The sequence below is a fragment of the Protobothrops mucrosquamatus genome, unplaced genomic scaffold, assembly GCF_001527695.2.
Source record: "Protobothrops mucrosquamatus isolate PMUCROS unplaced genomic scaffold, P.Mucros_1.0 scaffold3950, whole genome shotgun sequence".
In the NCBI taxonomy this organism is placed as follows: Eukaryota; Metazoa; Chordata; class Lepidosauria; order Squamata; family Viperidae; genus Protobothrops; species Protobothrops mucrosquamatus.
In genome coordinates this window covers 10,134-81,522 of record NW_015389891.1, presented here as the reverse complement: position 1 = coordinate 81,522, position 71,389 = coordinate 10,134, and the positions used below count along the sequence as shown (strand labels likewise).

Below are 71,389 nucleotides of genomic sequence, written 5' to 3'. Positions count from 1 at the left end.
AGTCCCTTTTTTAAAAAAATGCCATTGTAAGTTCAAATGGCCACTAAACGGATGTTTGCAATTCGAGGAATCCCTGTCTTGTGTGCAAAATTCCTTTCTGGAAAACTCAGGAAAAATATTTTGTTGACGGTAGGAGATCCGAATCCTGACAATCTAGGGAAACACTAATCCTCAATTTACAAGCCTCTCTTCAGCTCATCCCGAGAGCCAAAACAGCTATTGTCCACCGCTAGTGGACAATCATTTAAATAGGAGCCAGCAGTGTGCTGCAGCTGCCAAAAAGGCCAACACAGTGCCAGGCTGCATTAACAAAGGGATAGAATCAAGATCACGTAAAGTGTTAATACCACTTTACAAGGCCTTGGTAAGGCCACACTTGGAATACTGCATCCAGTTTTGGTCACCACAATGTAAAAAAGATGTTGAGACTCTAGAAAGAGTGCAGAGAAGATCAACAAAGATTATTAGGGGACTGGAGGCTAAAACATAAAAGGAACGGTTGCAGGAATTGGGTATGTCTAGTTTAATGAAGAGAAGGACGAGGGGGGACATGATAGCAGCCTTCCAGTATCTCAGGGCCTGCCCCAAAGAAGAGGGAGTCAAGCTATTCTCCAAAGCACCTGAAGGTAGGATAAGAAGCAACGGATGGAAACTCATCAAGGAGAGAAGCAACCTAGAACTAAGGAGAAACTTCCTGACAGAACAATTAACCAGTGGAACAACCTGCCTCCAAAAGCGGTGAATGCTCCAACACTGGAAGTTTTTAAGAAGAGACGGGACAGCCATTTGTCTGAAATGGTATAGGGTTTCCTGCCTGACCAGCGGGTTGGACTAGATGACCTCCAAGGTCCCTTCCAACTTTATTATTATTATTATTATTATTATTATTATTATTATTATTATTATTATTATTATTATTATTATTATTATTATTATTATTATTATTATTATTATTATTATTATGGGAGCTGTATCTGGCCCCATAGGCTCTTTCCTCCCTATTATTTTGAAATAATAGGAAATATTTCTATCTTGGCTTTCAGATTTTGGCTGTGGTTTGTTCTCCAAGCTTGTTTTAATATACTGTACATAGCAATATGTAAGAAACCATCCTGTTGGAAGCGCCAGTCAACAAGAGGACCAATCAGCTGCTTAGAATTCAAACAACTGATCACACTGGCACACAAGACGCTTATGAGCTAAAGAGAATAGGACAACACAATCCTGCTGATGGGGTTACCTAGTTTGGCAACGAAATGTTCAGGAATTACTGTATATTAAAACAAATTTGGAGAACGGGGTTGGACTAGAAGACCTCCAAGGTCCCTTCCAAGTCTATTATTCTGCTAAACAAGCCACAGCCAAAATCTTTCCTTGCTTCTCCGCTTGATAGCCGTTGTCAAGTTTTTGCAGAATTGCCCAGCCGGAGAAAAGAACAAAGCGTATTAAGCATTTGGCAGGTCTCCACTAAATCAGGAGCTTTGGAAATCTTCCTGAATGTTCAGTTCTGGGACTAGACGTAAGAGAAGCTTTTTTTTTACACTCTCCTTCTCCGTCGACACCTGCAGATGTCAGGTTCTTGCAGACAAGGATGTAGTAGAGCCATCGACTCCTGCATGATGACTCCCTTCCCTGCCTCGGACACCCACAACGCTGTCGTTAAGCTTGTGTAAATCCAACTCAACATTGAGCTAGCATCAGCTTTTTTCTGCACACGGATAAATGCCCTTTCCCAGCGTGGAATGTTGCTGGAGAAGCAAAACGTTTTGGCATTTTTTGCACGTCTGAGAAAATGTTAAGAGAAGGCGCTCGGCACGTCCCACCTTCCAGCTATGATTTCAGTGCATTGGTAGAGTGTCCCAAAAGGAGCCCGAATGTGGGGCAAGAAAGTCCCAGCCTACGACCATAATATTGTCCAAAGGAGGAGAAATGACCACCCTCCTTTAATTCTTATCCTGAACTGCTCTTATTATGCTGCACTGATGATGTTACCTGGTGTGGTAATGAGACGTCTGTGAGAAAACAAGCAAGCTCGGAAAGTACCAAGGACCCCACAATCGTTCTCCTCCTCCTCCTCCTCCTCCTCCTCCTCCTCCTCCTCCTCCTCCTCCTCCCCGCAAACTCCTCTCCCTTCTAGCACTGATGGTGTTACCTAGTTTGGTAATGAAACATCTGCAAGAAAACAACCAAGCTCGGAGAACACCAAAGAACCCACAGTTCTCCTCCTCCTCCTCCTCCTCCTCCTCCTCTCCGCAAACTCCTCTCCCTTCTAGCACTGATGATGTTACCTAGTTTGGTAATGAAACGTCTGCAAGAAAACAACCAAGCTCGGAGAGCACCAAAGAACCCACAGTTCTCCTCCTCCTCCTCCTCCTCCTCCTCCTCTCCACAAAGCCCCGTCCCTTCTAGCACTGATGACGTTACCTAGTTTGGTAATGAAATGTCTGCAAGACGACAAGCAAGCTTGGAGAGCACCCCACTCCTTTTGAGCATTGATGATGTTACCTACTTGATTAATGAGATGTCTGCAAGACAACAACCAGACTCAGAGGTATCCCACTCCTTTCTAGCACTCATGATGTTACCTAGTTTGGTAATGAAACGTCTGCAAGAAAGCAACCAAGCTCAGAGAGCACCAAGGACCCCGAAGTATTCTTCTTAGAATTCGCAGCTAATGGGGCAGGAAAGAGACCCGACTTTGCACAGCCACCAAACACGGTTTAGTGTGGTCAATTCTCAGATCTTGGCCCAAAAGACAAGCCTTGATTAGCTGCTGGTTTCCTGCATGGGAACAGGTCCCCAAATCACAATCTCCCAATTTTCAACATGGTTTATTAAAGCAGCAGCTCAAAGCAATACGGAATGGGTTGGTCAGCGAATTCTCTACATTTTAGGGAGGGGAAAGTTGGATGTGTTTTCAGAGCAGGAGGGAGAGACGGAAGGACTCGGATTTCCCTTGCGCTAGCCCTCAAATCATAAGCAGACCAGCTTCCCAGCCAAAGCTTTTGAAATGTGGTTGTTCCGTGAATATTATACAAAAGGTGACGGCAAGGCTGAGAACCTGGAAATGGTGCAGAGAAGAGCAACAAAGACGATCAGAGGACTGGAGGCTAAAACATAGGAAGAACGGCTGCAGGAATTGGGTATGTCTAGTCCAGGGGTGCTGTTTGATCATCCCAGCTGCAAGCCCAGTTGGATGGGATCCGTTGCATTCTCCTAGACCAGGGGTAGGCAACCTTGGCTCTTTGATGACTTGTGGACTTCAACTCCCAGAATTCCTGAGCCAGCATGGCTCAGTTTGGAAACCTCTCCCTTTCCCCTCAGCATGGCTGGCTCAGGAATTCTGGGAGTTGAAGTCCACGAGTCATAAAAGAGCCAAGGTTGCCTACCCCTGGTCTAGGAGGCTCACCGCTTAGAACAGGAGGACTTAGACCAGGGGTAGGCAACCTCGGCTCTTTTATGACTGGTGGACTTCAACTCCCAGAATTCCTGGGCCAGCATGGCTCAGCTTGGAAACCCCTCCCTTTCCCCTCAGCATGGCTGGCTCAGGAATTCTGGGAGTTGAAGTCCACGGGTCATAAAAGAGCCAAGGTTGCCTACCCCTGGTTTAGTTTAATGAAGAGAAGGACCAGGTATTTAATTACTTTTTGTGACCTTCTGACAAGCCAAGTCAACGGGGAAGAAGCCAGATTCACTTAACAACCAGGTTACTAACTTACTGACTGCAGTGATTAACTTAACCACCCTCATAAAATGGGGCAAAACTCACTTAATAAACATCTCACTGAACAACACAAATTTTGGGCTGTGGTTATAATTCGAGGACTACCTGTATTTCAACTCAGGGGTGCACTGAGTCCCCCCCTCCCCCGAGAAGGAAATCTCCTTGTAGGGCAGACCAGATGGCTGACTCAGATTCTGATTTGAGTGATAAGTGTCAAATCTGGGTGAAAGCTGGGAATGGCAAATGAAACCTGGATTCACGCTAATGCTTTGGCAGAAGTCCCAGGAAGCTTCTGGCCCAGGTACCAGCCTAAGATGCCCTTTGCACCGGCTAGTAGAGACGTCTCTACAGGTGTAAAACTTGCACTAAGTTGCACGGAGCAAATATCTTTATAAATAATAATAATAATTTTAAAAAAAACTGTCCTTGTTACTTAAACTAAGAAAAAAGGTCAAAGAGCTTATCTCCCTTTGAGAAAAGGGCAAATGCCAGGGAGCTACAAGTGGTCCTTGAGTTACGACGGTAAGAGAACTTGCCCAGGACGGTTGTAGGTTGTGACGGTTGTGTAAGGCAGGCCGATCACACGACCGACCTGATTTTAGGATCTTTTTTGCAGTGATTGTTAAGCAAAGACCTTGGTCACTGTGAACCCGTGGTTTGCTATGGGCCTGGTTTTGCCCCCAAAAGACAGACGTATGTTTTCGGCAAAACCGTGGCAAAATTGGGCACCGATTCAATAACCATCTTGCTTGACCTCATCCCAGTTGCTGTCGTAAGTCAAGGACTGCCTGTAGAGAAATCCACTCGGAAATACCCCTTGAATGAGAATAATCATAATTGCTCGTGGTCGGATGCAGTTCAGATGCCCAGCAACATGCGAGCCAGCACCAGTTAGGACTAAACTGTTTTTCACCTCCTGCCTCTATCAGCTTCCTCCTAAATATAGCTCCAGGGTGTGCAAATTACATGTTATTCATTTAGCAGACTCTCGTCTTTCTTTCTTTTTTAGCTGAGCCCTCAACTCTGGTTTTTCTCAGTTTAATTGTGCCAGATATTTAACGCCAACCTGGTGCTGTAAAAACTTTGTTTACAGGGTGATTTCCCACTTGGAGACAACAGATATTTCCTCATTGCAGCAAAAATATTTATGCGTACGGAGACAAGGCGTCTGTGAGGGCTGCTGCTCCCGTTTCCAGGAAACCCAATTCCTCATCAGAATTCCAAATACAGACGGTCCTCGACTTACAAAAGTTCATCTAGAGACTGTTCGAAGTTACAACGGCACTGAAAAAAGTGACTGAGGGCCTTTCCTCACACATACAACCTTTGCAGCCTCCCCAGGGTCACGTGATCGAAATTCGGACGCTTGGAAACTGGCATGTACTTACGACGGTTGCAATGTCCTGGGGTTATGTGATCCCCTTTTTGTGACTTCCGGACAAGCAAAGTCAAAGGAGAAGCCAGATTCGTTTAACAACCCTGTTGCTAACTTAACAGCTGCAGTGATTCGCTTAACAGGGGTGGCGAGAAAGGTCGTAAAACGGGTCAAACCCATTTAACGGCTACCTCGGCAAGGAAAATTTGAGGCTCTGCTTGCACTCTGCTTCCAACAGAACATCTGTGCATTTTTGTTCTTAATTGGTTTTTCCCGGCATTAGCGAGCCGTCGTTTCCCTTCTAATTGCTAAGATTTCTACAGATACTTAAAAACAGGTCGCCATCTTCTTTTTCTCTTTCCAATCTGTTTTGTTGTTTCTGCCTTTTCAATCTTAGCGCTCCTCGTCCTGGACATTTTTTCCAGCTCTCTGGCGAGTTTTTCCTTTTTTTTTTTTTTTGCAGCCCGAGTCTATTCAGAAACCCGGGATTTTTGGCACTTTCCCTGGCTCGTACCAGGCAATTTCATAAAAGAAACCCAGCCTGGGTGACCTTCACGTCTTATCGTTTCATTATCTTCCCCGTGAAGGTGAAAGAACATTTTACTTGGTGCCCTCTGAAGAACCGTGTCCAAGTCAACCAGGCTGGGCAACCGTGAGCCGAGACTCAAATTGCTGCATCAAAAGCCCCTTTCAGCTTTTCATTCTCCCATCAGCCTCAGCTGCTTTTGAGGGCTTCGCAAAGCAAACTTGGAATGAGCAGAAGTTTTTATGAAAGTCCTGCTTTTTTATGAAAGTTCTGCTTTTTATGAAAGTTTCTAGGCATTGGGAAAGGATCAGTATCCAGCCCTTGTAGGAATCTCAGCCGTATGGAGCGTATTTTCAGACAGTGTCCCCGAAAAATAAAATATTTTTTTTAAAATATATTTTATTAGATTTTATATGGGTAGGGAAAAGGGGGGGTCGGTGCGGGTACAGGAAAATCGGGACAAAGGGGGACAGGATGTGGGTAACTACAGTAAATACGTAATTCAGCGAACAAGCTGTCGTCCAGGTCTTCATATTGAGTATTATTGTTTATATAATACTAGACATTTATAAAAATAAATCGGTATAGTTACAACTAACATTTGATAAAACAGTAATATTCCTTTAAATAATTAACATAGTTAATAGTATAACAACTATTTCCAATCATCAACCTTAATACTTAATATAATAAAGCTCTAAAAATCTCTTCTTATTCTGTTTCAACCCACTGATAAAATTCCGAAAAATAAATTTTGAAGTTTCATGAGCTTCCCCTGAAAGAGCAGGTTTGAAGTTTAGGAAATCCTTTTAACAGAAGATAAGATAAGATAAGATAAGATAAGATAAGATAAGATAAGATGATAACCTTTATTGTCATTTTTATACTGTGGGCACAATGACACACATCAAAAATGAAATTTAGTTGCCTGCTCTCAAAGTGAAACACATACATGACACACACCTAAACATACTATGAACAACATATGTATAGACCCACATCCCTACATATACGTAGCAAATAAATATTAAACATTGTCCGTCTTGAATATATAACGGGAGGAGGAAGCTTGAGAGTTCACAAGGTTAATGCTGTATGGGATGAAACCATGGCTGAATCTGGATGTTCTGCTTCGGATACCACGAAGCCCCCTCCTCCCAGAAGGTAACAAGGAAAACAGGTCGTGAAGAGGATGTGTCGTGTCCCAGATAATCTTACAGACCCTGCTCAAGCAACGCTTCTGTGCCATGTCCTGGATGGGAGGGAACTGCCAATGATCTTTTCTACAGTCCTCACCACACTCTGCACTGCCTTCCTGTCTGAAGCAGTGATGCCTCCAAACCAGACTGTGATGCTGTATGACAGGATGCTCTCGATTGTCCCCCTGTAGAAAGTGGTCAGGACAGGGGAAGGAAGATGTGCTTTTCTCAGAAAAGCAGGCGCTGCTGTGCATGGCTCAGCATGGAAACCTCTCCCTTTCCCCTCAGCATGGCTGGCTCAGGAATTCTGGGAGTTGAAGTCCACGAGTCATAAAAGAGCCAAGGTTGCCTACCCCTGTTCTAAGTCCTCCTGTTCTAAGCGGTGAGCCTCCTAGACCAGGGGTAGGCAACCTTGGCTCTTTTATGACTCGTGGACTTCAACTCCCAGAATTTCTGAGCCAGCATGGCTCAGCATGGAAACCTCTCCCTTTCCCCTCAGCATGGCTGGCTCAGGAATTCTGGGAGTTGAAGTCCACCAGTCATAAAAGAGCCAAGGTTGCCTACCCCTGACTCAAACCATGTTACTAACTTCACAAGTGCAGTGGCAAGAAAGGTCATAAAATGGGGCAAAACTCACTTAGCAACGGTCTTGCTCAGCAATGGAAATTTTGGGCTCGTTTGTGGTCGTAAACCGAGGACCTCCAATTTCCGATTTTGGAAATAAATTGATGATGTTCTTGAGAGACCTTGATCAGATGGCCAAGGCTGAAACTTGACTGAATGTTCATCCCTCTCTTAAATAATAATAATAATAATAATAATAATAATAATAATAATAATAATAATAATAATAGTAATAAGTATTTAGAGCAGGGGTCTTCAAACTTGGTCCTTTTATGACTTGTGGACTTCAATTCCCAGAATTCCTGAGCCAGCCATGCTGAGAGGAAAGGGAGAGGTTTCCATGCTTAGCCATGCTGGCTGAGGAATTCTGGGAGTTGAAGTCCACGAGTCATAAAAGGGCCAAGTTTGAAGACCCCTGATTTAGAGTTTGGGTCAGTGATAATTGCTAGGTGGATCCATACAGCATGCTAGCCTAGGTTCAAATGAGCTTGGTTCTTTTGTGGCTGAGAATATGACGGGAATTCAACCATGGCTTAGCGTGAAGTCATGTAAAATCCTATTAAGCCCGGGGTCCCCAACCCCCGGTCCGTGGACCAGTACCGGGCCGCGGCATGCCAGCAACCGGGCCGCACAAACAAGCAAAGCCCCATCCATGGGATGCAGGCAGCACACAAAACCACGCACCCTCCGGTCCACGGAAAAACCTCTCTCCACAGAACCGGTCACCTGGTGTCCAAAAGGTTGGGAGTTGAAGTCCACACGTCTTAAAAGTTGCCTCGATTGAGATAACCCTGAGCTAGCTTAACTCTGTGCTCTCCTTTGACTTCCCCCCTGCCTCAAGTCCTTTCCCTCAGGACGTGCAGTGCGAAATGAAACTGCTTTTCTCTTCCATTGCAGCATTTACCTCAAATGACACAATTAACGGGCAGGACCCGCACGGAGTGACAGCCTCTTGCCGGAGGTTCTGAGTAAGAGTCACCCAGGGGAACTTCCCTTGGAGGAAATGAACTAATCAAACAGCTTGTGACCTGGGGGCAACACAGGGACAGAAGAAGATGGCTCAGCTCCTTCTCGCTGATCTCACAGACACAGAATCACAGAGCTGGAAGGGACCCTTGGAGGTCTTCTAGTCCAACCCCCTGTTCAAGGAGGAGAGCCTATGCCAGTGGTGGCGAACCTATGGCACGCGTGCCAGAGGCGGCACTCAGAGCCCTCTCTGTGGGCACGCGTGCCATGCCCCGGAGATGGCAACCGTCCCTCTTCAACCAGCCGCCCACTAACTCGCCGAGGTCCCATGTGGCCGGATGCATCCCAGCACCCGTGCGCTCGCTGGCCTCTGTGTGCGGGGGCCGATGGTGTCAGGCAGCAGCCGCCCCGGCCCCTCCCTCGCTTTGCCCTGCGACAATGGCACCCCCACCTTGCCTTGTCTTGCCTCACCTCACCCCGCAGGACGAGTCTCCTGCCCACCACCTCACCCGCCAGAGACCCCCTGGATCTCCCCCAACCCTGCCCGGTCCCCACAGGCATCTCTCCCCAGGAGCAACATCGAGCTGGCCACGCCCACCCTGGCCACACCCACCCATCTGCCATGACCACCGTAGCCATGCCCATCCAGTGGGCCACACTCACCCAGCGGGCTATGCCCACCCAGCACCCGGTGATATATAAGTTGATTTTGGGTTGCAGTTTGGCACTCGGTCTCTAAAAGGTTCGCCATCACTGGCCTATACCATTTCAAGCAAATGGTTGCCCAATCTCTTCTTGAAAACCTCCAGTGATGGAGCACTCTCAGCTTCTGGAGGCAGCTCGTTCCACTGGTTAATGTTTCTCACTGTCAGGAAGTTTCTCCTTAGTTCTAGGTTGCTTCTCTCCTTGATTAGTTTCCGTCCGTTGCTTCTTGTCCTGCCTTCAGGTGCTTTGGAGAATAGGTTGATCCGTTCTTCATTGTGGCAACCCCTTCTTTTCATTAAATTAGACCAGGGGTAGTCAACCTTGGCTCTTTTATGACTCGTGGACTTCAACTCCCAGAATTCCTGAGCCAGCATGGCTCAGCTTGTAAACCTCTCCCTTTCCCCTCAGCATGGCTGGCTCAGGAATTCTGGGAGTTGAAGTCCACCAGTCATAAAAGAGCCGAGGTTGCCTACCCCTGAACTAGACATACCCAATTTCTCCAACCATTCTTCGTATGTTTTAGCCCCCCGGTCTCCTAATCATCTCCTTTCAGATGGATCCTAAGCTCCATCTCCATCTATATATACTTTTCTTTCGGGGGGGGGTGTCACTTCACAGGGGTGTTAATGCTTTTGGTCTCTGCTCTTTCGACCCCCATTTCATTTTGTGTAAATCTGTTTCCAGGAAAGAGATGCTTGTTAAAAAACAACAACAAGATTATTTCTAAAAGCTTGCAGTTTCTTGGTTTATAAGCCCCTGAAAAGTCACCTCTGTGTCCTGATCTGCGTTGCCATTGAAGGTGGAGATGTTTTGCCCCCTTTTTCCATTCTGTCTGCCCCCTTTTTCCATTCTGTCTAGAGCAGAGGTCTACAAACTGGTCAACTTTCAGACTTGTGGATTTCAACTCCCAGAATTCCCCAGCCAGCATGACTGGATCAGGAATTCTGGGAGTTGAAATCTACAGGTCATAAAGTATGGATCCACCTAGCAATTATCACTGACCCAAACTCTAAAGCAGGGGTCTTCAAACTTGGCCCTTTTATGACTTGTGGACTTCAACTCCCAGAATTCCTCAGCCATCCATGCTGGCTCAGGAATTCTGGGAATTGAAGTCCACAAGTCATAAAAGGGCCAGGTTTGAAGACCCCTGCTCTAAATACTTATTATTATTATTATTATTATTATTATTATTATTATTATTATTATTATTATTATTATTATTATTATTATTATTATTATTATTATTATTATTTAAGAGAGGGATGAATGTTCAGTCAAGTTTCAGCCTAGGCCATCTGATCAAGGTCTCTTAAGAACATCATCAATTTATTTCCAAACTCAGAAATTGGAGGTCCTCGGTTTACGACCACAAACGAGCCCAAAATTTCCATTGCTGAGCAAGACCATTGTTAAGTGAGTTTTGCCCCATTTTACGATCTTTCTTGCCACTGCAGTTGTGAAGTTAGTAACATGGTTTGAGTCAGGGGTAGGCAACCTTGGCTCTTTTATGACTGGTGGACTTCAACTCCCAGAATTCCTGAGCCAGCATGGCTCAGCTTGGAAACTTCTCCCTTTCCCCTCAGTATGGCTGGCTCAGGAATTCTGGGAGTTGAAGTCCAGGAATCATAAAAGAGCCCTCCTTGGCTCTTTTTTCCAAGTTGAGCCATGCTGGCTCAGGAATTCTGGGAGTTGAAGTCCACGAGTCATAAAAGAGCCAAGGTTGCCTATCCCTGGTCTAAAGGCGAGGCTGGGCAACTATGACAACTTCACAACCTGTAGATTTCAACTCCCAAAATTCCTGATCCAGTCATGCTGGCTGGGGAATTCTGGGAGTTGAAGTCCTACCCCTGCTTTAGGGCTGAAAAATGTAGGCTGAGTTCCAGAAATCTCAAATCTCACTGACCCTCCAGGAAATCATCTCGGAGCCTTTAAAATCCTAACTTCGCTGAAATCATCCTAGAGTTGTTATGGACAGGAAGCAGTTTGTATATTAACTAATCGATGGGCAATTCAGATTTCACCGACAGGAAATGTTGCCCCTTTCAGCCCTGAATCAAGCTCGTGGGATATACTGTGGGGAAAACCCCTTTCAGCCACTCAGTCTAACTATTCAGCACAATCATCCAGCTGGCCTTTAAATGGCCTTTAAAAATGGCCATTTTCTCCCCTGCAATAAGGAACTCAACAACTGACTCGGGCCTCAGTTGAACTGTTCCTGTTGTTAAGATGTTTATTCTGAATTTTCTTGGAATTTTCTTTCCTGGATCTTAGAGCAATTATTCCACAGAGAACAGGTTTTAACTGGTGTCACGTCCTTTGCTAAAAAAAAAATAAAAAATTAATATCTTATCTTCTGTCCCAAAGATGCTTTTTTATGAGGCAACTGGACTTTCTTATTTTTCTTTGAAGACGTTTTGCTTCTCACCCAAGAAGCTTCTTCAGCTCTTATCCTCTCTCCTTCAATCTTTGCTCAAGCTAAAAGTTCCCAGTTTCCTTGATTTCAACCTGTAAGAGTTTTGTGGTCTTTTTTGTCTACTTCTTCAACCATGGTGCCCAAAACTGCCCTCAGACTGAGTCTCAAAGTGGTGCTTTCAGGTAACAAGATAACAGAATAACACAACTAGAAGGAACCTTGGAGGTCTTCTCATCTTCTAGTCCAGCCCCCTGCTCAAGCAGGAAATCCTATTTCCTATTTCAGATATCCTAATACACGGGTCTTCAAACTTGGCCCTTTTATGACTTGTGGACTTCAACTCCCAGAATTCCACAGCCAGCCTCCATTTTGTTTGTTAGATTTGAGGCAGGGGTCTTCAAACTTGGCCCTTTTATGACTTGTGGACTTCAACTCCCAGAATTCCTCAGCCAGCCTCCATTTTGTTTGTTAGATTTGAGGCAGGGGTCTTCAAACTTGGCCCTTTTATGACTTGTCGACTTCAACTCCCAGAATTCCTCAGCCAGCGTGCCTGGCTGAGGAATTCTGGGATTTGAAGTCCACAAGTCATAAAAGGGCCACGTTTGAAGACCCCTGTCCCAATACCTTCAGTGTTGGAGCACTCACAACTTCTGGAGGCAAGCCGTTCCACTGATAAATTGTTCTAACTATCAAGAAATTTCTAAGTTGTTTCTCTCCTTGATTAGTTTCCATCCATGACCTTTTGTCCTGTCCTCAAGTGCTTTGGAGAATAGGTTGACCCTCTCTTCTTTGTGGCAGTCCCTTAGATATTGGAAGGCTGCTATCATGTCACCCCTAGTCCTTCTCTTCATTAAACTATTACACATACCCAATTCCTGCAATCATTCTTCATATCTTTTAGCCTCCAGTCCCCTAAACATCTTTGTTGCTCTTCTCTGCACTCTTTCTAGTGTCTCAACATCTTTTTTAATATCATGGTGACCAATACTGGATGCAGTATTCCAGGTGTGGTCTTACCAAGGCTCTTTTTTTTTCATCAATCTTACATTATTCACTTGCAATGGCCTTAAGCAGAAAGAGTACAGAGAAGAGCAACAAAGATGATTAGGGGACTGGAGGCTAAAGCATATAAGGAAAGTCTGCTTGAATTGGGTATGTCTAGTTTAATGAAGAGAAGGACGAGGGGGGACATGATAGCAGTGTTCCAATACTTGAGGGGCTGCCATAAAGAAGAGGGGGTCAGTTTATTCTCCAAAGTGCCTGAAGGCAGGACAAGAAGCAACGGATGGAAACTAAGCAAGGAGAGAAGCAACCTAGAACTAAGGAGAAACTTCCTGACAGTTAGAACAATTAACCAGTGGAACAACCTGCCTCCAGAAGCGGTGAATGCTCCAACACTGGAAGTTTTTAAGAAGAGACTGGACAGGCATTTGTCCAAAATGGTATAGGGTTTCCTGCCTGAGCAGGAGGTTTGACTAGATGACTTCCAAGGTCCCTTCCAACTTTATTACTATTACTATTAAGTGTGAAAAATGATCATAAGTCACTTTTTTCAGTGCCATTATAACTTTCAACGGTCAGTAAATGAACTTTTGTAAGTTGAGGATTACCTGTAGTAAGTTGGGCTGGAAGAGAGTGACTGGGCTTCTGTGATTGAGGTGGACTCTAATCTTGGATTTTCCTGGTCTGGTCCAACAACATAATTTCCTCACATTGAATCTTTCTGATAAACACAACCCAAAGTTTGCACAACAGTAGGTCATGAGATCTCAAATGGCAAGGCGCCAAGTACTGTTCTGCAGTTGATTTTATTCATTGTTTGCAATGTACACAGTGCTAGCGTTAATTGCTGTTGTTTTACCCAACCCAAATGGGTAAATGCAATTTAACTTTATATGGAGATTTCCCATCATCCAGGTACGGTTGTCCCAAAGGTGCTTTTTTCAGGAGGCAACTGGACTTCCTTGTTTTTCTTTGAAGACGTTTCGCTTCTCATCCAAGAAGCTTCTTCAGCTCTTGACTGGATGGTGGGGAATGGAAGGATTTATACTCCTTGTAGACAGCTGGTCTCATTTGCATTCTTTAGAGGGTCATTGAGGCTGCAGGATGTTTTCTGCCCTGTGCCCCTTTACAAAAAGCACTTTTGGAACAACCATGACCTGGAAGACTGAGAATCTCCATAGCTATGCACTTTGGGATGAACGCCCTTCGAACGGTGAGGGAGTGTGAACGGATTTCCAGAAAAAATTGCAGGCTACAGGAACGATTTGCACTTCAGTTTGAGATGCAGACAACACGGACTCATCCCCAACAACCTGCGCCTGTCTCCAACAGTAAAGGGACCCAGGCAGAAAATATCCTGCTGCCTCAACGACTCTCTAAAAGAATGCAAAGGACCAGCTGTCTACAAGGAGTATAAATCTTTCCATCCCCCACCCTCCAGTCAGAGCTGAAGAAGCTGCTTAGATGAGAAGCGAAACGTCTTCAAAGAAAAACAAGAAAGTCCAGTTGCCTCCTGAAAAAAGCATCTTTGGGACAATGCCATTTAACCTCCTACAAAATAAGGCACCAGAAGCAGTTTTGCCCAGATTCAAATGTTAAGGAAAACGTGAATTTTGGAGAGAGATGTTTGCAAAAAGTAGGCAAAGTAGGGGCAGAACTGAAACTGCTTTTCTTTGGAGTAGCAATAAACAGAAGACAGACCCACCTACTCTACGTTCAGTCCGTTTGTTTGTTTTTTAATTTGCACCTTTTCAGCCCGGTGGCATTTGATGATCTCCTATATCAATGGTGGCGAACCTATGGCATGGGTGCCAGAGGCGGCACTCGGACCCCTCTCTGTGGACACACACATCGTTGTTCCAGCCCCGCCTCCTCCCGGGGCCCCCTCCTCACCAGCAGCCCCCCCGGAGGAGAGTTGCCCCCGGGGGCAGCCCATATGAAGCAGCGCAGCCAAGGACATGGTAGCCGGGCAGTGGGGACAAGACTCCGCCCTTGCGCCCCATCGCACGCGGATGCTGCTGTGGGGCATGGGTGGAGGACGTGGCCACCACGGTGCTGCTGGGCTGCCTGGGTGATCTGTGGCAGGCCGTGGAGATGATGGGTGGTCCAGTGGGCAAGGCGGAGCGGGGACGGGGGTGGGGGGGCAGTTTGGGGGCACTTGGTCTCTAAAAGCTTCGCCATCACTGTCCTATATGGCTGAAGCCGCTTAAGGTGTTGATGCTCCAGCAAAATCAGTTTATTTTGAGCAACGCTGGATGAGTCATAGGAGGCTTCTGGACACCTTGCCAAGGTATGCTTTGGAGACTCCCAGCTGAAGGCCGCTTCTGCGCATGAGGAGGAGGCATGGCTGCATGATGATCAGACCAAGAACGGTCGCCTGTGTGCTGACAGGATTCTGTGTGTCTCTGCAAGCCGAGATGAAAGACAAGCAGGCCGGGGGAACGTGAGGAACGTGCCACAGCTACAGGGGACAGCAGCTGATAGCTTATAGTATACTATTCCTCTTGTGCTGGCCTCTTCCTTCTTAAGGGCTTAACTGGTAGAGTATTTTCACCAAGCAAACAGCACTCACAGCCGGTAGTCCAGCTGGAAGAAATTCTGCAGAAAGGAAATAAAAGCCCAAACACAGTTCTAGGCCGCATTCACAGAGGGATAGAATCAAGATCACGTGGAGTGTTCATACCACTTTACAAGGCCCTGGTAAGGCCACACTTGAAATTTTGCATCCAGTTTTGGTCACCACGATGTAAAAAAAAAGATGTTGAGACTCTGGAAAGAGTGCAGAGAAGAGCAACAAAGGTGATCAGGGGACTGGAGGCTAAAACATACGAAGAACAATTGCAGGAATTCGGTATGTCTAGTTTAATGAAGAAAAGGACTAAGGGTGACATGATAGCACTCTTCCAATATTTGAGAGGCTGCCACAAAAAAAGAGGGAATCAAGCTATTCTCCAAAGCGCCTGAAGGCAGAAACAATGGATGGAAACTAATCAAAGAGAGAAACAACTTAGAAATTTCTTGATAGTTAGAACAATTTATCATATCAATGGAATGGCTTGCCTTCAGAAGTTGTGGGTGCTCCAACACTGGAGGTTTTTAAGAAGAGACTGGACAACCGTTTGTCTGAAATGGTATAGGGTTTCCTGCCTGAGCAGGGGGTTGGACTTGATGACCTCCAGGGTCCCTTCCAACTGTGTTATTCTATATGTGGAAAAGGGTACAAGACATACCCTGTTTTCAGCACTACAGTATTATACTTACGTATTTGCCGCACAGCATGACGCAACCCTAGGACTTTAGACTATCTGACATTTACAGCTGGATATTATTTTTCCTCATCAGTTGATACGAGTCCTGTTGCTTTTTAAATGCTTTATACAGAGCCATCAACACATATACTGTGTTTATCCAAATAGGAAGCTGAGATTGGTCTCTGTTGCCAAGAAATTATTTTAGACTGCAATCCGAGGAAGCTGTTGCAATCCTCCCATCGAGTCAATTGTGTAAGATGAAGTTGTGGCTGTTAACACATTGTTCTAGTGGTGGAAAACATGGTTAGCTTTCTGATTCTGGGCAAGCCCTCCTGTTCTTGGCAGTATCAGGATCTGAGAGAATGGTGGGGATTGAAGATTTCCATCTGGGGTCCTACTTTTTTTATTTCCTCAGAGACACCATTCATTGTTATTTCCCAGAATGCTCTAGGGCAGGGGTAGGCAGCCTTGGCTCTTTTATGATTCATGGACCAACTCCCAGAATTCCTGAGCCAGCCATGCTGAGGGGAAAGGGAGAGGTTTCCATGCTTAGCCATGCTGGCTCAGGAATTCTGGGAGTTGAAGTCCACGAGTCATAAAAGAGCCAAGGTTGCCTACCCCTGCTGTAGGGCAATATAATAATGGAAGCATGGAGGCAGATTTTAAATTGGCATCTGGATTGATGGCCATACTTAGGATGGGAAAAAGACACAGGAAGGGAACCAAACATGTGAGATACTGGGCCCCACTAAGGTGCGTGTCTTAGTAGCCACCATGATAGAAAAGCACAACTATTAAAGAATTTTTCCTTCCTTCCTTCCTTCCTTCCTTCCTTCCTTCCTTCCTTCCTTCCTTCCTTCCTTCCATTTGTCCATAACTGCATCTGTTCAGATTTTTGGAAGTGGTTTGCCACTTGCTTGCTTCCTAGGGCCGGAACCTAATGTGGGGCTAGATCGTACAATCTCCTGGTAATTGACCCAATATCACCCAACTGGCTTTCCTGCCAATGCCTGGACTAGAACTCGCCATCTGCTGGTGATTGGTCCCGTCAGCCAGCTGGCTTTTTTGCCTAAGACGGGACCAGAATTCACCGTCTCCTGGTGATTGGCCCAAAGTCAGCCAGACGATTTTCATGATTTAGGCAGGATTAGAACTCACCGTCTCCTGGTAATTGGCCCAAAGTCAGCCAGACGATTTTCATGACTTAGGCAGGACTAAAACTCACCGTCTCCCAGTTTCAAGCCTGATGCCTTAATCGCTACACCAAACTGGCTCTCGTATTTTGCAATTCCGGTGCAAAACGTTACACTGGAAAACCACTAGCTATGCCAAGTGACTTTCACGCCTTTTGTCTGCCCCATCCTGTCTCAAGCGCTTCCCTTCCCCCACGCTGAGCTCCAAAGCTCCCAAAATGGATCTTTTGAAGTGTCTTGAGATGCAAGGTGGACTTAACACTTCCTGCATGTGGAATTAGCTCCAGGCATTCCTTGTACAGTTATATGAACTCTGGGCAGTCTTAGGATCCCACTGGCCAGAGTGACATCACTTGGAAGTTCTTGAAAATTTCCTACCCTGTCATTTCTCTCGTCTAAAAGTTGCACCAAGTTTCCTGAAAGCCCTCGGGGCCTGCCATGATCGTGCTGATTACTTTCCAAAAGCAGCTTGCATTTCAGTACCAAAAAATATGTTTGTTTTTTTCCTCCTCCCTCTTGCCATGTGCATTTTTCTTAAGGGTAACTTTCCAAACAAATTCCTTCGTTTTTTAATCTGCAGCGAGACCCACAGCCCCTTTCTTCTCGTTTCTTAGCAGAAGTCTCACTTTTGAAAGCAGAAAAATAAATAATCTTGTTTTCTCTTTTCCCCATTTCTCATGTTTCCTTTTCCAGAGTTTTTTTTTCTCTTCCTGTCTTTGTGGAGAATGACAAGTTTTGACTTCACAGAGCCAAGAATCCCTCAAATTTATGTTCCATCCAAAATAGTTTGTACAGAAGTCCCCTTTCCCTGAATTCAGTGTTCTTATTTCCTAGAAAATACTAATATTGGGAAGGAGCTATTTCCAGGCTCACATGATGCTAAATTCCAGTTTGTTTATCTACAGCAGGGGGTCTTAAACTTGGCCGCTTTAAGCCTTGTGGACTTCAACTTCCAGAATTCCTCAGCCAGCATGCCTGGCTGAGGAATTCTGGGAGTTGAAGTCCACAAGTCTTAAAGAGGCCAAGTTTGGAGACCCCTGACCTACAGCTTGTTGAATAAGCTACTGTTAGTCAGGCTTTCACAGCGTACCAGGCCCTAAGTTGGGCCTGCAAACTGCGACGGCCCGTTTGCCAAAATATCACGGGATAGACAGTCTCAACTTATGACCACGCTTGCTGTCCAAAATTTCCATTGCTAAGCAAGACAGTTGAATGAATTTTGCTCCATTTTACGACCTTTCTTGTCATTAAGTGAATCACCACACTTATTAAGTTAGTCACATGACTGTAAAGTGAATCTGGCTTCCTCATGGACTTTGCTTGTCACGAAAGGGGATCACATGATCCCGGGACACTGCAACCGTCATAATTACATGCCAGTTTCCGAACATCTGAATTTTAATCACGTGACCCTTGGGATGCTGCAACGGTCATAAGTGTGAAAAAACGGTCATAAGTCAGTTTTTTCAGTGCTGTTGTAACTTCGAACGAATGCTTGTAAACTATCTGTATAGCATCTTGTGTGAACCTGGCTATTCACGGCATAAAGTTAGATATTAGGTAATAAAATGCCACTGTTTGTGCATTCCGTCTGTATGTGCCCTCTCCTACTTTTGTAAGTTTTAGTATGTTTCTCTTAATTTGTCCGTTTCACTGATAGTTACCTACTTTTCAAACAGGCAGCTATTTAAAGTTACAATGGCCAAAATATCTTAGGGAGATAGTTACGCAAGCGAGATTCGAACAGCTTGATACAATGATCAGATACGGAAGATTCCATTCTATACCATATGATGGACATATCTGCATTTCTGGAGCAGTGGAGGTAGAAGACTTGGCTCACATACTATTTGATTGTTGTTTGTATAAGAGGGTGAGATACAGGTATCTTGGTTCATACATTTCCTTGTTCCCTTCTGGGAGGAGGGGGCTCCGTGGCATCCGAAGCAAAACATCCAGATTCGGTCACAGTTTTGTTCCATACAGTATCAACCTTGTAAACTCTCAAGCTTCCTTCTTCTGTTATGTATTCAAGATGGACAATGATTAATATTTATATTACTTATGTGTAAGGGTGTAGGTCTATACATATGTTGTATATAGTATATTTTAAATGTGTTTTATGTATATGTACACTTTGAGAGGAAGCCACTAAATTTCATTTTTAATGTGTGCCATTGTGCCCACAGAAAAAAAAATGACAATAAAGGTTATCTAATTTAATCCAATCTAAAAATTAAACAAATAACCTATTGGGAACCCCATATTAAAACAACATATCTTATGGGCAGGCAGAATCTGAAAACAACACTTAACAGAGGACAGTACTTGAGTAAAATGATACAGATAAGATCGGCATATGTATGACTGATTGGGGTAGATTGCAGGGGTGATACTGAAATATACTTTTATCTTGTTTTACTTGTCTATATCTTAAATTATTGTATTTTACTCCAATTTCCATTTTAAATTGTTTTTATAGGATTTTATTAATACGTTTGGAACTCTGTATCTTGATATGGCCCATGGGCTAATCAATAAACTAAACTAACCTAACTGATAGTTACCACTTGAGCCTGGGGGATTCTGGGAGTTGAGGTCCGCCCATCTTAAAGCTGCCAAGGTTGTGAGTTTTAGACTGTTATCTTCTTTAATTCGGAAACAGGAGGGATCTCACTCTTTGCGTTGAAGATCCTTTAAGGAGAAGTTGTATTTTTGTTCAGACCCTGTGTCTGTGTCTCTTTTTGTGCTTTGCAAGCCACTCAAAAAACAGAACTGTCATCCTTACCCCAATTATGCCTTAGACAGCACCCTCCAGATGTTGAGCCATTGCAATGCCCCTCATCCCCCCCCTCGGGTGAGAGGTCCCAGCTGTGCACATCTGGAGGACAGCGAATCCTTTGAGAGAAATCTTTCTGCCTTGTTGGGGGGGGGGGAGAAAGAGAGGGAGGGAGGAAGAGAGAGGGAAGACTGAATAACCATTTGATCGAGATTATATAAGATAAATAGAATAGAAGAATAGAATAGAATAGAATAGAATAGAATAGAATAGAATAGAATAGAATAGAATAGAATTGGTGGAATTGGGCATGTCTACTTTAATGAAGAGAAAGATGAGGGGGGGCATGATAGCAGTGTTCCAATATCTCAGGGGCTGCCACAAAGAAGAGGGAGTCAAGCTATTTTCCAAGGCGCCTGAAGGCAGGACAAGAAGCAACCGGGGGGGGGGGGAACTAACCAAAGAGAGAAGCAACCTAGAACTAAGGAGAAACTTCCTGACAGCTAGAACAATTAACCAGTGGAACCACCTGCCTCCAGAAGTGGTGAATGCGCCAACACTGGAAGTTTTTAAGAAGAAACTGGACAGCCATTTGTCCGAAATGGTATAGGGTTTCCTGCCTGAGCAGGGGGTTGGACTAGATGACCTCCAAGGTTCCTTCCAACTTTATCATTATTATTATTAGAATAGAATAGAATAGAATAGAATAGAATAGAATAGAATAGAATAGAATAGAATAGAATACGGGATGGAATAGAATAGAATAGAATACGGGATGGAATAGAATAGAATAGAATAGAATAGAATAGAATAGAATAGAATAGAATAGAATATGGGATGGGATGGGCTAGAATAGAATAACAGAGTTGGAAGGGACCCTGTAGGTCATCTAGTCCAACCCCCCGGGGCCCAAGCAGGAGACCTTACACCATTTCTGACCGATGGCAGCCCAGTCTCTTCTGGAAAGCTTCCAGCGACGAAAGCTCCCACGACTTCCGAAGGCAATCTGTCCCATCTCCTGCCTTGATCTCCTGCCTTGATCAGGGGGTCGGACTAGAAGACCTCCAAGGTCTTTTCCAAGCCCTACGATTCGATGTCGGTTCTCGCGCCCGCGGGCGCACCTCGGTTCAGCCAGCCGCCGGGCGGGGGCAGCAGCGGGAAGCGAAAGAATCCCGTCGCCCCTCCCAGCGGCTGCCGCGGGGGGGGGGAAGGGAGGGGGGGAAAAAAGAGAGAGAGGCGGGGCGGGGCCATTCCCGTGACGTCACAGTGCCGGCCGGCTCATAGAAAAAGCTGCGCAAGGGCGGCCGCGATTCATTTCTCCAGCCACGCCGACCCGGGTTCAGGTCCAGCGTTAGAGCTTAGCCGAGGACCCGGCGTTTCCCCCCCCCACCTCGTTTCGGACCAGGCATTTCGGCCCTTGGGATTGAAGCGGGGGGGCCTTTTCTTTCTTCCTCCGGGACAGGAGTTTGGAGAACCCCGATTTAGGGTCGACTTTGGGGGGGGAGCTGCACCCTCCGCCCGGCCTCGCTCAGCGTCCCTCCGGCGCCCCTGAACCATTGCAAAAGACAGCGATCCGCAGGGCCGGGGGGAAGAAAAAAAAAAAAAACAACCCCAGCACCCCGACCGATCAAAGCCCCCCCACTCTCTCTCCCCGCCGCCTCCTTTTGTGCGCTTCCCTCCCCGCCGGTCCCGCATCCCGCATCCGCAACGAAGGTGGAGCCGGAGCGCGGCGACCCCTGGCTCGCCAAGATGCCCATGGAGCTGACGCAGAGCCGGATCCAGAAGATTTGGCTGCCGCCGGACAACCACCCCACGCTGCCGCGCCGATGTGAGTCCGGGCGGGGGGGAGAGAGGGAGAGAGCTCGGGAGAAAAGAGAGAGAGGGAAGGAGGATGGAGGAGAATCCGGGCCGGATCGGAATAGATGCCGCCTTTGCAAGCAAGGGTGGAGAAGGAAGGGGGGGGGGGGGAAAAAAAAACACCAACCCATCCCGGGTGGGGACGCGCAGATGGCCGGGACTAAAACGCCGATGGATCCGCGGGGAAAGGGGGAAGCCGATCCCGGCAGGCAGGCTGGGCCGGCGGGGATCCGGGCATCTCGGGGCGCGGCGATGCCCAAGCGCGGCGGACGGACGGAGCAGCTCCGAGGCCGCTGCAGCGTCTCCAGCGGCCGCTTCCTTAGCGAGGCTGCTGCCACCCCGACGCGTGCTTGGGGTTTTTTTATTTTTTGCTTCCCCGCTTGCACAGCTCCGCCGCCGGATCTTTCGGCTGGAGCCCGGGCGCTGCAGCGAGCGCTTGCAGCCCAGCCCGGGCGGATCCTGCTGGCGGAGCGCTCGCTCTCTCTCTCTCTCTGTCTCCATCCCGGCTGCGAAGGGGCTTGGATAGGCGGTGGTGGTGGTGGCGATGCCGGGCACGGCACGCAGCGCATGGCGGAGGGGCGGGTCGTTGCGAGCTGCACGCGCGGGTGGGGGGCGTGGGGGGCGGTGCCGGCGGGCTTCCCCTGGGCTTCCCCAAGCGGCGCCCTCCCAGCCCTCCTCATAAAGCGGGGGGTCCCCGGCGCTCTCTTGAGCTCGGTGTGGTTTCCTTGCGGACGTTTCGTGAGCCGACTAGGTGGCCTCGTCGGGGCTAGGAGGGGAGTATGGTTTGAGGAAGGGAGAAGGAATGAAAGGGGAGAAGGAGAAAGGGGAAAAAAAGGAGGAGAAGTGTGGGGTCCTGGGTGGTCTCTCGGCTTGGCGGTTTTTCTTGCAGACGCTTGGGGATGCAACTAGGGTGGGTAACATCATCGGGGTTAGAAGGGAATCTGGTTTGAGGAAGAGAAGGGGAGGGAGAAGGAAGGAAGAAGGAGAAGGAGAAAGAAAGAGAGACGGAGAAGTGTTGGTGGTTTTCTTGCAGATGTTTCATGACCCAACTAGGTAAGTTCATCCAGTGCTAGAAGGGTTTAAGGAGTAAGGGAGAAGAGAAGGAGAAGAGGAAGAAAGAAGGAAGGAAGGGGGAGAAGGAGGAATGATTTAAGGAGTGAAGGGGAAGAGAAGGAGAGGAGGAAGAAAGAAGGAATGAAGGGAGAAAAGGAGGAATGATTTAAGGAGTGAAAGAAGAGAAGGAGAAGAGGAAGAAAGAAGGAAGGAGGAATGATTTAAGGAGAGAAGGAGAAGAGGAAGAAAGAAGGAATGAAGGGGGAGGAGGAGGAGGAAGAAAGAGAGAAAGGAGGACGAGGAGAACTGTGGGGTCCTGGGTGGTCTCTGAGCTGGGTGGTTTTCTTGCAGACTTTTCATGACCCAACTAAGTAACATCATCAGTGCTAGAAGACAATACGGTTTAAGGAAGAGAAGAGGAAGGGAGAAGAAGAAGAAGGAGAAAAAAAAAGGAGGAGGAGGAGAACTGTGGGGTCCTTGGGACTGTCTCAGCTTGGTGGTTTTCTTGCAAATGCATCATAACTAGGTAACATCATCGCTAGTTTGGGTAATGAAACCTCTGCAAGAAAACCACCAAGTTCGGAGAGCAGCAAGGAAGTGCTTCTAGTCCCTGGACGTGGTTGTGGCGATCTCCCCTTTGGGTCAGTGCTTTCAGACAAACCACTTGCAGCTGTGGAGCACCCACCCACCCCAGCTCCAGTTCCATCCGGCGGTTTCTTTCACTTCTGCCCAAGAGCCAGAGCGGGAAAAGTGCACTCCCGTCTCCTGGGTGGTCAAGTTTTGGGAAGATGCCCTGCGGCCTGCAAGAGCTATCCATGGGCGAAGGGGGGTGGGTTGCCTTGCCATTTGGCCCCTCCCACCTTCTGCCCTCCCCCACTGGCTTGATTCTGAGCCCCTTAATTAACTACAAGTAGTCCTTCACTTGTGACCACATCTGAGCCCAACATTTCTGCTGCTAAAGTGAGGCAGTGGTCCAGTTTTGCCCGCTTGGTCGTTAAGCAAATCAGCACAGTGACTGCTTTGTGATTTGGGTGCCACTTTTTCTGCCATGTGGCCAGCCCCCTGTGTCTTTAAGACCCTCCTGGCTGCCAGGAAGGTGAGCCAGGTGGAACATTTGCTGTCAGGCGATATGGCCCACCTATTTATTTTCTTGGATCCAGCTGTGAAAACTTCCAGCAGGATTAGATAACTCACAGCAGTTGGCTATACAGTCCGGATTAAAGGGCGCGGATTCTCGGCTGACATGGCTTAATTTATCCTACCTTTGCCCAGACTTTTATCGGGCTGCCTCTGGCGTCGCCAAGCAGCTTTGAAGGATTGATTTGTTTGCATACTTGTAGAAGAGAAACAGACCGTTTCAATTTAAAAAAAAAACAAAATAAAAATATTAATAAATACTATAGCATTCTCCGGGTAAGCATCATCTGAAACATTTGAACCTAATTTATGGTTGTTTTGAGTGATAGACGTTGATTATAGTTATTCCGCATTCGTTTAGTGCAGTGGTTCTCAACCTGTGGGTCGGGACCCCATTTGGGGTCGATTGACTATTTCACGGGGGTCGCCAAGCAAGGCTGTCTGCCATTTTTTTTGTCCGCCATTTTTTTCCCCTTTTCCGGCGGGTGCCTTACCTCCCTTGGGCTGGGCCAGCTGGTGGTCGGCCTGCTCCGTCTCTGCCGCTTGCCAGCTACGCCTCGGCTGGCGCAGGGGGCGGAACCACGCATGCGCAGCGCTCCCGGGCAGTGAAAGTCCTCGACTTATGACCGGTTGGGTAGTCCTCGACTTACGACCGGTTTAGTCCTCGACTTACGACCGGCTTAGTCCTCAACTTACGACCGGTTGGGGTCGCGGCATTAAAAAGGTTGAGAACTGGTTTAGTGAGCACTCGAAGTTAGAACGGCACTGGAAAAAAGGGACTTATGAACCATGTTTCACACTTACGACCATTGCAAAATCCCTATGGTCGCGAGATCAAAATTCAGACGCTTGGCAACTGACTCATATTTATGACGGTTGCAGAGTCTTGAGGTCATGTGATCCTCTTTTGTGACCTTCTGGCAAGCAATAAATCTGTGTTATTTATAAGGTACAGAACATTCATTGTACAGATTTATATATATCTTGTACATGCCGAGCCTGTTTCAGCCAAAAGTTAGTTAATGATCGTAATAAAGACTGATTGAGTCATAAAAAGTCTGGGTGAGAGAAGGGAGGGAGAGAGAGAAAGAGAAAGATGCTGAAAAGTGACATCTCCCAGGTTAGGAGACTCAAAGGATCACCTTCCTGGAGAAATGATGAATTTTTTACAGTATTTTGTATTCCAGAAAATGGTTGTAAGTCACTTTTTTCAGTGCTGTTGTGACTTTGAGTGGTCACTTAGCGAATGTGAGTCAAGGACTTACTGTAATCTTATGCAGAAAACAATCAAGTATATTCTTGGATTTGACATATATGCATGTATGCATAGATAGAGAGAGTAGATAGATAGATGGATGGATGGACGGACGGACGGACGGACAGATGAAATAGATGGAAGAGGAGAGAGGAGAGATGGAATAGATAGATAGATGGATAGATAGATGGAATAGAGAGGAGAGATGGGATAGATAGACAGATAGACAGAGATAAATAGATGAGAGAGGAGAGATGGGATAGATAGACAGACAGATAGACAGAGATAAATAGATGAGAGAGGAGAGATGGGATAGATAGATAGACAGATAGACAGATAGACAGATAAATAGATGAGAGAGGAGAGATGGGATAGATAGATAGATAGATAGATAGATAGATAGATAGATAGATAGATAGATAGATAGATGAATAGATGGAATAGATGGAATAGATAGATGGAATAGATAGATGGAATAGATAGAGGAGAGATGGAATAGATAGATAGATAGATAGATAGATAGATAGATAGATAGATAGATAGATAGATAGATAGATAGATAGATAGATGTATATATGTGTGTGTGTGTATGTACACACACACACACATAAATATACCCTTACATGTAAGTCATTAACTAATTACGTAAGTACCTTTTTGGGTGAACCGCAAAGCTGTGTGAATGTGTACAACTATAAATCACTGCTGATGAAAAGCTGGATTGCATCTGCAATCCTCGAAAGCCGCCTGTCAAACCAGGGCCAGGTCCTGTCAGATGACTCAGGACTGCCAAGGGGGGAAGCCAAAGAGAGACGGAGGCATCTCCCAGAAGCTCTTAGTTCACTCCGTGTGAAAGTCTTATTTTGCCTCAAAACTCAGCAGCCCAACCTTTTTTTCATCAGCTCTGTCCAAACGATGGGGGAACTTGGCTCCTGTTTTCACACAGTAGCTTGAATCATAAGCAGGCAAAGTAGGGTTGGATTGGCCCAAAGCTGATGCCACCCCAGAATCTTTTTGCCCAGTTTATCGTTGAAAAACCAGGTTAGGGATGGATAATCATGGGAAAAATATATGTGTGGTCACTAAGCCTTGACCGCAAGTGTAAATGTCCTTGGTGCTCTCTGAGCTTGGTTGATTTCCTGCAGACATCTCATTACCAAACTAGGCAACATCATCAGTGATAAAAGGGAGTAGGTTTCTGGAGAGGAGGAGGAGGAGGAGGACTGTAGGGGTCCTTGATGCTCTCTGAACTTGGTGGTTTTCTTTCAGATGTTTCATTACCAAACTAGGTAACATCATCCATGCATCATCAGTCTAGAACTGTATGATGTTATCTAGTTTGAGTCATGAAACATCTGCAAGAAAACAAGCAAAGCACAAAGGATCCTACACTTCAACGCTGAGCTATAGATAAATTCTCTTCTATCAGTACACTTCCATCTTTAAAAAAAAAAAAAAAAAAAGAGCCACAGATGAGATGCAACATGCAACAGATTCTAATATAAATGCTGTCTTAATTGCATTTCCAGGATTTCCCTTTTGGCTTCCTGTCCTCCTGTAACATGTATCTGGGCGGGACGGTACTTAACACTGTGTTAATCCTTTTATTTCTCAATTTCCTCCTTCTCTTTATGGCCCTTAAAGTCCATCAAGGGAGAGGCAGATGTCACCAGCAGTTGTGCCTTATCGTGGAAGGGCTCACAATTGTGATGGTGGGAAATTACTTGTTGGATTGATGCAAACCCTTGATTGGAGGCAACTTCTGGGTAGATTTTTTTTTAATTGAAAATTTTATAAAAGTTTTACAATATAATTCCCCCTCTCCCCCAAACCCACCCTTCCACTCCTCCCTCCCCCCCCCCGCTTCCCAGAGCCAATCACAGGGTTAACAATACAATAATCATACTCTGTCTAACATTAATCAACTATTAAATTAACAAATCTGTAACATCCTTTAACTCTCTTTTAAACAAATATACTAGTATTAAACACAATAATTGTAACATCATATTAATATTTAGAAATAAAAATAAATAAACTATTATAACATATAAACTACATTAGTACTCTAAAATTCACTCAAAAACCAAATGAAACTTTTTAGTTTCTCTCAATATAATCTATCCATCTTCTCCAAACCGAAATATATCTTTCTTGTGAGTAATCCTTCACATAAGCGGAAATCTTGGCCATTTCTGCTAAATTTGAGACTTTAAGTGACCATTCTTCTATAGTGGGCAAACGTTCCTTTTTCCAACATTGGAAATCTACTTCTGGGTAGATTTTTTATTTAACTTTGGATAGCCTTTTTCAAAATAACACTTTTTCAAATCCATCCCGGGCACACCAGTCTCTTGAAAATATTTCTGCAGGAGGAAAATAATGGATTGTAAATTCTTCTTCCTCCTCCTCCTCCTCCTCTGAATTATTTGTGAAAAGATGTGCTAAAAGAAACTTTTCCCCACGGAATCCCTATGGACCTTTTCTCCTTGGAAGAAATTTTGAGTTTCCGCAGCCTTTAGTCATTCATCAAAGACTTCAAAGGACAGATCAATTCCAGAAACCTGGGCCCCTCTAGCTATAATGGGCTTTATCTCTGGATTGCTAATTTGTAAATAACTGGTGCTACAGTTGTATTCATTAAGAAAATAATGGTTTATTGTAAGAAGCTCATTGTATTGGGAGCCCTGCTTTAGAAGTACCTGGGTTGATTATATCAGTCTTCAGCCTTTTATACTTTACTGCAAAAATCTCTTCTTTCGTCCTGACAAAGTACACCAAAATATCTCAAGTGGTATTCCGGGATCTGTTTAATCCTCAGTACTGTACTCCTCTCTTAAGATTTTCCATTTTAGAAAAAAATCTCTGCTTTTTGGTGAACACCACCTAATGTTTCGTGCCTATTTTCTGCAGAGGCAATAGAATTAAGAGATTGCAGCTGGACAGGCCAAGAAAGTTCCTGATTGTGTTGTGTCTTCTAAAGGATGTGAATTCGCTTCCCTCCGAGGAAGTGTCAATCCCAGCTCATTGACGGGAGCGGCCAAATCATAGAATGGTGGAGTTGGTCCACTAATCCAGCCTTCTGCAACATGCAGAAGAACCAGTTAAATCATCTTTGATAAGTCTAGCTTCCTCTTAAAATTCTCCCAAGTTGTTGCTTTTTTTTTGTTTTTTCGAAAAAGGACTTGATATCTTTTGTTTGATAGGTGATGGTCATTCTGATAAGATAAATGCATTTGTCTGGTATTGGCTTAATATGTCTTTGCAAAGCAGTAGAGAAAAATCCCAACTGGGTTTATTTAAATCTCAGCCTAACGTGAAGTTGTTGTTGTTGTTGTTGTTGTTGTTNTCCTCCTCCTCCTTCTTCTCCTCCTCTTCTTCCTTCTCCTCCTCCTCCTCCTCTTCTTCTTCTTCTTCTTCTTCTTCTTCTTCTTCTTCTTCTTCTTCTTCTTCTTCTTCTTCTTCTCCTCCTTCTCCTTCTCCTTCTCCTTCTCCTCCTCCTCCTCCTCCTCCTCTTCTTTCTTCTTTCTTCTTTCTTCTTCCTTCTCATTTTGGGAAGCTAGTTTGTTTGTGCCCTTTGCATCTGCTCATCTCTTTTACTCAGAAGAAAGTCCTATTAACTGTGTTTAGAATTGCCTTTTGAGTTGAGCTTTTTGATGAAAATTGCCTTCAGCTACTCAGGTATTCTCTTTATAAGTGGGCTTTGGGTGCAGAACAAAAAATAATAATAATCCGAGAACAGAAAGAAAAGTGGAAGAGATGAAGATTATAGAGACTTTTATTTTAAAAGAATGTGTTTCCTAACTAGGGCCTTTCATTAGATTAATAGGCATTCAGAACCACCAGGAGGAAAGAGAGTTGTTTAAAAAAAAATCAGATCCCTTGTAGAAGTGCAATATTTTTGTCCGAATGCAAAAACTGTACTTTTTCTCTGCAGGGTTTTGTTAATCTACACAGCCTCACCTCCGGAGACAATTCCATCAATATTTTTGCAAATTGGGGCTGTTTCAGACACTTAGCCCTGCGGCTTAAGGCTTAATCGCAAAGGAAATGCTTTCCTTTTGTGTTTAAAATCACCCTTTCAGGATTTCCCTTAGTGCTGCTTTGTGTATTTCAGTTCTCTGGGTTTGATTCTCCTGCACTGCTAGCCAACTGAGTGAATTCTACTCAGCTTTGTGGGGAACACATACCTCCTGTTTTAAATAATTAAAAAAAAATAGCTGACTGGGATGCAATTAGCTGGTTTGGATGCAGGATGAGCCTTGTGTGTGCGTGCATGTCTGCATCTCTTAATGCAAATAGCAGGGGGGGGAAAATCCCACAATGGGGCGGTGCGTGGCTTCTTTCTTTTTTTTCCAAGCACCCCGAAGCAACAAAGCTCCCTGGCCTTGGATGCCTTTGGAGTTGCCAGAGTGAGTGTATTTGTGAGTGTGTTTGCATCGCCACCTCCTAAACACCCTGACTCCTCCTCTAGGGAGGAGGTGGGGACCAGCTCCAAAGTGATGCTTCAGCTAGGATTCCTAAGGGCGATCCATTCGTTTTCTGCCAGATGGCACGTCCACCACGTAAGATCTCCGGAGCTGCATTAGGACTGGCTGAGGATGGAGTTAAGGAAAAAGTGGCAGCGTGATTCTTCGCACGAACTCTTACAAGCAGGGCTGGGCGAAAGCTTTTGCACGAGTCCTAATGCATAGAGACGGCTCCCTATCTTTTTAAGTCTTGAGTTGAGCGATTGCAATAAAATATATATATATATTTAAAGCCTTACGATCGGTCAAATTATTGATATTTTCGCTGTCTCGTGGGCAGGCTCTAAACTTTTACGATGTTTAATCTACTTCATAGCCCGTGAAAGGGATCTACGTCTGAACTTCATAATCTAGGAAGGCAAAATACATTTCACCTCTAGAAGTTTTGTTTTAAAAAATTACGTTTGATGCAAAAAGACCCCGCTTTCTTTGAATTGGATTCTCTCCCGATTTTTCTTCCTAGCCTTGTTGTTATAAAGGGATTTGCGTCCAAATCAATCTGCTTGCTTGCTTAGCATGATTTGTAAAATAGATCCATTTTGGGAAGGAACAAAAGTCCAGACCGTTTAAAGCATACACATATTCAGGTTTTATTATAATCCCAGCCAAATTTCCTGCTGGCTAAAGCAGGTTCCTTGCTAATTGGAAGTGAGCTGTGTTTTTATCTCTGAGCCTGGCTCTAAATGTGCATATAACTTGTCTTGAAATTATTTAAAGTGCCAAGGAGAAAATCTTGATATAAATATCCACTCTTAGTTTATTCGCTATTTGTTTTGCCACTGATAATTCTTCCACTGATTCTTAGCAGTGTAGCCTTTGGTTACCAGGTGGAAAAACAGGGTTCCATTCCATGCACTTTTCATGTTGTTTATTATAGTAATCAAACAATATTTATAGTGTTAATTCAAGAATAGTAGATCCCATTCCTAGTCTTTTAAAGCTTTAGATGCAGCCATGTGAAGAATACTCATACACATCGCTCTTTTTTGCACTGTCTCTTCCCCGCCTTCCCTACAGGCCAGGTTTGTTAGGTCTGCGACAGAATTTACTATAAGCCACGAATCATGGTTTATAAAGAACATCGTGGCTTAGTGTGATGCATGGAAGCAAATGGTGCAGTCACACATGCCTTGTGTAGTTCAGCTTTGCCATTGCCATGTCATTTGAGAAACAGGAGCCAAAATACCAGATTTTTTAGAATTGATGGCTTGGCTGGAAACAAGCATTTGGATACAGTGGGAATTTAAACCACAAGCCCACATTTGATTGGAAGGCAGTTCTGGGTTTAGCAAAGCCGTTAATCTAGATTTATGAGACAACAAGTATAGCCTTAACGTAGTCGAGGTACGATTTAATTGCAAGTTACTCTTTTTTCCTTAACCTAAAAGATTTTTTAAAATCTAGCTTTTCTAAAATATCAGTTTTTCAGTCCAGTGGTGTAGATAATGATGGGGTGGGCCTTTAAATGCCATGTAGGTGTGTTGTGAGATGCTTTAGAGATCCCAAGAATATTTTAAGACGGGGGGTCTTCAAAACTTGGTCCTTTTATGACGTGTGGACTTCATCCCAGAATTCCTCAGCCAGGCACGCTGGCTGAGGAATTCTGGGAGTTGAAGTCCACAAGTCATAAAAGGACCAAGTTTTGAAGACCCCTGTTTTAAGACAAGTCTCGGCCAGGGGTCTCCAAACTTGTCAACTTGAAGACTTGCGGACTTCAACTCCCAGAATTCCCCAGCCAGCTGTGGGAGTTGAATTCAACTCCCAGTTGAATTCTGGGAGTTGGAGTCCACAAGTCTTAAAGTTGCCAACTTTGGGGACCCCTGATTTAAGCCACACGGATTGCTGGCATATTGCAACAGCCATCCTGGCTGAGCTAGATGGGAGTTGTAGCTGAACGCCTCACGCCAGGAAAGATCATTTTTAGGACAAGAGAAAAACTTAACCTTGTGGAAAAGAATAATAAGACACCCAGGCAGTTTTCATTTCTGGTGTATATTTTATCACCCAGGCCGTTTGTGAGTGATGCATTTCAAAGAGGTGAGGAAGGGATGTGGTTTGACCAACTCCCTTGATCAAGGAAGGCTTTATTTTGCATAAAAGCCTGATTTGACTAAGTGGAACAAATTTGATTTGGAGAGAGGAGAAGGGTAAAATTGGGGGGGGGGGGGTCCCTATGTTTTTGTGCGATTGAATGTAGGTCCTTAACTAATCCTTAACTAATGGCACTCACCCACCATGTGCCTTTTTTATTAAATATGTTTGCCTTCCATCTCGCCAGAAGGCAACTCTTTTTCAACCTGATCTGTGTTATTTGTGATATTAGCCCCATTCTGCAGATAAGGAAGACTGAGGCTGAGAAACGGTGTGTTTACAGCCATGCACCAAGATCGTGGAAGAATTTGGATTTTTAAAAAATATATATATATATGTTATTTTTAACCTAATCACCTTAATATTTGGTAAGCAGCGCGTTGTCTGGGTTTATATTTAAAAAAACAATAACAATTAATTTCTCTTAATTCTGTAGTCCACATAATGGCTTCGCTTGGTTTTCTCTTCTTCCAATAATATTCCCTTGTGCCAACCTTACATTAATACAGTTCTTGTTTATTTGAATAAATGACAATTAAATATAGACATTTTTCTCATGTTTCTGCAAATAATAACCACATCAGTATAAAGCCTCTTTTCTAATTGATCCTCTGGATTGCCTCGTCATAAGATCCTGTTGACAAAATTCTTATTTAAATTTGTTTTCCCCACAATATTCCAAACATTCTTTACTGGCTAAGATTTTCTCAGAATTAGTTACACTGAAGTATTTAAGTCTTTTTTCTCACACAAGGGAAGAAGAATTTGGATTTTTAAGGGTAGCCTTTTCCATTTGCAAGTGAGCTGTTTTTTTTAAACTTTTGATTAAGCCAGGGTTAGGCAACCTTGGCTCTTTTATGACACGTGGACTTCAACTCCCAGAATTCCTGAGCCAGCCATGCTGAGGAGAAAGGCAGAGGTTTCCAAACTGAGCCATGCTGGCTGAGGAATTCTGGGAGTTGAAGTTCACGAGTCTTAAATTAGCCAAAGTTGAGGAGCCCTGATATAGGCCAGGGGTGGGGGCAACCTTGGTTCTTTTATGACTCGTGGACTTCAACTCCCAGAATTCCTGAGCCAGCCACGCTGAGGGGAAAGGGAGAGGTTTCCAAGCTGAGCCATGCTGGCTCAGGAATTCTGGGAGTTGAAGTCCACGAGTCATAAAAGAGCCAAGGTTGCCTACCGCTGGACTAAGCAAAGTTCCCGGGTCGTCTCTCTCTCTTTTTTGCTACTTACGTATGTTTGGGTATGCCTGTATTGGAAATAAAAGTACAATATAAAAGCCATTTCGCCCTAAAATATTTTTTTAACTATCTTTTTTTTTTTCTTTCTTTCTGTCTTCTTCCCTGCAGTATGTGGCCCACAACTCACCAATTCCCCCACGGTCATCGTGATGGTGGGTCTGCCGGCTCGCGGGAAAACCTACATTTCAAAAAAACTCACCCGCTACCTCAACTGGATTGGTGTGCCGACAAAAGGTGAGTGTCAACGCTGCTAACTATATCGGAGGTTTTTGCCTCGACAACAGACGGAGATGCAACCCTTTTCTTTTTATGTTTTACTCTTAGAGTTAGAGCTAGAGTTAGATGATGCCCGGGGGGGGGGGGAGGAATGTGCATGAGAGTTTAGCTAGACATAACCATACTGAACCTAGCGTGAGAATCAAGGTTATTGAAATAAGAGATGATAAGAATTGGCGGCTGGAGAACTGGAGGGGAAGCCTGCATTTCTAACTAATTGGAGAATGTGATTTATGACTCTTAATTGGAGGAGGGAATTGTGCTTAGAGGAGGGGAATCCAGTTTTTGGCTTCGACTGTGTTAGTGCCGATGCTATGCTTCTCAAATAAAGATTCTTTAAGGTAAACAATGCCTCAAAGTTCTTTGAAGAGTTTCATCTGTCGGAACCATGACATTGAGCTCTGAGGTGAATCGATTTTTAACGGGTGTGAAATCAAAGCCTTAGGAGGGTCGAGCTTGAGGCCTTCAACTTGATGGGTACAGGTACTCCCCAACTTATGACCACTGTTGAGTCGTCATCGCTAAGCGAGATATGTTAAGTGAGTTTGGCCCAATTTTACTGTCTTTCTCGCCACAAATGTTAAGCGAATTATGGCGGTTATTAAGTCACACGGTTGTAAAATGAATCTGGCTTCCCCCTTGACTTTGCTTGTTGGAAGGTCACAAAAGGGGATCCCGGGGACACCACAACCGTCGTAAATACGGGTCAGGTGCCAAGCGTCTGAATTTTGGTCACACGACCGTGGGGATGCTGCAATGGTCGTAAGTGTGGGAAATGGTCATAAGTCCCTTTTTTCAGCACCGTTGTAACTTTGAACGGTCACTAAATGTTATAAGTTGAGGACTACCTGTATGGAATTGGCGTGGCAACAGTGTTTCCACTAGGAAATCTCAAGAGGGCAGAAAAGGTTATTTTTTTTAAAAAAAACGCATTGTACAAGCAGCTTGATTGACGTCTTCATCTCTTTTGCAGTGTTCAATGTTGGCGAGTATCGCCGTGAGGCTGTGAAACGTTACAGCTCTTACAACTTCTTCCGTCCCGACAATGAGGAGGCTATGAAAGTCCGCAAGTAAGCCTGATGGGTTTCCAAATTTCGTTGAATTGTCTGTCTTTCTTTCTTTCTTTCTTTCTTTCTTTCTTTCTTTCTTTCTTTCTTTCTTTCTTTCTTTCTTTCCTTTTCTTTCCCGCCCTACTTTTCTTTCTTTCCCTCTTTTTTCCCCTCTCTTTCTCTCTCCCTCTTTTCCTTCCTTCCTTCCATTTTTCTTTCTTTTTATCTTTCACTCCTTTTCTTTCTTTCCCTCTTTCTCTCTCTTATTCCCTCTTTTCCTTCCTTCCTTCCATTTTTCTTTCCATCTTTCCCTCTTCCCCTTTCTTTCGCTCTTTTTCTTTCTTTCGCTCTTTCTTTCCCTCTCTTTCCCTCTTTTCCTTCCTTTCCCTTCCTTCCTTCCTTCCATTTTTCTTTCCCTCTTCCCTCTATCCCTTTCTTTCCCTCCCTAATTTTCTTTCTTTCCCTCTTTCTTTCCCTTTCTTTCTCTCTCCCTCTTTTCCTTCCTTCCTTCCATTTTTCTTCCCATCTGTCCCTCTTCCCCTTTCTTTCACTCCTTTTCTTTCTTTCCCTCTTTCTTTCTCTTATTCCCTCTTTTCCTTCCTTCCTTCTTTCCTTCCTTCCTTCTTTCCATTTTTCTTTCTTTCGCTCCTTTTCTTTCTTTCCCTCTTTCTTTCCCTCTCTTTCTTTTTCCCTCTTTTCCTTCCTTCCTTCCTTCTTTCCCTCTTTCTTTCCCTCTTTTTTCCCTCTCTTTTTTCCTCTTTTCTTTTCTTTTCTTTTCTTTCCTTCCCTCCCTTTCTTTCTTTCTTTCTTTCTTTCTTTCTTTCCCTCTTTCCCTCTTTCCCTTTCTTTCCCTCCCTTCTTTTCTTTCTCTTTCCCTCTCTTGGTCGTAACTTGGGACGGACGCTAAGCGAGGACTACCTGTATCAGAGTAGTCCTTTTCCAACCACGTGAATAGATTGTTACAGGAAAGTCTTTAACCTTCCTGCTTTCCGCACTTGAAAGAGGCAAATCCACAGCCGTATTCTTCGGTGTGTAAATGGAGACATTGTCCTTTGTTGACCGTTCCAGCTGACTGTTTGAACAAGGCACAATTGCCTCCTTCTCCTAAGGAGCTGGGGTGGCGTCCAAGCGCCGGTTTTGTGGCATACAAAAGCCCACAACAGATTCCATGCACCCCGTGGCCGAAGGGCTTTACCCTGGCTGTGGAAAGAGAAAGCAACTGCTTCGCAGGAGTCAGACAAATCTGCAAGCAACCTCAGCTGCATGATAAAAGGAATTTTATTGCGAACAGAAATTTCTAAAATCCAGACTGCAATTCCTTTGTGTGTGTGTGTGTGTGTGTGAGCTTCCACCTATGTATCAATTAAGGTGCTAGTCCTCAGGGTTATGGATGAAGCTGCACAAACCTCGGCAGCGAGTCCTCAACTTACAACAGTGCCTTTAGTGACTGTTTGAAGTTACAGCAACACTGAAAAAAGTGACATGACCAGTTTTCATACGTAACGACCGTCGCAGCATCTCTGTTCAAAATTCAGAGGCTTGGCAACTGGCTCGCATTTATGACAGTTGCCGTGTCCCGGGGTCACGTGATCCCCTTTTGTGACCTTCGGATGAACAAAGTCAATGGGGAAGCCAGATTCACTTAACAACCGTGTTACTAAATTAACAACTGCAGTGACGGTCACTTAACAACTTAGCAACAGAAGTTTTGGGCTGAATTGTGGTTGTAAGTTAAGGATCTGCTTTATTTAAGCAGCCGTTCTGGAAACTACATGATGATGATAATGATGATGATAGTTGGAAGGGACCTTGGAGGTCATCTAGTCCAACCCTCCATATGTGTCTATGGAGATTCTCAGTCATCCAGGTCACGGTTATTAGAACAGAACAGAACAGAATAGAAAATATAGAATAGAATAGAATAGAATAGAATAGAATTAGCAAAGTTGGAAGGGACCTTGTAGGTCATCTAGTCCAACCCTTCCCAAGCAGGAGACTTCTTCAAGGAAAAACAAAGAAAGTTCAGTTGCCTTTTGAAAAAAACACCCTTGGGATGTGTGAATACATGTAGTTTTTACTCCCACTGTGGAGATTTTTAAAATGTTATTATATTTTTGTCCTTCCTGAAGCTGGTTGCAGAGTATCCCCTTTCTCTGCACTAAGCACATTTCTGACAGAAAGTGATACGTTGTTTATCTTGAGGGACCTGGTGAAGGAGCAGTGTATATCTTTGGTGAGGTGAGGTGGACTGTATCCAAAATTACCTCACCGGTTCTTATTTAAATTCTTATTTAAATTTATTTTCCCTACAATGTTCAAAACATTCTTACTGGTTAAATTTTTCCCAGAGTTACGATGAGGCAACTAAGATGACCAGATAGAAAAGAAGCATGATACTGAGGTGATTATTCTTGGTAGAAATTTTACAAAATTACCTCATCAGGGCTACTCCTAGATGACAGTCCAAAGATCTCAAGACCCTGGTCTCCATGCTGCTATCTTGCAAACCAGACAGCCTTACTAAATAGCCTGAGGGTTGTTTTTAAACTGTTGTGTGATGATCTAAACAAGCCTTAATCAGCCTTTTGTGCTTTACTTACAGACAGTGTGCCTTAAGTGCCTTGAGAGATGTCAAACTCTACCTGTCTGACGAAGGTGGTCAGATTGCAGTAAGTGATGTTCCTTGAAGACATCTTGTGAAGATGGCCTTGTTTGACACAGCCCCGCCTGGTCTAATTTAAATTGTTTTAATGAAACTCCTCCAGACCTACCTTGTGGTTTTAAATTTGCAGGAATCCCTAGAGATCCCGGAGTCCACAGTAGGTTGAAACCTGTGATTCCAATAAAGGGGAATATTTGTAACAGCATTGAAATGAGGGGTCCTTGGTGCTCTCTGAGCTTGGTTGTTTCCTTGCAGACGTTTCATTACCAACCTAGGTAACATCATCAGTGCTCATGATGATGTTAGCTAGTTTGGATAACGAAATGTCTGCAAGAAGACTACCAAGTTCAGAGAGCATCAAGGATCCCTCAAACTTGTGATTCTTTGAATTTTCGCTTGTCTTCATGGCCAAAAATATGTGGGATGGTAGTCTGGCTTTTTTTTTTTTATTTGAAGAGAAGAAAAGATAAACCTTGCACTGGGACCCTAAAGATGTATCCCAGGTGTTTTTTTTAAAACCCTAATTATTCCACCCATCCCATATCCATGATGGAGGAATTGTTTTCAGTTATGGAAAGCAACTGCCAAGGAACTGGGCCCATCCCGTTGCACAGTTGCAGGTTGGTTCTGCTCCTCTGATTTGAAGAAGGTTGGGATCCTGGAAAAGTTGATCTCCTTTTGCTGAAAACCAACAAGCCATCTAATGTCTCTTTTTTAATTTTTCTTTCCCCCCCCCCCAGGTTTTTGACGCCACCAACACAACTCGCGAGCGAAGATCCATGGTCCTGCATTTTGCCAAAGAAAACGGATACAAAGTGAGTGACATTCTTGAACCACAAGGTGAAGGAATTTAAGGCTTGGCCTACTGCTATTTGTACAGCTTCCCTCCCTCAGGACTCTTTCTAGAGCAGGGGTCTTCAAACCTGGCCCTTTTATGACTTGTGGACTTCAACTCCCAGAATTCCTCTGCCAGACACGCTGGCTGAGGAATTCTGGGAGTTGAAGTCCACAAGTCATAAAAGGGCCAAGTTTGAAGACCCCGTTCTGGAGTCTCAATATCTTTTTTACACCGTGGTGACCAAAACTGGATGCAGTATTCCAAGTGTGGCCTTACCAAGGTCTTGTAAAGGGGTATTAACACTTCACGCGATCTCAACTCTATCCCTCTGTTAATGCAGCCCAGCACTGTGTTGGCTTTTTTGGCAGCTGCAGCACACGGCTGGCTCCTATTTAAGTGATTGTCCACTAGGACTCCCAAGATCCCTTAATTCTAATATCTTCTGCTTCATTCAGGTGTTCTTCATCGAATCCGTCTGCAATGATCCCACTGTGGTTGCTAGCAACATCATGGTAAATATGAAGACGGTTTCCTATCTCTCAAGTCTCTCTTATCTTTCAGAAAATTCTTTTAAATATGAGCTGAAGAATAATAACTCCTGGGAAGGGATCATAGTTGAGGGAGAGAACATCCCTCTTGTATGTTCTGAAATGTCTCCATTCTCGACAACGTAGTCCTCAACTTACTGCAGTTCATTTACTAACAACAGTGAAAAATGTGACTTAGGGCCATTTTTCACATGACCGTTGACCGTCCCCGTGGTCACATGATCGAAATTGAGACCCTTGGCAACTGACTCATCTTTATGACGGTTACAGTGTCCCGGGATCACGTGATCCCCTTTTGCGACCTTCTGACAGACAGAGTCAATGGGGAAGCCAAGTTCATTTAACAACCGTGTGACTTATTTCACAACTGCAATAAGTAAGGTTGTAAAATGGGGGAAAACTCACTTAACTGTCTCGGTTAGCAACGGGTATTTGGGGCTCAGTTGTGGTCGTAAGTTGAGGACTACCTGTAGTAGTACTGAAGCCACAAGGCAGATTTTGAACACGGTGGACATTATTCTGTTAACAGCGTTTGTCAACTTTGTCAACTCTTAAGATGTGTGAGCCAACTCCCAGAATCTGGCTGGGGAATTCTGGGAGTTGAAGTCCACACATCTTAACGAGTTGCCAAGGTTGAGAAACATCTCTTGTTAACATGGCTAGAATAGGCTTGATGTAAGGATGGGCTTGTTATCATTATCTTTACCTTTCTAACATTTCCTATTTTAGGAAGTCAAGCTGTCCAGCCCAGATTATAAGGACTGCAACTCAACAGACGCCATGGAAGATTTCATGAAGAGAATCAGCTGCTATCAGTCCAGTTACCAGCCTCTTGATCCAGATGGATATGACAGGTGAAAAAAAACCCCACTGAGATAACTACTACTGGGTCTAGATTTGCCTTCAGACAGCTAAAGCTGGGTCTAGATTTGCCTTCAGACAACTAAAACTAGCTGGACGCTAGCATGAATGTGTTCCTCACTGCAAGATGTGCGAGGAATAGAATAGGATAGAATAGAACAGGAGAGGACAGAACAGAACAGAATAGAATAGAACAGAACAGAACAGGAAAGAACAGGAAAGAATAGAATAGAATAGAATAGAATAGAATAGGATAGGATAGGATAGGATAGGATAGGATAGGATAGGATAGGATAGGATAGAATAGAATAGAATAGAATAGAATAGAATAGGAAATAGAATAGAATAGGAAATAGAATAGAATAGGAAATAGAATAGAATAGGAAAGAATAGGGAATAGAATAGAATAGAATAAACAGAGTTGGAAGGGACCTTGGAGGTCATCTAGTCCAACCCCCTGCTCAGGCAGGAAACCCTATACCATTTCAGACAAATGGTTGTCCAGTCTCTTCTTAAAAACCTCCAGTGTTGAAGCATTCCCCTGTTGGTCATCCTTTGCTATTTTTGTCCCTAGAGAGTTGTCGCTCATCAAAGTGATTGATGTTGGTCGAAGATACCTGGTGAACAGAGTCCAGGACCACATCCAAAGTCGGATTGTCTACTACTTGATGAACATCCACGTGCAGCCCCGGACCATCTACTTGTGCCGGCACGGCGAGAGCGAATTCAACCTCAAAGGGAAGATCGGGGGCGACTCGGGGCTCTCCACCAGAGGCAAGAAGGTACGGGTGGGATTTACTCCTGAGTAAATGGAGATGGGAGTGGGCTAGTAGGAACGTAAGCCAGAATTGCCTTCACAGAGAAGAAGGGGTGACCTTCACAAAAGCCAATGAACTTCCTCTGAAAACATCTTACAGTGCTTGTGGTGATCACCAAGGCCAGGGGTAGGCAACCTTGGCTCTTTTATGACTCGTGGACTTCAACTCCCAGAATTCCTGAGCCAGCCATGCTGAGGGGAAAGGGAGAGGTTTCCAAGCTGAGCCATGCTGGCTCAGGAATTCTGGGAGTTGAAGTCTACAGAGTCATAAAAGAGCCAAGATTGCCTATCCCTGGTCTAGGCCTAGGCCGCTTTATGACTGGTGGACTTCAACGCCCAGAATTCCTGAGCCAGCCATGCTGAGGGGAAAGGGAGAGGTTTCCATGCTGAGCCATGCTGGCTCAGGAATTCTGGGCGTTGAAGTCCATCAGTCATAAAAGAGCCAAGGTTGCCTACCCCTGACCAAGGCTAACCAATTTCTAAAGTATTTCTTGAGAAATCTCCCTGATGCAAAAAGACAAACTTCACTTTAGTTTGTTCCTCCATTAAACAACATTTGGAAGACAGAGGAACTCTTCAGACTCCGTGGGGGAAGTCTTGAAGCTTCTGGAGAACTTTGTGGTTGTCTAGATTCTAGAAGACGTTCTTAAAAGGAGTTCCGTCTTTCTCAATCTGGTGAAGGAAGATCGAATAGCTCAGCTTTTCTGTTGACTTTCAGGACTCCTCTTGGCAGATTTCTTGGCAACAATATCGAAGTCATTTCCAGGATTTATTATTATTTTTTTCAAATTTTCCTGTCTGGGCCTGACCAAATACATTTTTCTTTGGTCCTGACAAACTGTTAGCCCAAACCACAGGAGCTGAATCATAATTTTCCGTATTTCCTTTCTTTTCCAGTTTGCCAGCGAGCTGAATAATTTTGTCAAGGAGCAAAACCTAAATGATCTCAAAGTTTGGACCAGCCATCTAAAGAGGACAATCCAAACAGCAGAAGCTCTTGATCTGCCCTACGAGCAGTGGAAAGCTTTGAATGAAATTGATGCTGTAAGAACCCCCCCCTTTTTTTTTTTCCTTCGATTGCAGAATAAACCAGAGGGTTTTGGTGGGAAAAGCTGTCATCTTTACACACACACACACACACAAACACACACATCTCTCTGACTCTGCAAAGTCCTGGCTCTCCTAGGAAGGGTTGAGAAGAATTGGATGATCACCCTTCTTTTATTTTGGAAGAAAGGGCCCTTTATTTTCCTGTCAGTTGTGAGAGTGTGAGAATTAGTTCCCACACAGTTGTGTAAGCACAAGATGGGCAGGTGCAGAAACGTAAGGGCACGAGGCCAGCCTGTTGGAGAGAGAGGACAAGAAGTTCTTACCTAAAGCTGGAACGGAAAAAAAAGAACGCAAGAGAGTTTGGAACTTGTTTCTACATAGCAGGAATCTCCAAACCTGGCGACTTTAAGACTTGTGGACTTCAACTCCCAGAATTCCTCAGCCAGCCAGCCAGCCAGGTAATCTGAATAACCAGGCTGTTTGTGTAGAATTCTAGGAGTTGAAGGCCACAGATCTGGAAGTTGTCCAGCTAGGGAAACAGGTTTTGTACCAACTGGCAGAGACACCTCTAGGCCAGGGGTAGGCAACCTTGGCTTTTTTATGACTGGTGGACTTCAACTCCCAGAATTCCTGAGCCAGCCATGCTGAGGGGAAAGGGAGAGGTTTCCAAGCTGAGCCATGCTGGCTCAGGAATTCTGGGAGTTGAAGTCCACGAGTCATAAAAGAACCGAGGTTGCCTACCCCTGGTCTAGGATAAGGGTGTTCAACCTTGGCAACTATAAGACTTGTAGACTACAACTCCCAGGATTCCCCAGCCAGCCATGTTGAAGTTCACAAGTCTTAAAAGTTACCAAGTTTGGGGAAACCTTCTATACAGAAAACACAGCAGATGTTGAAAGTCTTTGAGTTATGGCGGGCTGAGTGCAGTCTGGTGCACAGATTGACAGAAGTTGGAGAGCGGGCTATAAAGTGAATTTCTCCTCCTCCTCCTCCTCCTCCTCCTCCTCCATCTCTTTGTTCTTGTAGGGTGTCTGCGAAGACATGACTTACGATGAAATCAAGGAAAAGTATCCTGAAGAATTTGCTCTACGCGATCAGGACAAATATTATTACCGCTATCCATCTGGAGAGGTGTGTGTTTTGGTACACCAAGTGTGTTTTTAACCATCGGGTGGGATGCCCAAGCAGTGTGCTAGCGCTAACCTCCTAGAGTCTGAAATTGGGGGTCTTATGTTTCCCCCCCCTAGTCCCATGTGACTCTTTGGCCAATATTGGAATTATTAAACTAATTGCGCATAGCTATGTACAGGTAATCCTTCACTTACAACCGTTCATTAAGCAGCTGTTCTAAGTTACACCTGCAGTAAAAACAAGTCACTTAAAACTGATCCTCTCATACAAATTGTCCTTGACTTACGACCACAATGGACCCCCAAACCTTCTGTTGTTAAGTGAGACATTTGCCCCATTTTACCACCTTTCTTGCCCCAGTTGTTAAATTAGTAACACTGTTGTTAAGTGAATCTGGCTTCCCCCCATTGACTTTGCTTGTCAGAAGATCTTAAAAGGGAATCACGTGACACTGCAACTGTCATAAATACAAGTCAGTTGCCAAGTGTCTGAATTTTGATCATGTGACGGTCGCAAGGGTGAAAAACAATCGAGGACAACCTGTACTAAAGGAGGCCAAGAAATTCCTCGTACAGGATCCAAGATTGTCTATTTTTGGCACTGAAATCTGCATAGTTTTTGCTTTCTTTAATCAGGGGTCTCCAAACGTGGCAACTTTAAGACTTGTGGACTTCAACTCCCAGAATTCCTCAGCCAGCCAGCCAGTTAATCTGAATCACCAGGGCACCTATTTAGAATTGTGGGTGTTGATGCTGGTGGAGGAATTCTGGGAGTTGAAGTCCGCAAGTCTTAAAAAGTTGCCAAGTTTGGTGATCCCCGCTCATGTCTGGCTCTGCGGCTCCTTTATTTCTTCTGAAAGACAAAATCTGTTTCTTACCTTCTCTTTGTCCTCCCCCCCCCCCCCAGTCCTATCAAGATCTGGTGCAGAGGCTGGAACCGGTGATCATGGAGCTTGAAAGACAGGAAAACGTTGTTGTGATTTGTCATCAAGCCGTGATGAGATGCCTTTTGGCTTACTTCCTCGACAAAAGCGCAGGTGGGTCTCTGCTCTCTGCAGCTTCTCTGACGCAGGAATGAAAGAAAAGAATTTAGGGTTAGAATGAGAATAAAGAGTTGGAAGGGACCTTGTAGGTCATCTAGTCCAACCCACTCCCCCGCCCAAGCAGGAGACCCTACACCAGGGGTAAGCAACCTTGGCTCTTTTATGACTCGTGGACTTCAACTCCCAGAATTCCTGAGCCAGCATGGCTCAGCTTGGAAACCTCTCCCTTTCCCCTCAGCATGGCTGGCTCAGGAATTCTGGGAGTTGAAGTCCACGAGTCATAAAAGAGCCGAGGTTGCCTGCCCCTGCCCTACACCATTTCTGACAGTCTCTTCTTGAAAGCTTCCAGCGATGAAGCTCCCACGTCTTCTGAAGGCAACTTCTGTTCCATCGGTTGATTGTTGTCACTGTCAGAAAATTTCTCCTTATTTCTAGGTTGAATCTCTCCTTGATCAGTTTCCATCGGTTATTCCTTGTCTGGCTTTCAGGTGCTTTGAAAAATAGGTTGATTCCCTCCTCTCTCAAATATTGGAAGACTGCTATCATGTCTCCCCTGGTTCTTCTCTTCACTAGACTAGCCCTGTCCAGTTCCTGTAACCGTTCTTCATAGGTTTTAGCCTCCAGTCCCCTGATCATCTTTGTTGCTCTTCTCTGCACTTTTTCCTAGAGTCTCAAGATCTTTTTTATAGTGTGGTGGCCAAAAGTGGGTGGGAACTGACACCACCATCCCCAAGCAGGGGAGAACTTTTCAAGCAGTGTCTGGAACTGAAGAAGCTTGTGGCACGAGAAGCGAAATGTTTTCAAAGGAAAAACAAACCAAGAACGTCCAGTTTGTCTTTTGGAAAAAGCACCTTTGGGATTTCAAGCAGGGTTTTTGTGTTTTTTTTTCAAACAGGGCCACTTCAACTCCCAGAATTCCCCAGCCACCATTTTGAATTCTGGGAGTTGAAATTTGAAAAGTACTGGATCAGGGGACTTCAAACTTGGCCCTTTTATGACTTGTGGACTTCAACTCCCAGAATTCCTCAGCCAGCCTCCATTTTGTTTGTTAGATTTAAGCCAGGGGTCTTCAAACTTGGCCCTTTTATGACTTGTGGACTTCAACTCCCAGAATTCCTCAGCCAGCCTCCATTTTGTTTGTTAGATTTAAGACAGGGGTCTTCAAACGTGGCCCTTTTATGACTTGTGGACTTCAACTCCCAGAATTCCTCAGCCAGCCTCCATTTTGTTTGTTAGATTTAAGACAGGGGTCTCCAAACGTGGCCCTTTTATGACTTGTGGACTTCAACTCCCAGAATTCCTCAGCCCAGAATTCCTGGCTGAGGAATTCTGGGAGTTGAAGTTCACAAGTCATAAAAGGGCCACGTTTGAAGACCCCTGTACTGGATTAAAGGGGAGTATAAAGGCAGGGTGGGTACCCATTGTGGCGCTGAATAACATTAATTCAGTCCATCATTTTTAATCCTTTTTTTTTCTTCCCTTTCAGAAGAAATGCCTTATCTGAAATGTCCTCTCCACACAGTCCTGAAACTGAGTCCTGTAGCTTACGGTGAGTAAATATATTTCGTAAGAGACCAGGTATGTTCACACAACACGCTCGGCTTGGCTAAAATCAGGCAAGCGAGACAGTTGGTGTGGTGACAGGTCATCCTCGAATTACAGCCATTCATTTGGTGTCCATTTCAAGTTACAAAGGCACTGAAAAAAGCGACTTATGACCCAGGTTGACTCAGCCTTCCATCCTTCCGAGGTCGGTAAAATGAGAACCCAAATTGTTGGGGGTCAATAGGCTGACTCTGTAAACTGCTTAGAGAGAGCTGTAAAGCCCTGTGAAGCTGTATTTAAATCTAAGTACTATTGCTATTTTTCACACTTACAGTCCGCTGCAGCAGTCGCTCCCAAGCTACAAAGGCAGAATCAACAACATAGTTTTTTAGCAAGAAAATGGAGGCTTGTTACTACCCTTCCCCATCTTTGACTCTTATCTGGGCGTTAAGATAAGATGGAAGTCAGTTCAGCTCAGTTTGTTAAGATAGTCCACAGAATGCAGAAGGATCCATTTAGCACTGATTGTATAAACCCCGATCAACGCCCCATAACCCTATCTTAACTTTATTTGCCATCAGAACAGACGGTTTAGCCCAGGAAAATTGCCCTTTGTCTCACTCCCTATTTGTTTATTATCCCTTTGGTTTTGGGCAAAATCGCCACTGCTGTTATCCCAGAGCAGTGCATAAATGAAATTCTTGGGGCTGTTCCCCAATGAAAGAAATTAACGGTTGCTGTTATTATACTTTTGACTTAATTTGAATAGCCTTGCTTTTCTCTCTGGCGTTCCCGAAGGACAAAAGGCTTTTCCTAGGGACGGTTTGACCCCCTGCTAGCTCACCGTTGCTTTTAAAAATTAATCGCCCGGCTGATTTGATTTGAGTTACATTTAACACCTCCTGCTCCAAGTACTTAGGTCTGTTTTGATCTCGTAATCTGATTAAACAGTGCAGCTGAAGGGCTAACGTATTCCTCATCCCGCCATATCCTTTTTTCCTCTCTCTAAGGTTGTCGAGTGGAGTCCATCTATCTGAACGTTGAAGCTGTGAATACTCACCGGGACAGACCAGAGGTGAGCGGGTTTGCTAAAGGGCCATTCTCTCCCCCCCACACACACACAACTTATGCGCTCCTAGCACAAGCTCCTATTCCCCCAAAAAGTTCAGCATCGTATCCATTTTCTTGCCCAATGCTAACCCCTGGCTTGGGACAGTGGGATAGCAATTACCCCAATACTAAAAAATAGGGGGTAAAAATCAAATAATAATAATAATAATAATAATAATAATAATAATAATAATAATAATAATAATAATAATAATAATAATAATAATAATAAAGTTGGAAGGGACCTTGGAGGTCATCTAGTCCAACCCCCTGCTCAAGCAGGAAACCCTATACCATTTCGGACAAATGGCTGTCCAGTCTCTTCTTAAAGACTTCCAGTGTTGGAGCATTCACTGCTTCTGGAGGCAGGTCGTTCCACCGGTTAATTGTTTAACTGTCAGGAAGTTTCTCCTTAGTTCTAGGTTGCTTCTCTCCTTGATCAGTTTCCACCCGTTGCTTCTTGTCCTGCCTTCAGGTGCTTTGGAGAATAGCTTGACTCCCTCTTCTTTGGGGCAGCCCCTGAGATATTGGAAGGCTGCTATCATGTCCCCCCTCATCCTTCTCTTCATTAAACATTAATCTCCAATTCCAGCAACTGTTCCTTATATGTTTTAGCCTCCATTGTTGACTGTTCAAAGTAATTCCCATATATAAGGCCCTAGTGCTCAGTAAGGAGGTCAGTCTTCTACATTGGCGATTCCAATGGCCTATGTGGGGCCCGCATGACTGAATGCTCCCCCTTTGGCAGGGAAGAACCCGCCCCATAGAAAAGTAGCTTGACAGGTGTCAGGCTCCTAAAATCAAAAGAGACACATCGTGATATTTTTTTCCAGGCAATTTCTTTATTGCTCCTCACCCATAGACGGAGTCCAACTAAAGCAGGGGTAGGCAACCTTGGCTCTTTTATGACTCGTGGACTTCAACTCCCAGAATTCCTGAGCCAGCATGGCTAAGCATGGAAACCTCTCCCATGGCTGGCTCAGGAATTCTGGGAGTTGAAGTCCACGAGTCATAAAAGAGCCAAAGGTTGCCTACTCCTGAACTAAAGCATGCTAACACCATCATATAGCTTATCCTCTGGGAACTATTGAGGAGGAGCTGTCTTTGCCCTCTTTCTCACACACAAGCTATCTGGACCAAGTTGTCCGTTGCCCCTTTGGGATGCAGCCCCTCACTTCTGGGAATCCAGACTGCATTCCATAGCGACAGTTTAGCTTTCGTTGTGTAACCACCAACCCGGGTTTTCTACCTCCTTGACATCTATTGTGATTTCAGATTCTCCTGCCATCAATATCTGCTTCCCTGTCTTTGCCAAATATATTTTCTTCCCCCCCCCTAAATAGGAAATCCCTGGGGGTTGTCGTACATTAGGCATTGTGTACTTAAAAAAAGGTGGCAACTTTAAGAGCTATGGACTTCAACTTCCAAAATTCCTCAGCAAACCATAGTCCAGATCCGATTTGTTTCTTGCTTGTGGATTTTATGCGTATGTTGTTGGCCTTTCCAACTGCAGGACTGGCAATCTTATTTTACAACCCTGTTGCTCATCACTGTGGCCAGTAAATAAGGAATAAGAATTGATTTACTCAAAGGCTTCTTTCCGTACTCAAAGGCGGGCTGTGCACCTTTAACATGATCTATAGTCAACGGCTACCAATGTAGGAATTTTGAGCGGAAAGGCAAGCTTTAAACTGGGTTTTGCCTAAAAGGAACTGGATATTATGCAATACTTTAGAAGTACTGGTCAAGATAAGACAAGGGTCAGATTTGATCTTCTGTGGCTTCACTTCCTGTCTAGGTACCTTGTCTTCAGTGAAAGCAGACGATTCTCAACGGTCAATGTCATCAGCTATTTATTTTGTATTTTATAATTTATTTTTTACATTTATATACAGCTTCTCTCACTGTTGAAGCTAAGCATTGTTTCACAGCTGCTGGTTTCCGACCCACATTTTGTAGGGAAAAGATGGTCAAGTTTAATTGATTTCAGTCTGGCTCCGCCTACCTCTTTGGTCTGACTTCACCTCCTTTTTTGGGGGGGGGGACCCCCTCTCTGGATCTAACAATGACCTCAGGCCTCATTGCTGAGTTTCCAATTTCCCAAATCTTTCCATCCTCTTCGTCTGCCTGCAAAAACTAGAACAGTGTTTCTCAACCTTGACAATTTTAAGGCATGTGGACTTCAACTCCCAGAATTCCACAGCCAGCATTGCTGGCTGTGGAATTCTGGGAGTTGAAGTCCACATGCCTTAAAATTGTCAAGGTTGAGAAACACTGAACTAGAAGAACCGGTTCTTCTTCGGCTTCTAAAACCCTGTTTCCTAGAACTGTAGAATGTCAGGCTTGGAAAGCACCTCAAAGGTCATCCAGTCCAACCCTCAGAGGGGGGGGGGGAAATCCGCTCTCCTTGCTTTTGCTTTTGTGTTACGGCGAACCAATGACCCCGTGTTTTTTTTTATAAAAAAAATGCTCTTTTTTTTTTGTTTTCTTCGTAGCTTTCGTCTTCCTTTGCTTTATTGTTATTTTTCTTTATCTTTCTCTCGCTCCAATCTAGGATGCAAAGAAGGGACCTAATGCGCTCATGAGACGCAATAGCTTCGTCCCTCTGGCCAGTCCAGAGCCCGTCAAAAAACCACGCATGAACAGGTTTGAGGATCATGCCGCTGCTTCGGCTGCCTTGCCAATTCACACCTGTCTCTCTCCTGACGGCCCGGTCCAGCTTCCCGGACAAGTTGGTTCTCTTTTCTTTTTGTTGGTGTGTTTTTTGTGGTGATGGTGTGTCGTAACTTGCAGCATGCTTAACCGTCCTGTTGTTTGACCTCTTAGGACAGTGGTCCCCAACCTTTTGGGCATCAGGGACCGGTTCCGTGGAGAGAGGGTTTTCCGCGGACTGGAGGGGGCGTGGTTTCGTGTACTGCCTGCATCCCGCGCGGATGGGGCTTTGCTTGTTTTGGCACGGACCATTTTCTAGGATGCTGCAGCCCGGTGCCGGTCTGTGGCCCGGGGGTTGGGGACCCCTGTCTTAGGAGGCTGTGCTTGGTCTTGCTTAATTTTGTTTGAATGGACTCGACCGCCCGGGACTCTTTCTCTCCCTGACCTTCTCTTGATATCTATCATTGGAGGATTAAATGTTTTTTTGGCTAGCTAACCTAACTAACTTACACAAGCCTGTGAGAGTGTGAGTAGCGTAATCTTGGTTGGACAAGCCCTTGAGTTGCCACGGAAATCAAGACTACCAGATATAGATAATCCTCAATTTAACAGTCCCAACGGCGACCAAAATTTCTATGGCCAAGCAAGGTGGTTGGCCACATGAATTATGCCCAGCTTTGCGGCTTTTTGCCCCAGTCGTTAAGCGGACCGCTGCGATTGTTAAAACGAATTGTGTGATCCTTTCGCAAAGCTGGCTTCCCACGTTGATTTTGCTTTCAGAAAGCAGCTAGGAAAGTCCTAAATAAGGATCACATGATCCTGGGATAATTTGTCATAATTATGTGCTAGTTATTTGTCATATGCCTTTGTCATAATTATGTGCTAGTTATTAAGCACCTAAATTATGTGCTAGTTATTAAGCACCTAAATTTTGCTCCCATGATGCTGGGGATGCTCCTACAGTTGTGGCAGTAAGTGCAAGGACCGGTCGTACGTTATTTTTTTTCCAGCACTGATGTAATTTGGAACGGTCACTAAACAAATGGAAGTCGAGAACTGACTATAATCCAGAGGGGCATTCTTTCCTTGAAGGCTTTGTTGAACATTCATTGAAGAATGTTGGTTTGGTTTGGGTTGTATTTTTGCCTTTTATCAGTCCACACTTTTAAGTTGATTATGATCTCCACTAACTATTCTTAAAAGACTCTAATAGGCTCTGATTAGGAGCAAAGGATTTCAGTGGCATCAGATCAGTTACCGACTGAGGAAAATATTTCTAGCTCAGGGTTGAAATGAAGGATCCTTGCAGACGTGTTAGAGGGGAGTGAAGAGGAGGAAAAGAAAGAAAAGAAAGGAGGGAGGAAGGAAAGAGAAAGAGGAGAAGAACTGTGGGATCCTTGATGCTCTCTGAGCTTGGTGGTTTTCTTGCAGACATTTCATGACCCAACTAGGTAACATCATCAGTGTTAGAAAGGAATGGGGTTTGCTTTCTCTTTACATAGAAGTATACAGGGAAAGCCACTCCCAATAAAAGAGAATATTTGTAGGGTTGAAATGAAGGTGTCCTTAGCGCTCTCGGAGCTTGGTGGTTTTCTTGCAGACGTTTCATGACCCAGCTAGGTAACTTCATCAGTGTTAGAAAGGAATGGGGTTTGATTTGTGTTTACAGAGAAATATACAGGGAAAGCCACTCCCAATAAAAGAGAATATTTGAAATGAAGGTGTCCTTAGCACTCTCTGAGCTTGATGCTTTTCTTTTAGACGTTTCATGATCCAGCTAGGTAACATCATCAGAAGGGAGTGAGGTTTGATTTATGTTTACAGAGAAGTATACAGGGAAAGCCACTCCCAATAAAAGAGAATATTTGTAGGGTTGAAATGAAGGTGTCCTTAGCGCTCTCTGAGCTTGGTGCTTTTCTTGCAGACGTTTCATGACCCAGCTAGGTAACATCATCAGTGTTAGAAGGGTTTGCTTTATGTTTACAGAGAAGTATACAGGGAAAGCCTCTCCCAATAAAAGAGAATATTTGTAGCTGAGGGTTGAAATGAAGGTGTCCTTAGCGCTCTCTGAGCTTGGTGCTTTTCTTGTAGACGTTTCATGACCCAGCTAGGTAACATCATCAGTGTTAGTAGGGAGGGAGGCTTCCTTCTAGCACCAATGATGTTATCTAGTTGGGTAATGAAACGTCTGCATAAAACGACCCCTCCTGAGATCAGTTGCTTGTCGTATTTATTTTGGGGGGGGGTTTGACTCTTGAGAGACCCAGACCAGTGATGGCTCCTCCATCAAAAACATGACATTCTGTGTTTCGTACAATGAAACAAATCCAAAAAAACCGAACACTTTTGCATTTGGCTACTTGCCGGCTCCGTGACCCTCAACCTGGAGAAAGTCTACAAATGTTTTGTCTGAAGGCTTGTAATCTCCAGGCCTGTTTTGGAGGGCCAAAGGAATGAGATTGCCCTGACTTGACCCATTTTCTTTCTCTTTCTTTCTTTCTTTCTTTCTTTCTTTCTTTCTTTCTTTCTTTCTTTCTTTCTTTCTTTCTTTCTTTCTTTCTTTTAAAATGGGAAAGGTCAGAAGAATTTCTCTGTTTCTGCCAGATACAGATCAGTGCAAGCGTCCTGCCTTCATTCTAAACTGCAGTGTTTTGAAATTCGGCCATTTTAAGAGGGGCGGACTTCAACTCCCAGAATTCTCCAGCCAGCCATGCTGGCTGGAGAATTCTGGGAGTTGAAGTCCGCCCCTCTTAAAATGGCCGAAGTTGAGAAATGCTCTGCTCTCCGTTAGCAACCCTTGTTTGAAAAGACTTCCAGTTATTGGTTTTTCTTTTATTTTGATACTTTTTTTCCATGCACGGAGGTTGATGCTTCATGTCACTTGATTTGTCTCCTTCTACCCCATTGCTTTCCATCTCCGAGCTGCCATTTTCTGATTGTTAAGCATTCATGCACCCTCACTGATTTCTTTCCCTTTACTTTATTTCTTTTTTCTCTTTTTTCTTTTGTCTCTTTACAGCCATTACTGGGGAAAGCTTGCCTGTAAGTAATTTTTTTTTTTTTTTTTAGTGTTGGTGATGTTGGTTTAACCTGTTTCTTTGCTGCCTGCCTGGCTGGCTGTGTCTTTGTTTCTTATTTATTTATTAAATTTATATGCCGTCCATCTGGCCGATAAGGTGACTTTTGATTTTGCTGCTAAGAAGCTGTGCTGAGCTTTTAATTTTCCATCTGGCTGTTGCACTTCTGTCATTAATCATTGGGAATTTTCATAGACTGAGAGAATAACACTAGGATGGATGGATGGATGGATGGATGGATGGATGGATGGATGGATGGATGGATGGATGGAGAGAGAGAGAGAGAGAGAGAGAGAGAGAGAGATTGATATAGATAGATAGATAGATATAGATATAGATATAGATTAGATATAGATTAGATATAGATATAGATAAATATAGGTAGACAGACAGACAGACAGGATGGATGGATGGATGGATGGATGGATGGATGGATGGATGGATGGATGGATGGATGGATGGATGGATGGATGGATGGATGATAAATATAGGTGGATGGATGGATGGATAGATATAGAGATAAATATAGGTAGATAGATTGAGATAGATAGATAGATAGATAGATAGATAGATAGATAGATAGATAGATAGATAGATAGATAGATAGATAGATAGATAGATAAACTCACTTAACTGTCTTGCTTAGCAACAGAAATGTTGGGCTCAGCTGTGGTCGTTAACTGGAGGACTGCCTGTATTCCTATAAGGGAGCATGGGAAGTTAAGAAAATAAATTTTCTTAGGAATAAATTCTGCCAGCATCTTTTCCTGGGATAGCAAAGTGAGGGCAAAAGGGCAACAGAGAAGACTTGGCTTCAAGGTAGAAATGGAAGCCAAATTAATTTTGGGGTGCTGATGAAGCACCCCCATCCCTATTTTGAGCCAGTGCTGGGTCAAGCCTTTCCCTCTCACCCATGACAGATGACCATCTTGTTCATTTCCCCCCCCCTTCTTTATTCTCCTTGGACTGAAGTATGGATGCGGGTCTTTCAGCTTCACTCGTTTTTTCCAAAAAGGTGTTTGCTGTGTTGTGTGTGGCATTTGGACTAGCCTCACTTCTTTGCATTGGAATAACAGGTGTTGCAGACATTTGGGGTTTCTGTCCTTTCTCTCCTCCTCCTCCTCCCCCTCCCCTCCCCTCCTCTCTCTCCCTTCTCTCCCTGACCTCTTGTCCTTCCCTCTTCTCCTCCTCTCCTTCCCTCTCCTCTCCTCTCTCCTCCCCTCCTCTCTCTCCTTCCCTCCCTTCCCTTCCTCTCCTCTCCCTGACCCACTGTCCTTCCCCCTTCTCCTCCTCTCCTTCCCTTTCCTCTCTCCTCTCTCCTCTCCCCTCCTCTCCTCTCCCTGACCTCCTGTCCTTCCCTCTTCTCCTCTTCCCTCTTCTCTCCTCTTCCCTCCTCTCTCCTCTTCTCCCCCTCCTCTCCTCTCTCTCCTTCCCTCCCTTCCTTTCCTCTCCTCTCCCTGACCTCCTGACCTTCCCTCTTCTCCTCCTCCTCTCCTTCCCTCTCCTCTCCCCTCCTCTTTCTCCTTTCCTTTCCTCTTCCTGACCTCTTGTCCTTCCCTCTTCTCCTCCTCTCCTTCCCTCTCCTCTCATCTCCTCCCCTCCTCTCTCTCCTTCCCTCCCTTCCCTTCCCCTCCTCTCCCTGACCCACTGTCCTTCCCTCTTCTCCTCCTCCTCTCCTTCCCTCTCCTCTCTCCCCTCCTCTCTCTCCTCCCCTCTCCCCTCCTCTCCTCTCCCTGACCTCCTGTCCTCTCCTCTTCCCTCCTCTCTCTTCTCCCCCTCCTCTCCTCTCCTCTCTCTCCTTCCCTCCCTCCCTTTCCTTCCTTTCCTCTCCTCTCCCTGATCTCCTGACCTTCCCTCTTCTCCTCCTCCTCCTCTCCTTCCCTCTCCTCTCCTCTTCCCTCCTCTTTCTCCTTTCCTCTCCCTGACCTCCTGTCCTTCCCTCTCCTCTTCCCTCCTCTCTCCTCTTCCCCCCTCCTCTCCTCTCCTCTCCCCTCTCTTCTCTCCTCTTATGGGAAAGAGAGGTAGAAATAAATATTCCTTTGGGTTTCAATTGCTTTTATAAAAGTGACAGGCCTTCTGAAAAGTTCATGGCTCCCTTTTCCTGAAATTTCTTTCTTCTTGTTGTTTTGGAACTATTCAAAGTATTTGGATATTTTAGAAATACATTGGTATTTTTTTTTTTAATCAGGTACTCTATGCAGAAGGCTTATGGGGTTTCAGCATTTTTATTTTATTTACTTATATCCTGCCTTTATAAATTTTTTATAGATAACCCGAGGCAGTGAACATGCCAAATATCCTTCCTCCCTCTTATTTTCCCCATAACAACAACCCTGTGAGGTGGATTGGGCTGGGACGGATTGGCCCAAAGTCGCCCAGCCAGTTTTCGTGTCTAAAGCGGGACTAGAACTCACCATCTCCTGATGATTGGCCCAAAGTCACCCAGTTGGCTTGCATGCCCAGGCAGAACTAGAACTCACAGTATCCTAGTGATTGGACCAAAATCACCTAACTGAGTTTCATGGCTAAGGCAGGACTAGAACTCACCATCTCCTGGTGATTGGCCCAAAGTCACCCAGGCAGCTTTCATGCCTACAGCCAAACTAGAACTCACCGTCTCCTGGTTTCTAAGCCAGCACTAGACCAAACTGGCTCTCTAAATTCCTTTAGGCTTCAACATTGGCTTCTTTGAGGACAAGCCAAGACTGTATGCAGAACGTATCAAGGTTGAAATCTCCTAATCTCAAAACATCCCTTTTCGGGAGCAAGAAGCTTGTTAGGACTGGGATATTTCAGCCGCCAAATGTTTGGCGTGCTTCTCTTTCATTTTTTGCTCCTGACCCCCCCCCTGCCCCCGCCCCAAGGGGTTTAATTGATGATTAGCAAGGCAAAGGAGATAATCTTCTAAAAAAATCCGTTTCTTTAATGGTGTTGTGCAAGGGTTGTCAAGCAGCCTGGGGCATACTACTTTGTGTGTCCTGTCTACCAGCGTCTGGATCATGAGTTGCTCACTTCCAGTGTGGTGTGCAGGTTGGTCTGAAGCTACCCAGATGTGTTTGCCCGTTCTCAGGTATTCTGCAAAGATGCTTTTGAGTCAATCTCAGTTCCCGATGATTGCACACTTAAACCATGGCAAGCAATTTCTACATTTCTGCCTTTTCCTCAGGGTCCCCCCCCCCCCGATTTCTCAGACTAGCTACGCTCGTAGAATATTTTATTGCCCCCCCAACCAATCCTAACCGGGTCCAATTCTGCTTAGTCTTCCCACTTCCAAAAAGTTAAGTCGAAGGATATGACCAAATTACAGGTCCCTAATCTGTTGATGTAGCAAAATAATAGCAATAGCGCTTAGACTTATATACCGCTTCACAGCCCTCTCTAAGCAGATTACAAAGTCAGCCCGTTGTCCCTCAACCATCTGGGTCCTCCTTTGACTGACCTTGGAAGGATGGAAGGCTGAGTCAACCTTGAGCTGGTCAGGATTGAACTCCAGGGTGTGGGCAGAGTTTGCCTGCAATACTGCATTCTAACCACTGCACCACTAGCCCTCCCTCCCTCCCTCCCTCCCTCCCTTCCTTCCTTCCTTCCTTCCTTCCTTCCTTCCTTCCTTCCTTCCTTCCGACTTAGCAATAGCCCTTAGACTTATATACCGCTTCACAGTGCCTTTACAGCCCTCTCTAAGTAGTTTACAAAGTCAGCCTGTTACCCCAACAATCTGGGTCCTCATTTTACCGACCTCGGAAGGATGGAAGGCCGAGTCAACCTTAAGCCGGTTGGGATTGAGCTCCAGGCTGTGGGCAGAGTTTGCCTGCAATACCGCATTCTAACCACTGCGCCACTACGGCTCCTAAGATAGTAGAACAGATCGGTGCTTTGAATTTCAGTTCCGTTCTGGAAAACGAGGGTGAGGGTGGAGGTGTGATTATGTCACGTTACCACTGCCGGGATCAAAACTTTCTGTGCAGATCGGTTTGCCGAAATGAGCAGTCAGAATCATTACATTGCATTTGCAATGTGAAGTGCTACAGCAGAGGTCCCCAATTTTTTGGGCACCAGGGACCGGTTCCTTGGAGAGAGGTTTTTCCACGGACCGGAGGGTGTGTGGTTTTGTGTGCTGCCTGCATCCCACGGATGGGGCTTTGCTTGTTTGTGCGGACCGGTTGCCGGCATGCCACGGACCGGTACTGGTCCACTGACTGGGGGTTGGGGACCCCGTGCTACAGGACTTCCTTTAAGAAAATAAGCTTTATCTGTATTGCTTAATTCGTTGTTGTTGTTTTTATAGACATTTGATATGTCCTACAAAAAAAACACCCTTAGGGATATACCTTTGACATGGATTGTAAAACGCAAGGCGGGGCCCATCCACACAGCCCGCAGATCCCATCTTTAAAAGTAACATGTAGTTCTCCCGGCGAGCACCAGGGCCTCTCCAAAGCTCCTTTAAGATACCAGATTTATGTTAGTACCTATATAGGAATAGAATATTTTGTAGCTCAGGGTTTTGAACTGTGGGATCCTTGGTGCTCTCTCACCCCCAGGCGGTTTTCTTGCAGACGTTTCATTACCAAGCTAGGTAACATCATCAGTTTTACGTTAGTAGCCAGGAAACACCAGAATACAATCAATTGTCTGAAGATGGACTTGACAGTTTTTTTAGAAATTGGTCCAGGAGACACGAAAGACCTAACCCAGAGGTAGGCAACCTTGGCTCTTTTATGACTCGTGGACTTCAACTCCCAGAATTCCTGAGCCAACATGGCTCAGCTTGGAAACCTCTCCCTTTCCCTTCAGCATGGCTGGCTCAGGAATTCTGGGAGTTGAAGTCCACGAGTCATAAAAGAGCCAAGGTTGCCTACCCCTGACCTAACCCTTGTAAAGAGAACAGGCAAGGATTGTATGATAAAATGGGCACAAAATATACAAGAACCAATTTCATTGGACACATGGGAGACAATTTGGGTTAGAAATGTAAAATTTACCCAAGCTCAAAATTTAAGGGAGAATTTTTATAAAATGTTTTATAGGTGGCATCTGGATCCTCAAAAACTGTCTTGTATGTACCCTAATCTACAACCTAAGTGTTGGAGATGTGGCAATTTAGATGCATCTTATTTTCATATTTGGTGGACATGTAGAGAAGTTAAAGCATTTTGGATTAAGATATGGTGGAATACTCAAAATATTTTTAAGAAAAAGATAAAGTTTAAGCCGCAGATATTTTTGTTGGGTATTATGGAAGATTTGGATGCGAAAGAAATGGAATTGATGTTGAACTTTATAACTGCTGCAAGACTACTAATAGCTCAGTATTGGAAAACGGAATGTTTACCTACTATAGAAGAATGGTCATTTAAAGTCTCGAATTTAGCAGAAATGGCCAAGATTTCCGCTTATGTGAAGGATCACTCACAAGAAAGATATATTTTGGTTTGGAGAAGATGGATAGATTATATTGAGTGTAAATATGGGACTAAAAATATCATTTGATTTTTGAGTAAATTTTGGAATATTATGGTTGTTTAAAGGTTAGAATATTTTATTTAGTATTATTTTTAATTATTAAAGTGTTGTTATTATTATCATTTTTAATAAATGTACTGTTTAAAAGAGAGTTAAAGGAGGTTACAGATATGTTATTTTAATAGTTGATTAATGTTAAGTAGAGTATGATTATGTTATTGTTAACCCTGTGATTGGCACTGGGAAGGGAGGGGGGTGGAAGGGTGGGAAGGGGAAGGGGGGGATTTATATTGTAAAATTTTATAAAATTTTTAATTAAAAAAAAAAAAGAGAGAACAGGCACCTTGCATGCATATCTAACCATTTTTGTCTCCTGACTTTGTTTCACCTCCAGTTTTTCCCCCGTCTCTAGAACTCTTACCGCGACTGTCCTTGTGTCTTCTGCATGTTGTTCTAGTTGTGCTGCTTCTCCTCCCCTTTCTCCAGACACAAAGCCACCGGCTCATGTTAACCTTCTCTCTTTTTTCTTCCTTTGTCGCCAGAACCTGAACACTCCACACACGCAACCTTGACACTCTTTCGGCGCTACGGCGGGAACCGCGGGTGGACAGCCAAGCGCCCTGGCATCATTCATCTCCGAAACTTGCAGTCTTGCTCCACATCTCTGTTCAGCTCCAGTTGATTTGTTGATGATCTCCATCGCTGGGTTTATATCTTGCCTTCTTGGGACGTAAGAAAATGGAGTTGTGGAAGGAGGAACCACCAGAGAAAAAGAAAGAGAGAGAGAGAAAGAGATGGATGGAGGGGAAAAAAAATAAAGGAAAAGAAAGAGACTTATTTCATCAGCATATAAACTGTGAATCTGAACCTGATTTTAAAGCTGGTTTATTTTTTATTATTATTTTTCATCTCCACTTTGGTAGACTCCAGCAAGCACCAGAGTGCATCTGTACGCACCATACGTCCTAGGTCTCTTGTTATTCTGTTTTTTTTTCTTAAGCAACGAGCTTGCCTTGCAGAAGATCACTGTGCTGATCCCAGCATCTTTAAGATAAAGGGTTAGGGTCAGCCTAGGTGGGCGGCAGCTAAGACAGAGGCGAAGGGGAGAGGAAAAATATTCTGGGTTACATCCGTGCGTCTGTTCCATCTATTCGTCTCTATCTTAGGGGAAGGATTCTCCATGAATTTTAGCTGTCCTCGTGAACTGGTCCAAGACAGAGGCAATCAGTTGCTCTCAGACCTGGAGAGAAGAGGGATAGAGGCCAAAAGCTTGGGAAAAACTATTGGGAAATGTCGTTTTATTTCCACAGAGCGTACACACAAACCACACTTCGTAAGCGAGAGCCTCTTTGTCTCGTCTACGGGCGCATAAACATCCGCCATCTCCACCCACCGGGACTGTGTCCTGGCCCTGCTTTGGGATAGTTTTTGTGTGATGGGACACCACATTTTGTGGACCCTGACTTCTCAAGTGGGTGGGGGGAGGACTTCCCACTCAGGCCGGACTCCAGCCCATTTTTAAAGTCCAGTGTTAAAAGAGATGCGCTGGTCTAAATTTTCAGACCTGGGGGTGTGTGTGGTTTCGCCCCGCCTTGCCTTCTCCCCTTGTGTGTTTGTGTGTGGCTTGTGGGACGGTCTGTTCGGGGGACCGCTGAAGGCTTAAGATGCCTCTTTTTACGTTAGAAGCATCTCACGGTGCAAACAGGGTATGTTCCTATCGACCGACGAATGGGCTTCCGGCAACTGGGACGTTCGTAGAGATCTGAGAGTTGGCAAAGGCTGTTTTTCGAGCTTTCCACTCCTTGAGTCAGCCACGGTTTCCGATCCTCACGTTTGAGACGCCACTGTTTGATCCAGCATCTTAAATCTGTCTTGGCAAGTTTTCCTATCAAGGGGAGGGCTACAGTTTCGTCCTCGGCGTGGCCAATAAAAATTTTTTAAAAAGTGAGACGAATGGCTGACGTACCCCAACGCCTTAGAATAGCCATGTTAGGAGCAAAGTTAAGGTTAGTTTCATTCAGGTGAGTTGATTATTATGGGCCTCCAGGGACCCCCCTCCCTCCCTTTTTTTACATGTTGAAATAATTATCCTCCTTAGAAGCAGTAGAGGGCTGTTTTTAAATGATCGTTTTTGCTAGTTTTGAAGGACATCTGAGTAAGCATGGACCAGAATTTCCCTTGGTGACTTCCCAGCCGTTCTCCTTTTTCCCAGGTGTCACTCAGTTCGTAGGCCTCACGTGTGGCTGGCGAAAGTAACAATAGGCTGGTTTCGAACGCAGGACCTCTTTAAGACTGAACTGTCCTGCCCAAAGGGTTACTGGGAAAGCTGTCCAGGATGAGCAGCTAGTGGGCAGGGTGAGGTCCCAAGGCAGATAGCTGCCTTGTGTGCGAATCTCGCGGGGCGATAAAAGGTGATGTTATTTTCCAAATAAAGGATTGTTTGACCCAGACTCCAAAGTGTTGACTTGCTAATCCGAGATGGTTTTTGTATGTGTGTAGTAACACTCCGTGTAGATCAGAGGTGGGGAACGATGGCCCTTTTATGACTGGTGGACTTCAACTCCCAGAATTCCTGAGGCAGCCAGCGTGGAATTCTGGGAGTTGAAGTCCACGAGCCACGAAAGGGCCATCGTTCCCCTCCCCGTGGTGTAAATGAAAAGCTTTTTCTGCTTGTTAAAATTAGCTTGTTTTATTCTTGTTTTGCTTTTTAAAGACAATTTTTATACATTGGGTGTTTTTCGGAGCTTGTATGTGCCCGAGCACGTAAGATTGATCTTTTTTCTTTTTTAAAAAAAAAAATATCCGTACCTAGGTGTGAATGGCTTCATCTCCAATCCGGCAAATATTTCCTTTTGAAATTCTGCGGGGGAAATAGAGCAAATGGGTGCAAATAAAAATTAACCTTTCCCATCCTCTCCCCAAAAAAGTCCGGGCTGACAAATTGCATTTTGTGATCAATGTTTTAGGCCAACTGTTTTCTTACAAATACTGTCCACTCGAAAGAGATGGAAGTAAGGAAATAGAGAATGATAAGGCCGTCTCCCACCCGTCTGGAAAACACAAATCTCAGAACAAAATGGATTTTTCCTGTTTGAAAAGAAGGGAAAAAGCTCCAAAGGTTGTTAATTACCGTATTGTTGTGGGATTGTGTGGGGTGTTTGTGCTTGCAGAGTGTGGGGAACAAGAATAGGACATGGCACGGAAATTTAAATGCCATTTAAAAATCGCGCCAATGGTTCCTTCTCGGCTTGGGCTTTTTTTCCTTTTGATACTTGAAGTTAGATTTTTTAAAAAAATTATTTTTAACAGCAAGAGGCTATTTATTTATTTAACTGATCTCGCAGAACCACAGAATCCCCCTTCTCCGGTCCTCGTAAATTTTGTACGAAATTTTAAGTTGTGTGTGTATGTACGGAGTGATTTTAATCTTCTTTCCCCTCATCCCTGGAGGTGAAGAGCAGCGCAGCTTATAAAACAGGTCTGCCTTTTTTTTTTGGAAATTTGTATATTTTGCAGTTGCCAGAACAATTAAAATACCATCTTTAACTAGAACGATCGGAATTGTGTTTTGTTTTTGTTTTTTGTTGATCAGACGTCTCCTCCGTTGGAGGATATTGGATGATGGGTGTGAATTTGGTGGGATCGATCTGTCTTTAGAAACTGGGTTAGGTATTTACATATAATTTTATTTTGGCCATGTCAAATTTTGGCTGGAATGAGGTATGTCTAGTTCAGGGGTAGGCAACCTTGGCTCTTTTATGACTCGTGGACTTCAGCTCCCAGAATTCCTGAGCCAGCATGGCTCAGCATGGAAACCTCCCTTTCCCCTCAGCATGGCTGGCTCAGGAATTCTGGGAGTTGAAGTCCACGAGTCATAAAAGAGCCAAGGTGGCCTACCCCTGTCCTAAGTCCTCATGTGACCCTCCTAGGCCAAGGGTAGGCAACCTTGGCCCCCTCATGACTCGTGGACTTCAACTCCCAGAATTCCTGAGCCAGCATGGCTCAGCTTGGAAACCTCTCCCTTTCCCCTCAGCATGGCTGGCTCAGGAATTCTGGGAGTTGAAGTCCACCAGTTATAAAAGAGCCAAGGTTGCCTACCCCTGGTATAGGGTTTCCTGCCTGAGCAGGGGGTTGGACTAGATGACCTCCAAGGTCCCTTCCAACTCTATTATTATTATTATTATTATTATTATTATTATTATTATTATTATTATTCACTTTATCCAATGCCATTGTAATTTCGAGCAGTCACCAAACGAAGTGTTGTAAAAGTCGTGGCCCACTTGTACTTCAGGCAACATAAACCTGAACTATAAGCAAGTCTCAAATATTTGAAAATATATCCGGTAATACAAGGGATTGTCCAGCAGAAAAGAGATGGAAAATCCCAGCCATAAAGCATACTTGCTTTTAAAACCAAACCTTTGATCAGCAAAGGTTTATAGAGAACAAAGATGCTCCTATAGTGGAAGATTATCAAAAAAATACTTTTGAAGGACTCTTTGTCCTGCCAAAAACCCTCGAGATGAAAGATGGTAACCAAGCTGTAAGCAAACAGCTCGTATCTGTTCTCGGGTCTTGCCTTCCTATTAAAAAATGGGGCAGAGTGACTGTTCCTTTTTTCAGCCCTGAAACTGATCCTGCAATCCATTTATTATTATTGTTATTATTATTATTTTTGGATAATTGAGAGCGAGCTGGAAAGAAAAGTGAAGGCCTGTCTCTGCTCTTTAGGATCCGGAGGTAAAATTGGAACACACACACACACGGGTGCCCATTGTGCCCAAAAAAAAAAAATCAAGACAGCAGTCATAACCACCTCATCTCCTTTACAATACAGGTAGTTGTTGACGTAAACCAGGAGGTCTTCAAACTTGGCATTAAGTTGGATTGGAACATGCAACCGATTGCTCCTTGAGCGCTGATAATCAAGGACAAAGTAGATTAACACGTGAAGTGTTAATACCACTTTACAATGCTTTGGTAAGGCCACACCTGGAACACTGCATCCAGTTTTCGTCACCACGATGTAAAAAAGATGTTGAGACTCTAGAAAGAGGGCAGAGAAGAGCAACAAAGATGATCAGGGGACTCGAGGCTAAAACATATAAGGAATGGTGGCTGGAATTGGGGATGTCTAGTTTAATGAAGAGAAGGACGAGGGGGGACATGATAGCAGCATTCCAATATCTCAGGAGCTGCCCCAAAGAAGAGGGAGTCAAGCTATTCTCCAAAGTGCCTGAAGGCAGGACAAGAAGCAACGGATGGAAAATCATCAAGGAGAGAAGCAACCGAGAACTAAGGAGAAACTTCGTGACAGTTAAACAATTAACCAGTGGAACAACCTGCCTCCAGAAGTGATGAATGCTCCAACACTGAAAGTTTTTAAAAAGAGACTGGACAGCCATTTGTTTGAAATGGCATAGGGTTCCTGCCTGAGCAGGGGGGTTGGACTAGAAGACCTCCAAGGTCCCTTCCATCTCTTCTACTACTACTACTACTACTACTACTACTACTACTACTACTACTACTACAACATTATTATTATTATTATTATTATTATTATTATTATTAATATTAATTGGTGACGATTTTTAGAAGCCACATAGATAGATCTTCTCTCCTCAATGACCTACCTCAACTTAGCCCTTCACGTTCTTGCTATAACCAAGCCCATCCATCTTGGTGCTGATCATCCTCTTTTTCTCTTTCCTTCCTTCTTTCCCAGTATTACAGCTTTCTCTAGAGTTCCGTCTGTCCATAATAGGATAATTTGAGCCCAGTCATTAAACACTGCTGTCATCGGACAACCCACAAACCCATTAATCGTGGTAAACAATAGCTGGATTCACACAGCCATGTTATAAGAGACTACATTTTCCTTCAGTGAGTTATGTCGTGTTTTCTGTCAACTTTTGGACATAGAAATTTAGTTTGCCTTATAAGAACTCTTTAATTGGAGGTGCTCTTCCAAGGCTGCTGTGTTCTTGACATCTGTATATTGCCAGGAAATTCAACAGGTGAATCTTTTATTTTCTAGCCAGCAGTCAGCTCAAGCGATGGGGTAAAACCTCCACTCCTTAAATTCCTTATCAATTCCAAGGAAGACACAATAGATTAGTCTTAATTGCATGAAGAATTAAACAATAGATGGCCAGTCAGAAGGTAAACAAATCTTATCATTTTCTCTCCATTTGCCAAGGATTTGGCCTGCAAGATAAGACCCCACCATGCCTTTGTCTCTCCAGTGATCGCAGATCCATAGAAAGCTGGGAAAGAGATAAAGATTTATTTATTTGTTCTATTTTTTTATCCCTCCTTTGTTGCTTTATAAGTAACTCAAGGTGAAGAAAATACATAATTATCCTTCTTCTATTTTGTCCGCAACACCAACCCTGTGAGGTCGTTTGGGCTGAGAGAAAATGGCTGGCCCAAAATTGTCCAATTGGTTTTCATGGCTAAGGCGGGACTAGAACTCACCATCTCCTGGCGATTGGCCCAAAGTCATCCAGCCAGCTTTCAGGCCTAAGGTGGGACTAGAACTCACAGTCTCCTGATGATTGCTCCAAAGTCATCCAGCCAGCTTTCATGCCTAAGGTGGAACTAGAACGCACCGTCTCCTGGTGATTGGCCCAAAGTCACCTGGCCAGCGTTCAGGCCTAAGGCGGGACTAGAACTCACAGTCACCTGGTGATTGGTATTTTGTCTCTAAAGCAGGGGTGATGACCAACTTTAAGACCTGTGGACTTCAACTCCCAGAATTCCCCAGCCAGCCATGCAAGTTAGAACAGTTAATCAGTGGGATGACTTACCTCCAGGAGTTGTGGGTGCTGTAACATTGGAGGTTTTTAAGAATTGGGTATGTCTAGTTCAGGGGTAGGCAACCTTGGCTCTTTTATGACTCATGGACTTCAACTCCCAGAATTCCTGAGCCAGCCATGCTGAGGGGAAAGGGAGAGGTTTCCAAGCTGAGCCATGCTGGCTCAGGAATTCTGGGAGTTGAAGTCCACGAGACATAAAAGGGCCAAGGTTGCCTACCCCGGTCTAGTTTAATGAAGAGAAGGACGAGGGGGGACATGATAGCAGTCTTCCAATATCTCAGGGGCTGCCCCAAAGAAGAGGGAGTCAAGCTATTCTCCAAAGCGCCTGAAGGCCGGGCGAGAAGCAACGGATGGAAACTAATCAAGGAGAGAAGCAACTTAGAACTAAGGAGAAACCTCCTGACAGTTAGAACAATTAACCAGTGGAACCACCTGCCTCCAGAAGTTGTGGGTACTCCAACACTGGAAGTTTTTAAGAAAAGACTGGACAGCCATTTGTCTCAAATGATATAGGGTTTCCTGCTTGAGCAGGAGGTTGGACTAGAGGACCTCCAAGGTCCCTTCCAACGCTGTTATTCTGTTAGACAAGGAAGAAAAGGAAAAAATTGCATTGGATTAATAACATGCCAGTAAAAGGCCATGAAAATCCTTGGAGTCTCTCTCTCTCTCTCTCTCTCTCTCTCTCTCTGTGTGTGTGTGTGTGTGTTTGTGTGTCTGTGTGTATGTGTATGTGTGCCTTCCCCCCCCCCCCCTTCATCTGAAGAATGTTTTTATGTACCCCTTTCAGTTCCTTCTTTGGGGAGCTGAATTGCTTGTCTCACTGAAATGTTTCTTCTTCAGAAAGCAACTTTCCCACGGCTTTAAAAATAAATCACGCCAAAGTAGAAAAAAGCTGGATGGCTGGGAGACATTGTGCCCAATTGGGTAGCCCCTGGAGAGGCTGGCACACCATTCCCATAGTCCCCAACCGCTTTGGGATGTCTTCCAGCCAGACCTCTACAGCGAGGAATAATCAGAAAAGATGCAGTTAAAGAGACTTCATTGCTGGTGGCTGAGTTCTCACAGCTTTTCCTGCAACTGCAGTTAAGATATTTATTCCCTCCTCATAGCTACAGGTCGTCCTCGACTTACCAACCAGCTGTTTAGTGACCATTCCAAGTTACAACACTGAAGAAAGTGACTTAAGATTGTTTTTCACACTTAACGGCGGTTGCAGCATCCCCGTGGTCACATGATCAAAATTCAGACGCTTGGCAACTGGCATGTACTTAGGACGGTTGCAGTGTCCCACAGTCACGTGATCCCCTTTTGTGACCTTCGGACAAGCAATGTCAAAGGGGGAGCCAGAGTCACTTAGCCACCGTATTGCTAACATAACATCTGTAGTGATTCACTTAACAACTGTGGCGAGAAAGGGCGTAAAATGGGGCAAAGCTCTGACCAGCTCAAGGTGGACTCTGTCTTCCATCCTTCCGAGGTCAGTAAAATGAGGGCCCAGATTGTTGGGGGGAGCAACAGGCTGACATTTGTAAACCGTGTAGAGAGGGCTGTAAAGGCAGTGTGAAGCGGTATATAAGTCTAAGGGCTATTGTTAAGTCGGAAGGAAGGAAGGAAGGAAGGAAAGAAAGAAAAAGAAAGAAAGAAAGAAAGAAAGAGAAAGAAAGAAAGAAAGAAAGAAAGGAGGGAGGGAGGGAGGGAGGGAGGGAGGGAGGGAGGGAGGAAGGAAGGAAGGAAGGAAGGAAGGAAGGGCCATGGTAGCGCAGTGGTTAGAACGCAGTATTGCAGGCTAACTCTGCCCACTGCCAGCAGTTTGATCCTAACTGGCTCAAGGTTGACTGTCTTCGATCCTTCCGAGGTCGGTAAAATGAGGACCCAGATTGTTGGGGGAGCAACAGGCTGACTCTGTAAATTACTTAGAGAGGCTGTAAATCACTGTGAAGTGGTATATAAGTCTAAGGGCTATTGCTAAGTCCTAAGGAAGGAAGCGAGAAAGAGGAAGGAAGGAAGGAAGGAAGGAAGGAAGGAAGGAAGGAAGGAAGGAAGGAAGGAAGGAAGGGAGGGAGGGAGGGAGGGAGGGAGGGAGGAATAAAAGGAAGGGAGGGAGAGAGAGAGGGAGGGATGGGAAAGGTGAGAGAAAGGGAAGGAGGGAGAAAGGAAGGAGAAAAGAAAGGAAATGGAAGGAAGGTGGGAAGGAAGGGAGGGAGGGAGGAATAGAAGGAAGGAAGCAATAGAAGGAAGGAATAGAAGGAAGAGAGGAGGGAGGGATGGGAGAGGTGAGAGAAAGGAAGAGAGGGAGGGAAGGAGGAGAAAAGAAAGGAAATGGAAGGAAGGTGGGAAGGAAGGAAGGAAGGGCCATGGTGGTGCAGTGGTTAGGATGTAGTTAGGGAAATTCTGCCCACAGCCTGGAGTTCAATCCTGATTGGCTCAACGTTGACTCAGTCTTCCATCCTTCCGAGATCGGTAAAATGAGGACCCAGATTGTTGGGGGGGGGCAATAGGCTGACTCTGTAAATCGCTTAGAGAGGCTGTAAATCACTGTGAAGGGGTATATAATTCTAAGGGATATTGCTCTTGCTATAACGAAAAAAACCTAAGGCATTTACAAGCACATCGCAGAAATTATTAATTTTCCAATGTGTCATTCATTGATGGCAAATCGCTACATATATAATAGCCTTTTAAAAATGTTGAAGATCACTGTAACATTCTGAATCACAGGAATCCTGATGAACACGATATGAATCATACCCTGAAATTATAAACACTGGCAAATTTTATCTTTGGTGCTAAAAAAAACTGTTCTAATTTAAGAAGACTTATATAACCGAAATATTCAGATATGTCTAAAGAGAAATCCTCATTTAGCTTACGGTACAAATCCATGGATTAAAATTGTAACCTCGAAGTGTTTTTTTCAATTTCAATTAAATTCCGTGTCAAATTTAGTTTAAGACAGAAAGTTATCTGGATATCAAAGCGGCCACAATTTGGTTAAGCCAAAGAAGGAGTCAAGCATGCTTTGAAATAGGAGGTATAAATTTTTGGTAGTCCTTGATTTATAACCATTTGTTCAACAACCCCAGGCCTACATGCGTGCGCACACACATACATACACACACACACGAGGAACCCCATGGCCACAACAGGGAGAGTCAGGATTGTGTAGACACCTTGCTTAATGGCCGCAACAACTTACGACCATAATTCTGGGTTCAATTATCAAGGATTGTCTGTATCCTTGCATCAAATAGCATGAAGAAATCCAATTCAGCGTATTTTTATGAGAATCTATACAGAATAACGAAGTAACGGACTTTAATAAAGTTTAGTGAAATTATTACGGCTTAAAAACAGAAATTCAATTTCTGTTTCATCAGGAAGACCTTTGAGATATGTAGACATATTAGCAGATTACCTACCCCGATCCTTTGGTTTTCCATTAGGGAATAAAATAGGAAGGGTAGGATCAGCCTGGAGCAAATGCATGCTTTTTTTTCCCCCTGGATTTTATCCAGGGCATTTGGAATAATTCTATTTTTTTTAATAGGTCTGAGAAAACAGTGTTTGCAAAATAGGATGGAAAATCCTAATGCCGTTAGGGTTTTGCTATTCGTGTACAATGTAAGCCTTTGCAAAAAAAGAATAAAAATAAAAAAATCAGAATAATGTCTGCTGCTCTGACCCTCAGTTCCATTTCTTTATTTTCTCGCAATATTAGACACAACAAATGGGTCTCAAGGCATTTCGTGAGGCATTTTGGATCTGCAGATGATGGAAAATGTTTCACCCTTTATCATAAAGTTGTGCCTGGTATTTAATCTTCGAATTGCCTGGCCTTGCACTCCTTTGCATTACCCTCAGCCCAAGTTGCCCTTTGCTCCAGAATTTGGATAAATAGAGAGGGGGCAATATTTCTGGAAAAAAACCTTGAAAGTTTGGAGTTCATGGTTGCCCCTGGAAGGGGATGGAAACTAATATTACAAATGGATGGAAAATAATCGAGAAGCAACCTAGAACTGAGGAGAAACTTCCTGACAGTTAGAACAATTAACCAGTGGAACAACCTGCCTCCAGAAGCCTGTGAATGCTCTAACAATGGAAGCTTTTATGAATAGACTGGGCAGCCATTTGTCTGAAATGGTATAGGGTTTCCGGTCTGAGCAGGGGGTTGGACTAGATGACCTCCAAGGTCCCTTCCAACTTTATTATTGTTACTATTATTACTATTATTACTATTATTATTATTATTATTATTATTATTACTATTATTATATAGCTGGGTATACAGATAATCCTCGCCTCACGGCGACAGTTGAGCCCAATATTTCTGTTGCTAAGCAAGACAGTTACTAAGTCACTGCAATTGTTAGGTTAGTAACCCCGTTGTTAAGTGAATCTGGCTCCCCCGTTGACTTTGCTTGTCAGAAGGTCACCCAAAGGAGATCTCAAGTGATTTCGGGATGCTGCAACCGTCATAGGTACATGCCAGTTGCCAAGCGTCTGAATTTTGATCATGTGACTGTGGGGATGCTGCAACTGTCGTGTGGAAAATAGTCATAAGTCACATTTTTCAGTGCCGTTGTAATTTCGGTCCCTAAATGAACTGTTGTAAGTCAAGGACTACCTGTATTTTTTAAAAAGGCACAGAGAAAGGAGATACATGTTTAGAATAGAATAGAATAGAATAGAATAGAATAGAATAGAATAGAATAGAATAGAACTGGAAGAGACCTTAGAGGTCTTCTAGTCCAGCCCCCTGCTCAAGCAGGAGACCCGATACCGTCTCGGACAGGTGAATGTCTAGCCTCTTCTTAAAAACTTCCAGTGATGGAGCGCCCACAATTTCTGGTGGCAAGCTGTTCCACTGGTTGATTGTCCTCACTGTCAGGAAGTTTCTCCCCAGGGTCACGTGATCAAAATTCAGACACTGAGCCATTGGTTCATATTTACGACGGTTCCAGTGTCCTGGGGTCATGTGATCCCCTTTTGCGACCTTCCGATAGGCGAGATGAATGGGAGAAGCCAGATTCGCTTAACGACCCTGTTATTAGTTTACCAACTGCTGCGATTCACTTAACAACAGTGGCAGGAAAGGTGGTAAAATGGTGGTAATATTCACTTAGCCACTGTCTCGCTTAGCAACAGAACCTTTGGGCTCAATTGTGGTCATAAATCAAGGACTACCTGCAATTTCCCTCCCTCTTCCAATGACGGGAAAGGCAAGCCTCTGACGAAGTCCCCCAAATACGGGAACAACTCTTGAAATATTCTTTTTACAGCCGAATTTAATTACAGATAGTTCTCAACTTACAAGCATTCATTTAGTGACCAGCTGAAGTTACAATGGCCCTGAAAAACGGGATTTCTGTCTCTTCTTTCCCTGGGGGCTGGAGGGGGTTTGAGGTCCACCGATCTTCAAGAGGCCAAGTTTGAAAAAATACTAGTTTAAGGGTTACTTAATGCCAAGGAGGACCAGTGGATATTATTAATATTGTTCTGGTTCCGCCCTTCCAGTTCTGTTTTACAGTCAGGCGGAGAACCGAAAGCAAAAGTGAGTGACTCGGTTTCTCCCTCTCTGCCAAACTCTTTTAAGGTGCGTCTAGCCACATCTGCTCGTCCTCGTGACTCATTTCTCCAACTGCAGGGGAACCACAGAGCTTCGTGCAAAACCTGACTTGGGTTACAGAGACAATATTCTCACCAGGCAACACCACTTCCCATAAGGCAGAAAGAAACCCCGCGAATTTTAGGAAGTTGGGCACCGAAAAAGGAAGGTGGCCTTGTTTGGTCTTTCCACGGTTTCTCTGTTGGATTAATTCAATTTTTTTCCCCATATGCAATGCTAACTTGGAACCCAATGAATCAACCTGTCCGGCGGCTTGCTGGTTGATTCATTTATTTAAATAACAGAGTTGGAAGGGACCTTGGAGGTCTTCTAGTCCAACTCCCTGCTCAAGCAGGAGGCCCTATACCATTTCAGACAAATGGCTGCCCAATGTCTTCTTGAAAACCTCCAGTGATGGAGCATCCACTTCTGGTGGAAAGCTGTTCCACTGGTTAATTGTTCTCACTGTCAGGGAATTTCTCCTTAGTTGTAGGTTGCTTCTCTCCTTGATTAGTTTCCATCCATTGCTTCTTGTCCTGCCTTCAGGTACTTTGGAGAATAGCTTGACTGCCTCTTCTTTGGGGCAGCCCCTGAGAGATTGGAAGACTACTATCATATCCCCACTCATTCTTTTCATTATAGACATACCCAATTCTAGCAACTGTTCTTCATAGGTTTTAGCCTCCAGTCCCCTAATCATCTTTGTTGCTTTTCTCTGCACTCTTTCTAGAGTCTCAACATCTTTTTTACATCGTGGTGACCAAAACTGGATGCCGTATTCCAAGTGTGGCCTTACCAAGGCCTTGTAAAGTGGTATTAACACTTTGTGTGATCTTGATTCTATCCCTCGGTTAATGCAGCCTAGGACTGCGTTGAAGGTTTTCAAGATATTGGACAGCCATTTGTCCAAAATGACATAGGATCTTCTGCTTGGGCAAGGGGTTGGACTAGACTAGAGGACCTCCAAGGCCCCCCTCCAACCCATTTTTAACATTAAAACAAATGATACCAATCTACGTTAAAATCAACATTACAGTAATAATCCCAAAGATGCTTTTTCAGGAGGCAACTGGACTTTCTTGTTTTTTCTTTGAAGACATTTCACTTCTCATCCAAGAAGCTTCTTCAGCTCTAACTGGACGGTGGGGAATGGAAAGATTTATACTCTTTGCAGACAGCTGATCATTTGCATTCCTTTAGAGAGCCTTTGAGGTCACTTGGAGGTTTGTCTGTGTCTTCAGGATCACTTAAGTGGCGCAAATGGGTGTGGAGCCTTCTTGGAACTGTGGAAAGGACTGTGTTGTAGACTGGAGATAGGTGATGTTGTATTCCTTGCCCTCTGTTGAGAGAGGACTGTTCAGTCTTAATGTCGATGGCCTCTTTGACTCCTCTTTCAAACCAGCGGTCCTCTCTGTCCAAAATGTGGACTTGCTGTCTTCGAAAGAGCGGCCTTCGTCTTTTAAATGCAGATGGACAGCTGAATCTGGTCCTGATGGGTTTGTTCTCCTATGCTGTGCCACACATTTATGAAGTGGTTGTTTTGTTTCCCCAATGTACAGATTTGTACATGGCTCACTGCACTGTACTGCATATACCATGTTGCCAGTGATGGGATTCAAATATGTGAACAACCGGTTCTCTGTGTGGATGCCGCTTCCGGAAGTCCATTCTGGGCCTGGGCAACAAAACATTAGGTACTGGTTCTGCCGAAGTGGCGCGAACTGGCTGAATCCCACCACTGCATGTTGCTCATGCAAACGACCAGCTGTCTGCAAGCAGTATAAGTCCTTCCACTCCCCACCATCCAGTCAGAACTGAAGAAGCTTCTTCGATGAGAAGCGAAACGTCTTCAAAGAAAAACAAGAAAATACAGTTGCCTCGTGAAAAAGCATCTTTGGGATAACCAGGACCTGGATGACTGA

At 44.5% G+C, this 71,389-nt stretch overlaps 1 protein-coding gene across 1 annotated transcript; it reads left to right on the top strand.

Annotated features, from left to right (window-relative positions):
• The first annotated feature begins 21,506 nt into the window (after positions 1 to 21,506).
• Positions 21,507 to 57,813, top strand: PFKFB3 (6-phosphofructo-2-kinase/fructose-2,6-biphosphatase 3). Its single transcript, XM_015827787.2, has 15 exons — positions 21,507 to 21,585; positions 33,029 to 33,154; positions 34,170 to 34,266; positions 36,848 to 36,914; positions 37,648 to 37,722; positions 38,201 to 38,257; positions 39,023 to 39,147; positions 39,729 to 39,936; positions 40,869 to 41,015; positions 42,048 to 42,152; positions 43,059 to 43,188; positions 44,681 to 44,743; positions 45,750 to 45,814; positions 48,404 to 48,580; positions 57,584 to 57,813. The coding sequence occupies exons 1-15, from the start codon at positions 21,507 to 21,509 to the stop codon at positions 57,611 to 57,613; spliced, it is 1,551 nt and encodes a 516-aa protein (XP_015683273.2). The 3' UTR covers positions 57,614 to 57,813.
• The last annotated feature ends 13,576 nt before the right edge of the window (positions 57,814 to 71,389 follow it).

Bases quoted from the DNA above. Each gene is read 5' to 3' on its own strand.
- PFKFB3 (XM_015827787.2), top strand. From the start codon at position 21,507: ATGCCCATGGAGCTGACGCAGAGCCGGATCCAGAAGATTTGGCTGCCG. The intron at 37,723-38,200 runs GTGAGTGACATT...TGCTTCATTCAG, and splicing joins CCAAAGAAAACGGATACAAA to GTGTTCTTCATCGAATCCGT. The intron at 45,815-48,403 runs GTGAGCGGGTTT...GCTCCAATCTAG, and splicing joins CTCACCGGGACAGACCAGAG to GATGCAAAGAAGGGACCTAA.